The sequence below is a fragment of the Nansenia antarctica genome (genome assembly GCF_963989245.1).
Source record: "Nansenia antarctica genome assembly, chromosome: 9".
Lineage (NCBI taxonomy): Eukaryota > Metazoa > Chordata > Actinopteri > Argentiniformes > Microstomatidae > Nansenia > Nansenia antarctica.
Genome location: NC_137679.1, coordinates 2,722,354 through 2,785,209, shown reverse-complemented (window position 1 = coordinate 2,785,209; position 62,856 = coordinate 2,722,354). Strand labels below are relative to the sequence as shown.

The following is a 62,856-nucleotide window of genomic DNA, read 5'->3' as shown; positions in this document are numbered from 1 at the left end:
GCACATTACAACGGCCTCTCGTTCACCCGTTCACACACACATTCACACACCAACGGCGGCAAGCCGCCATGCAAGGCGCCGGCCCTGCTCACTGGGAGCAATTTAGGGGTTCAGTGTCTTGCCCAAGGACACTTCGACATTGTGGCCAGCCGGGGCTCGAACCGCCGATCTGCCAACCTTTGCGATCATTAGACCGCGACTCTACCTCCTGTGCCACAGCTTAAATGTTGGCGAATTCGTTTATTATTACTGCTGAAGTAAGCCGACTAATAAGTATGTCGAAGAACAATAGTGCCTATTAATGAGTCATTACCTCAACATCGTTAATGATCAGTCAGTGTGCAAAAAAACCCTGAAAGAACAAAACGGCCCTTTTATCTTGTACCTAATCACACTCTGACAGGCTGCCTCCGACTGGTGCCAGCCAGCAACTGTCGGGGGGATTTCAACCCAGAACATTCTGCCAACTCACCGCCCCACACTGATCTACACAATAGGTCCTAATGCAATATTAATGAGGACAAACCTCACTCTGGAACTGTTTAATGAGCCACTTAAACGCAGATTTCAACAAGTTGATTAAGTGAATAACGTAACATGAGCCATGTTCTAATACATTTCACTTTTTTTTTTCAAAGTGCATTTCAATCCACTTCACCAAGACTGGTCAGATTAAGACATTCTGTAGTCAGTGTTAATACTGTAGTAACACAAGTGACATCTAGTGACAGTTGGGTAGTACGACAACTCATGTGTAAGCTGCAATTATTATGAATCAAACTGGACAAGGTCATTTTCCAACGCAACAGGATTTGTCCTAGTGGCATAATTGATTGAAGCAGTTAATCAGACGTCCGTGCTGTAGCCCAGAGCGTCTGCAGAAAACACAGTGTTGTTTATTCATGACGGTGTTTGTCTCAGGAATGGACCCTAAAGACTCAAACTGTTGGGGGAATGAATGTATATTGTTGTACAATCAACCAAATAACTGGTTGATCACACGAGCCTTTTGTGGACGTGGCCGAACAGGTTGATGACTATACTCAGTGCTCAAGTTGTAAAAGAAAATCAGGGGGGATGGTGGGTTCTATCATATGAGGACAATGTTGGCATCCCCACAGCGTCAGTGACTTCAGCGTCAGTGACTTCAGTGTCAGTGACTTGGTGGTAAAAATGTCATTGCATGTGTGCGTGCCCCCTCCCTCGCCCACAGTGTTTTACTCAATATGCGCAAAACTAAAATGTTGAAATAGCAGTAATACCACGTTCATTGATAAAATGACATAAGGGATGGAAAGGGGGGATGGCAGGTTTAGAAGGGGGATGATTTTAACTGTTTTTATTTCAGGGGGGATGCTATCCCCCCTCATCTCGAGTGCTGACTATACCTCCCACAGGCCCTGTTCTCTGGTGTGTAGCCTAGTTATGGCACACTGTATTCTAATGTTTGGTAACAGCGAATAACTGTCAGACAGAATCGTGAACATAAACTGATATGATGCGTTTTTGTGTGACTATGCCAAAATGTTGTGTGCCTATCAAATATTGCAATACTCATTGTTTAACCTTAAACATATTTTATGTGTGCCCACTCTCAGTAGTAAACAACATTTTAGGAGCAGGCACATACCATATCAAGTAACAGTAAGACCAGTTTAACTCTAAGGACATACGAGCTTAGCCCAGTGGTCAGCTGCAGAGACAGAACAGCATGAACACAGTATAGCCATGTATGGGAACTAATGTCAGTATTGTAAGTTACGAGGTAAAGCTATTTCCCTCTCTGAGAACTGTATATAAGCTGTAACAAACATCAGTACTTTGCTTGGCATCTCAGCCACAGCCAGGCTCGGCACCAGCCATGTCGTAGCCATGCTTGAAGCTTGGACTTAACAGAGCATGCTGCCTTGGAAACATCTGTACATGGGAATGCAACCCAGATCTGCCTAATACAATGATTACGATTCAACCTTCTCTCTGAGTCATCTATATATCATATCATAAACCACAACTACCAAGCTGACTGGCTTACACCACAACAACCTAGCTGACTGGCTAACACCACAACAACACTTATAACAACACAGTCTATGGGTGATCTCTCAGGTATATAAAGAAATGATGACAGAAGATTGTAGTTTCAATATACAACATTTATTGTTTTAGTGATTTTTTTGTGGAGAAAATAAACAATATTCCAGGAAACGTTTAATCTCTATAGTGTAATAAATCTTCTTACAAATACTGTACACAAAAGTGAAATTGGGGGGGTTTTGAGGGGTCACAGTGACTTTCGAATCAGCTACCTAGTCTGTCATTCAGGTAACTACTCGTTTTGGAGTCCTGCAGTAGCATATTGGCCACATCGAAGAACTTGTGCTCATATGCTAGCTTGTAGTAGGTGTAGACGTCTTCACAGTGCTGCAGCAGCCTCTTCAGGTTCTGACCCGCGCTGCTCGGAGGCTTGTTGTGTGTCAATCTGAAGACAAGACCAGAGAATAAATAACTCCCAAGCAAGGAGAAGAAGAAGAAGAAAAAGTAGCAGGGTGACAACATAAATCACAGAACATAACATTAGCCTCATAGCATAATTGCCTAAGTCATATTTTGGCCAAAGATTTAGATATCTGCCTCTCTACTCAACTCTACTCTGCTAACACTGCTGATTCACTGTGCATTATTGCCTACTATGCCATCAGCCTATCAGAATGCTTGTTACATTCCAACATCACTATCTGCCCAAGTCATCTCTTTGACATCGAGGCATTTTTGACACTACATACAAAGATGGCTCGGCTGACCACAAGTGAAGCATGACTTAGGCAGTTATGCTATGAGGCTAACGATATTCAAAAGATGAGCTAAAGCTCCAGCTTTTAAGGAATATATCTCCTCTAGAGTTTGATGTTAGGTACTTTTCGGTTGATAGCAGCAGCAACATATAATGGTAGAAGAAGAAGAAGAAGAAGAGTTGTGACTGACTTCTTGGATATGTCCTCAAACAGGCTGGCTGGCAGCGGGCGGTGCAGTCTGAACTCCTCCAGGTAGACGAAGTCTCCGTTGAGGATCACCTTCTGGTACAGCACCTCCGCCCAGTCTGGACTGCAGTCGTAGGCCTCGGACAACACAAACGACTGCAGGAGGAGGGAGAACAACAGACAGACAATCAGACGGCGCTGTGTAAAAAAACGATGCCGAATATCAAGTTGTCACTCTGGCGTGAGGCGCACAATTTGTTTAGTTTAGTTTATTTAGCAGACATGAAACGGTGCAGGGAGGGAGTGAAGCCCAGAAGGCTTGTACGTAGTCCCACTCCCGTCAACAGCAGCGAGGTTTCAATATACCACAAAGAACACTCAATACATGTACATAAGACAAAACAAACGAAATCATATCAAATGGTAGGACAGCACAAAAAAAGACACAACGATAGATAGTTTGCTCAGAAAACATCAAGAAAAGAAAAACACAAATAAGAGGAAAAACCATGGCAAGGACATTTTTTTTAATGCAGAATCAGTTGCTTTCTGAAAACCGACCGGGATGTTAATCTCAGTGGCAAGCTCAAAATGTCCCAGATTTTTTGGACAAATGTTGAATTGGTGGCTAGAAGTTCGACAGAAAGGTAAGTGGAGGTCATTATTGAATCTTGTTGGATAAGAGTGGATGTCTGATGAAAAAATAAAGAAACTATGGAAGGTAGAAGGAAGATCTTGCTTATTGTTTCTGAATTTGTGCATGAATAAGCATGTTTGAAAATGTTTCAGTTAAATGGGGTGAACCTCTGTGGAGTGCTGGTACCTGGTAGCAGCGGGGCAGAGCCACGATGGCGCTGAGGATCTCGGAGGCGTGCAGGTTGATGACACGCTGGTCTCGTCCGTGGGTCAGGAAGTGCAGCTGCAGCGTGACCAGCTTGGCCATCCTCACGCAGCGCGCCGCCTGGCGTACGCACGAGTCCTGAGGAGACGGAGAGAGAGAGAGAGAGAGAGAGAGAGGGAGAGGAAGAGAGAGAGAGAGAGAGACACATTAGGCGCACACGCACACAGACAGACAGACAGACACATAGTTGCGCATGCACACAGACAGACAGACACACACGCACAGACAGACAGACACATAGGTGCGCATGCACACAGACAGACAGACAGAACGACAGACACACACGCATACACGCACAGACAGACAAACACACACGTACACGCGCACACACACACACAGACACACACACACACACACACACACACACACACACACATATTATATTTCCATTGCAAGGCTGTCAATCGAGTTCAATGAAGTAATGAAGTAACATGAAACAGAGGTGGGGGGGTAACAGTACCTTAGCAAAGCTCTCTGCAGCGTCCTTCAGCAGGGTCAGGACCTTCACCAGGGCACTCTTGAGTTCGGGGGTCACGGCTGTTTTGGGAAAAAACATGAACCGAGTAAAACTAAAGGGATCACCTTCAACATCTTCTGTCAAAGTTAAAGCCACACGGGAAAAAAACAAACACTTCACAAACACAGGGTTCCCACACCTTCTGAAACATCACATTCAAGCACCTTTCAAGGACTTTCAAGACTGAATTCCCTCAAATTCAAGGACCCAACACGGCATAGTTTGAGACAGATCTAGATGAGAATTTATATAACAGGAACTATCCGCTCACAGACAACAATTAAAAAGAGAGAGAGAGAGAGAGAGAGAGAGAGGGGAATTCAAGCACTTTCAATGACCCATGTCTATTTTCTAAAACTTTTAAGACCTTGATTTCTTTTTCTCAAATTCACAGTCTTTCAAGGATTTCAAGGACCCGTGGGGAACCCTGCAAAGAGCTATTTTAAGCAACGGTCTTCTAATACAACACCGGGGATACAAAAAATATTGAAGAGCATATACTTTAGACTCTTGATACTTTGCGATCTGTTATCTCCTCTAAACTCCCTTCATTTGTAAAAAAAAAAACATGGACACCACCATGACCACTGCCTCGTGTGTCTCACCCCAGGGCTGGGACTATACATTTAGAAGAGAACTTAACATGAGACAGCATTACGCACGAACTAACGTTAAAAGATTTTGTATATCAACCTGCGGAGTTGTGTTGTGGAATGGCCTTGAGGAAAAGCTCCAAAGGTGTACTAATGAACTGCAATTTAAAAGAATGTATAAGAATTATATCCTTTCTAGATACAACATCAGTGTATGATAGTTTGTAACCTGTATTGTGTGTATTTGAATTTGAATGACAAAATTGAGCCTGATAGTTTTTTTGTTTGTTGTTTGTTTCTGTTGTAAACCTACGCTACTGTAACTGTAGTGTGTGAATGGGGACAAATAAGCTTTGCTTCCTCCTATTCCCTTTCGGACAGCTTAACCATGTGGATTTAGTTATTTATTTATTATTTATTTATTTATTATTATTATAAATATTATATATAATATTATTCTTTATTTAAAAAAAACAATTTGTATTCAAATGTACTTGGACTGCTGTTCGAAATAAAACTTGAACTAACAGTAACTGGACTCACCCCAGGGCTGGGACTCGATCAGTTTGAGCTGGATGCGAGCGGCGCCCTCGTGGTTCTCCCCGATCTCCCTGCACATGCTGAAGCACAGCGCCACCATGTTGTACTTCTCACTGTCGCCCGGCAGGCAGCGCTTGATGTAGTCCAGCAGGGCCGTCTTCAGCTGGGAGTTCTGACACACACACACACACACACACACAGACACACACACAGACACACACACAGACGCACACACGCACATACAGACACACACACACACACACACACACACACACACACAGACACACGCGTGCACGCATGCACAGAAACAGACACACACGCACGCACACACACATACATACATACAGACACAGACACACACGCACATGCATGCACACGCACACAGACACACACACACACAGACAGATACACACGCACATTATTGTTAATAATAATAATAATAATAATAATACATTAGACTTATATAGCGCTTTTCTAGACACTCAAATACGCTTTACAAACTGAAAAGATGGAGTAGTAATAATAAAAAAGAAACAACAACAACAAAAAAAAAGAAAGTATAGGGGCCTAATTATAATAGCGAGGCACACGGGGCATGACAGGAGACACAGATTATTATCGTCCCTGTGTGCCTCGCCAAGCCTTTTTGTTGTTGTTGTTGTTGTTGTTGTTGTTGTTTTTTTACCGATTCCACTTTTTTCCTGAGCAGCATCTCGAAGCGGTGGTTCTGGATGAGCAGGTCGAAGATGTAGGTCATGTCCTGGTACCTGCCCACGCCCGTTAGGAGCCGGACCTGAGGACACAGGACGCACACACACACACACGCACGCACAGACACACACAGACACACAGACACACACAGGCACACACACACACACACAGACACACAGACACAGACACAGACACAGACACACACACACGCACACACACGCACGCACAGACACGGACACACACACGCACACAGGCACACACACACACACACACACGGACACGGACACGGACACGGACACACACACACACGCACGCACACACACACACACACACACACACACACACACAGACACACAGGCACACAGACACACAGGCACACAGACACACACACGCACACAGGCACACAGGCACACACATACAGACACAGACACACAGACACACACACAGACACGCACACAGACACACAGGCACACAGGCACACAGGCACACACAGACACACACACACACAGACACACACACACACAGACACACACACACACACACAGGCACACAGGCACACACAGACACACACACACACACACAGACACACAGACACAGACACAGACACAGACACAGACACAGACACAGACACAGACACAGACACAGACACAGACACACACACACACACAGGCACACAGGCACACACAGACACAGACACAGACACAGACACAGACACAGACACACACACACACACACACACACACACAGACACACAGACACACACACAGACACACACACACACACACACACACAGACACACACACACACACACAGGCACACACACACACACACACACACACGCATTGTTCTTGGTATACATGGCAGCATTCCGTATGGATTACACAACGTAAGGCAGATCATGTGAGACTACAGATGTATTTCAACTAGTGTAACTGTAGCAACGTAAAGTGCCCTCCAAAGCCAGGAAAAAAACCTCACCAGCAGGCCGTAGCGGTCGCTGTGGGCCAGGTGTGTGTGTGTGTGTGACAGGTGTGTGTGTGTGTGTGTGTGTGACAGGTGTGTGTGTGTGACTCACCAGCTGGCCGTAGCGGTCGCTGTGGGCCAGGTGTGTGTGTGTGCCAGGTGTGTGTGTCCAGGTGTGTGTGTGTGCCAGGTGTGTGTGTGTGTGTGTGTGTGTGTCTCACCAGCAGGCCGTAGCGGTCGCTGTGGGCCAGGTGTGTGTGTGTGTGTGCCAGGTGTGTGTGTGACAGGGCCAGGTGTGTGTGTGTGTGTGTGTGTGTGGGCCAGGTGTGTGTGTGTGTGTGTGTGGGCCAGGTGTGTGTGTGACAGGGCCAGGTGTGTGTGTGTGTGCGCCAGGTGTGTGTGTGCCAGGTGTGTGTGTGTGTGTCCAGGTGTGTGTGTGTGTGACAGGTGTGTGTGTGTGTCCAGGTGTGTGTGTGTGTGTGTGACAGGTGTGTGTGTGTGTGGCTGAGGTGTGTGTGTGTCAGGTGTGTGACTCACCAGCAGGCCGTAGCGGTCGCTGTGGGCCAGGTGTGTGTGGCTGAGGTGGCGGGCGGCCTGCAGGACCCTGACGATGCCCTCCATGTTACAGGTCAGGCTGAAGCAGTCGTGGGCCAGGATGAGCAGTTCCACCGCTTCACCACCAGGGGGCGACGGAACGAGAGAGAGAGAGAGAGAGAGAGAGAGAGAGAGAGGGGGGGGGGGGAGAGAGAGAGAGAGAGAGAGAGAGAAAGAGAGAGAGAAAGAGGGGGGAGAGTGAGAGAGAGAGACAGAGAGAGAGACAGAGAGAGAGAGAGAGACAGAGAGACAGAGCGAGACAGAGACAGAGAGAGAGAGACAGAGAGAGAGAGACAGAGAGAGAGACAGAGAGAGAGAGACAGAGAGAGAGACAGAGAGAGACAGAGAGAGAGAGACAGAGAGAGAGAGACAGAGAGAGAGAGACAGAGAGAGAGAGACAGAGAGAGACAGAGAGAGAGAGACAGAGAGAGACAGAGACAGAGAGAGACAGAGAGAAAGACAGAGAGAGACAGAGAGAGAGAGAGACAGAGACAGAGACAGAGAGAGACACAGAGAGAGAGACAGAGAGAGAGACAGAGAGAGAGAGACAGAGAGAGAGAGAGAGACAGAGAGAGAGAGAGACAGAGAGAGAGAGAGAGACAGAGACAGAGACAGAGACAGAGACAGAGAGAGAGACAGAGACAGAGAGTGAGAGAGACAGAGACAGAGAGAGAGACAGAGAGCAAAGTCAGTTGGAAACAGGTAACAGTAAACACCTTGTTTTGGCAGTAACATGACAGGGTCATCCCTATGTTCCCTCATCCCTATGTTCCCTCATCCCTATGTTCCCTCATCCCTACGTTCCCACAGCCCAATGGTCCCACATTTCTAATATTTCATAGCTGGCGCTGTTGCGACTGTTTAAAACACCTTATGCACAATTACAGATTTTCACGAAATTGGTGGAGAGGTGTAGCATGGAGCTAGGAAGACCCCCTCAAATTTTTAGCACGATCCGAGGGTTAGGGTTAGGGTTAGGGTTAGGGTTGGGGTTAGGGTTGGGGTTAGGGTTGGGGTTGGGGTTAGGGTTTAGGGTTAGGGTCAGGGTAGATGGATTGGTCAACCCAATGAGGAGAAAAGAGGCTTCAGACAGGCAGACACACATACCTTTCTCTGTTATATAGTCAGATTACATAGAACATCGGGCTGTCGACCATTGGGCTGTGGGAACATAGACACTCTCCCAACATTGACAGTGAGAGGTTCACTCTAGTATGGAGAGGTGATCTTACTGCAGCCCAGTTCTCCCAGGGGGACGGAGGTGATGTGGTCCAGCAGTCTGAGGCCCACCAGGTTGGGGTCGCCACACAACTTGGCCAGCTGCAGGAACGCTTCCTTCCCGTCCGCCACCATGAACATCTGCTTCTCTGCTGTGGAGAATCACCTTCATTACAACCAACTAAACTCATTTGCACACCTGTTTTTTTGTTGTTGTTTTTTTACGTGTTTGACTGACAGGGTTCCTACAAGTTTCAAGAAGTGAACCTTTTTAGGTCCCCCACATTTACCTCTTCGTATACAATTTTAGACCTATTCGTGACACCATATGATAGCTTTTTGTCATCCTCGAGGTGATGAAATTAGGGATTCCACTGCCATACAGACACAAAAGGAATCGAATTGGCATTTTCTTAGTTCCAGCTTGATACATTTCCGCGTAAATAGATGTGGTGGGACTGATTTCCTTGCAGGATAAGCTTACCGGCCTCTCTCTCCTGGGCGGAGGCCAGCAGGCCCTGGACCACGGCGGAGGAGACCAGCTGGGCCACGGTGTCGGGCTGCAGGCCCTGGACCCGGATGAAGGCCTGGGCCTTCTTGTAGCGCTCGGGCTGCTGGGACAGCAGCACCTTCCTCAGCACCGCCTGGGGCTCCTCCGCTGAGATCTCCCCGTACGAGACCTTCAGCTCCTAGGCACCCGGGGGGGTCAAGGGTCACCGTTATGTTATGTTATTAATGGCTGTTATTATTTGTTGTACACTTGTTATTTGTTTCTTGTTTTTATTTTCACTTGTTTACCTATTTCTTTTAACCTGCTATTTACTTTTGCTCTTGTCATTACTTTTGCTCTTTGTGACCGCTGGTCTGTGATAGGTGCTATATAAATAAACTTTATTGCTTACATTGGTTTTTTTGTTTTGTGTTTTTCGGAGTGGGGCAGTCCCACTCATATTTTTCTTTTTATTGACAGATACAGTAGAGAGTTAAACCGGAAGGATGGGTGAGAGAGAGAGAGAGAGAGAGAGAGAGAGAGAGAGAGAGAGAGAGAGAGAGAGAGAGAGAGAGAGAGAGAAGGGATGACATGCAGGATATGTCAGCGGTCGGAATCCAAGTTAAGTTCGGTAACATAAGAATAATATGCTCGCTTGTACTGGTACAGGTTAGAGAACAGTTTCAGATTAGATTAATAATAACCTTTATTTGTATAGCACTTTTCCTGCAAACGTTGCCGCTCAAAGTGCTTATTTCACAGAATTTTGGATATTAAATTAGATTAATTAAAGATTAGATTCTACTTTATTGTCACAGCAGAGTACAAGTACCGTACAACGAAACAAAGTTTAGCACCTAACCAAGAAGTAAATGGACTGCACTTATATAGCACCTTTATCCAAAGCGCTTTACAACGGCCTCTCATTCACCCATTCTCACACACACATTCACACACCAATGGCGGCAAGCTGCCATGCAAGGCACCGGCCGGCCCGCTCACTGGGAGCAATTTTGGGGTTCAGTGTCTTGCCCAAGGACTCTTCGACATGTGGCCAGCCGGGGCTCGAACCGCCGATCTGCCAACCTTGCAATCATTAGACGGCAGCTCTACCTCCTGAGCCACAGCCGCCCCAAAAAGTGCAAATAAGTGATATATAAAACATGCTAACATGCTAACAGTTGCGTTACGGCGGGGGGGGCGGGGGGGCAGTACCTTGGAGAGCTCGTACAGACTCAGGACCTGTTTGCAGTAGCTCTTGCCATGGCAGCACTGGTCCACCAGCGTCTGCAGCTGCGCCTGGACCTGGTCCTGGGGGGAGGGGACCACCACGAAGGACGACAGGCTGCTGGAGCTGGAGGCTGGACCAGACCAGGAGAGGAGAGGAGAGGAGGTCAGAGAGAGGCAACCACAACCATGCAGACAAACCGGAAAGTGCTGAAGGATTATTATGAGTAAGATTATCATAGTGCATTTCACCAGGGTAACATCACACTTTTCTTTATCTGAGGTGAAGTTTATTTTTTGTCTGATGTTGTCTATTGTGCACTTCGTTGTTTTTGTCATTTTTGTGCTGCAGAGATGAATATGCTGTACCGAGAACAAATTCCACCGGCTTTGGTCGTGTGGCTAATAAACTATCCATCCATCCATCCATGTGTCTATCTATGTGTCTGTCTGTCTACCTATCTGTCTACCTATCTATTCTACCTATCTAACCAACCAACCAACCAACCATCCATCCATCCATATCTATGTGTCTGTCTGTCTACCTATCTATTCTACCTACCTAACCAACCAACCAACCAACCAACCAACCAACCATCCATCCATCCATCCATCCAACCACCCATCCACCCATCTAGTATGTAGGTACTGAGGGTGGAAGGGGGGGTCTTATCTTACAGCTGAGGAGGCTCCTCTGGGGCAGCAGACTCTCCGAGGCGAGCGTGTCCTGCAGCGCCCCCTCCTGGACGTCCCCGGAGGCCAGGCCGCGGCACAGCAGCACCACCCGCACGTCCCGGTGGGGGAGGCCGAAGTACCGGCACACCCGGCTGGCCACCTGGACCCGCCCCTCGTCCAGCAGCTCCCCCACCAGCATCTCCAGGGCGCTCCGCTCCTCCGCGCCCAGGGCCTCCCCCTCCTCCTCCCCCTCCTCCCCTCCCTCGCTCTCCTCCTCCTCCTCCCTCGGCAGCCCCTCCAGCCTCAGGTAGCGGTCCTGGTTGAGCGCGGGGGTCTCGGAGAAGGAGAACTCCTTCAGTAGAGCCTCGTAGGAGTTCTGGTTCTCCTCCCCCCCCCCCGCGGGGGAGGCCGGGGGTGTGAAGGGAGGAGGCGGAGGCACCGAGGAGGAGGAGGAGGCGGGGGGGGAGGCGAACATGCTCTCCTTCTCGGCGGCGGAGAGGAGGACCTGCTGGCGGACGCGGCTCCTCCACAGCTGCTTCTCCAGGGCCTGGAGGCGGGCGGCCAGGGGGGGGAGAGGGGGAGGGGCCAGGGAAGGGGGAGGGGCCAGGGAAGGGGAAGAGGCCAGGGAGGGGGGAGGAGGGGCCAGGGAAGGGGGAGGGGTGGCCGGAGGGGCGGGGGCGAGCCGGGACAGCCAGTGACCGGCGAGGCTGAGGAGGAGACAACGCTCCTGGACACACAGGAGACGGGTCTCGAAGGAGGAGGAGGAGGAGGAGGAGGAAGAGGAGGCCGCAGCCTGGGAGAGGAACAGGTCCGAGGCGGCCTCGGGGTCGGTGTTGTTGGTCCGGAAGCGCTCGTGGCATTTCCTCCAGAAGGCCGCCCGGGTGTCCCTCCTCCCCCACTGACGCTGGGCCTGGAGGGAGCCGAGGTCCTGGAGTAACTAGGGGGGAGGGGGGGGGAGGGGGGGGAGAGAGAGAGGGAGGGAGGGAGGGGGGGGGGGGGGGGGGGGGGAGAGGGAGAGGGAGGGAGGGAGGGAGGGAGAGGGAGGGAGGGAGGGAGGGAGGAGGAGGGAGGAGGGGGGGGAGGGAGGAGGGGGGAGGGAGGAGGAGGGGGGGGGAGGGGGGAGGGAGGGAGGGAGGGAGGGAGGGAGAGAGGAGAGGAGAGAGAGAGGAGGAGGAGGGAGGGAGGGAGGGAGGGAGGGGGAGGGAGAGAGAGAGGAGGGGGGAGGGAGGGAGAGAGAGAGGAGGAGGGAGGGAGGGAGGGAGGGAGGGAGAGAGAGAGAGGGAGGGAGGAGGGGGAAGGAGAGAGGGAGGGAGGGGGGGGAGAGAGGGAGGGAGAGAGAGGGAGGGAGGGAGGAGGGGGAGGGAGAGAGAGAGAGGGGAGAGAGAGAGAGAAAGAGATGGGGGGAGGGAGAGAGGGGGGGAGGGAGAGAGAGAGAGGGGGGGGAGAAGGAGAGAGAGAGAGAAAGAGGGGGAGGGAGAGAGAGAGAGAGAGGGGGAGAGATAGAGAGAGAGAGAGAGAGAGAGAGAGGGGGGGGGAAGCAGCAGAAAGAAAGAGGAGAGGAATGAATTATACACTGCAAAAAGTAATTCTAAGTAAGATGAAATATCTTAAATCAAGGCATAATAGGCTTGTTTTTTGTCTGACTGCATCAGTATATTTTACTTGTTTTAAGACACAGTGGCATTTTCGGAGAAGGTGTGTCCAAACTTTTGTGTGTGTGTGTGTGTGTGTGTGTGTCTGTTTGTGTACATGTGCCTGTGTGCATGTGCCTGTGTGTGTGTGTGTGTCTGTTTGTGTGCATGTGCCTGTGTGTGTGTGTGTGTGTGTCATGCTCTCACCTGGTTGACGACCAGACTGTCGATGGGCAGCCCGGCCAGCTCAGCCACCTGGCGGGCCTGGTCGAACAGCCCCGCCCCCTGCAGCTGCTCCAGCATGCCCTGGCACTCCCCCTGCAGGAGGGCGGGGGAACTGCAGCCCTGCAGCAGCCGGGGGGAGAGGGCCACGGGGGTGTCCTGGAGCGCCTGGCTGAGGAGGCTCAGCTTCCTGAAGTCTGGGCCTAGACACACACACACACAGACGCACGCGCACACGCACAGAGACACACACACGCACGCGCACACGCACACGCAGACATACACACACAGACACAGACACAGACACACACGGACACAGACACAGACACAGACACACACACAGACACAGGCAGACACACACACACGCACACACACAGAGACACAGACACACACGCAGAGACACAGACACAGACACAGGCAGACACAGACACAGATGCACACACACACGCAGACGCAGACACAGACGCACACGCACACACACACGCACACAGACACAGACACAGACACACACACGGACACAGACACAGACACACACACACACGCGCACAGACACAGACACACACACACACAGACACAGACACAGGCAGACACACACACACACACACAGACGCAGACGCAGACACAGACACAGACACAGACACAGACAGGCAGACACACACACACACAGAGACAAAGACACAGACACAGACACAGACACAGACACAGACACACACACACACACACACACACAGACACAGACACAGACACACACACACAGACGCAAACGCAGACACACACACACACAGACGCACGGACACAGACACAGACACAGACACACACACACACACGCACAGACACAGACACACACACAGACACAGACACACACACACACACACGCACGGACACGGACACGGACACGGACACACACACACACATGGGGATTAGAACTCATGACCTTCTGATCACCAGTCCAACTCTCTATCCACTAGGCCAGACCACCACTACTTTTGAGACTGTGTCTCACCTCTCTCCCCCTCTCTCTCCCCCTCTCTCTCCCTCCCTCTCCCCCCTACCTCTCTCCCCCCCCTCCCTCTCACTCCTCCTTTCTCTCCCCTCCCGCTCCCTCTCTCTCTCCCCCCTCTCCCCCCCCCCCCCTCACCGTTAGACTTCAGCAGCCGCTCCATGTCGGCCAGCAGCAGCAGCAGGCGCCTCAGCTCGTACTGGGTGGAACACTGTTGCATCATGGTCAGGAGGAGGACCGAGGCGTGGCTCTCCACCCACTGGGGGGGGATGCTGCCTGCCGGGGCCGCCACACTGCTGCTCCTCAACTGGGGGTGGGGGGGGCGAGAGAGGGAGAGGGAGGGATAATGTAAATAACACAATACATGACCTTAACCATGAAATTACTATGACTATTGCACCATATGCAATATCAAACCTTTGAATAGTTTTAAACCTTTGAACTCCTATTTATTCTAGTTATTATTCTATGTATACTATATTAAATCCTATTTATGACTATGAACTTGTAACATCTAGCCTAATTTTCCATAGGGCTACATATATATGTATATATATAAACTCCTCGGAAACGTTATTTCGGTCGATTATTCCTCCCCTCTAATAATACCAGTTGGTATTGTATTTTATATCATTGGAAAGCCTGATTAGTCACCTTTACAACGAGGTACAACTTGTAAGGATCATGCATTCGTGGAATGAGCAACACAGCTAAACGTGTGGGTAGCGGCCCAAAATAATTTGCCAAAATCCCCTATATTCTTCTGTTGTATTCACTCTCGTGTCCCCCCCCCCGACACACACACAAAACATGGTTACAGCCATGTCACAGCTGTGAAGTATGAGTGCTGGGCCCATGGCAGTGAAACACTGCTGGATAAACGAGCCTGGCCTTGTGAGAGAGAGAGACACCAGATCCCTGGTGACGCCGACACACAGAGCAGCAAGGTCACCCGCGGGGTCGTAACTCTCGTAAACCAACGACCACGGAGAGAGAGGGGACACATTATACATTACCTCCCCAATACAAACCTGTCAGGCGAGGGGGACACTCCCTAGGTACTTAATGGAAAGTCATCCACACAGACCTACATCATCAAACGTCCGTCCGTCTCTCTCTCTCTCTCTCTGTGTCTCTCTCTCTCTCTCTGTGTGTCTCTCTCTCTCTCTGTGTCTCTCTCTCTCCCTCTCTGTCTCTCTCTCTCTCACTGTGTCTCTCTCTCTCCCTCTCTGTCTCTCTCTCTCTCCCTCTCTCTCCGTCCCCCTCTCCCTCTCCCTCTCTCAGCCTCTCCCTCTCTCTCCCTCCCTCTCTCCCTCTGTGTCACTCCCTAGGTACTCAATGGAAAGTCATCCACACAGACGTAGATCATCAAACTCTCTCTCTCCCCCCCTCTCACTCTCCCTCCCTCTCCCTCTCATATCCACAGATCATCAAACTCTCTCAGTGACAGCATGGAGCGTTACAGAGCGTGCACATGGGGGCTATTTCACGTCCTGTAAAACCCTTGAACGGCTCCGGACGCAAATTCCCGAGTTAGTCTAATCTAGTTAGTCTAATCTCTGTTTGGTTTTATTGTTATTGGAGGACGGCGTTTTGACTTTCAAAGCCCTTCAGAGTCAGACTCAGGAGGCGAAGCCTTTGCTTTTTTTCGTCAGACAGGTTAGACCAAATGAGGAGGAGATGGGGACTGGAGAGAGAGAGAGAGAGAGAGAGAGAGAGAGAGAGAGAGAGAGAGAGAGGAGGGAGAGAGGGAGGGAGGGGGGAGAGAGAGGGAGGGAGAGAGAGAGAGAGAGAGAGAGAGAGAGAGAGAGAGAGAGAGAGAGAGAGAGAGAGATAGGAGCTAGATGGGGACTGGAGCGAAAATTAGAGATAAAAAAAGTGCTTACGTTGATCAGACATTTCTGGAACTCCAGGAGTTTCTTCTTGGCCGCCGGGTAGTTTTTGTAGTCGTAGCACAGCTCGTACATGAGCAGCACGTGGATGAGAGGGGAGTCCTGTCAAAGAGGGAGGGAGGGAAAGAGAGGGGGGGAGAGGGAGGGGGAGAGGGAGAGAGAGAGAGAGAGAGAGTGAGTGAGATAAATGACCCAATAAATGAGGCAGGTTTCTGTTGTACTCTGCAAAACAAGTTGAGTTATGCCTGTTGAAGGTGATCCATAGCACAAAATGGCCGGGAACACATCATTCAGGTGGCCTGTGTGTGTGTGTGTGGGGGGGGGGGGGTGGAGGCTGACAGCAGACAGGTCAAACAATCCTTCTAAAGGAACGTTGGCTTGGGGGGACGAACGACACGCATAAATAATGACTGTCTGAGAACTGAACAGGTCGGCTTGTATCTACGCTTTCCATGGACGAAATTAAACAACGGACCTATCGCTTCACTGACAGTGACTGACCGACCGACCGTGACTGAATGACATTCAACGACTTACAATGGCGGGAGTTGGCAAACTTCTGAATTCTGATTTACCACAGCAAGTAATAGACTAGATGTTTTTTAAAGATGACAAGAATATTTAGTCTAGAAGCTTTTCACCGTCAGATATTAGCGAGTTGTTTGTCCTAGCGAGGTTTTCTGCCTGTCGTGACTTTTGCAGTGATATGATTGGACAGTTTCTATTTTGGGGGCGTGGCTTAGCGAGAGGTCCGTTACCCTCTGGAAGAGCTGGAAGCCTCGTATGAGAGGCCTGATCCTGCATCTCCTCAGCAGGGTCTTCCAGATGATTGACAGGTCGTGGAGGTTCCACTGGTGGTGCTCGGCGCTCTCGTCCAGGTGGGCCGTGGTCTCCGTGGCGACGACCTTATCCACGGAGGTCAGGATCCACACGCACAGGCACTGGAGCAGGTCCGCTTCCTGTCAACAAACAATGACACATCTTCACAGACAGACAGGCAGACAGACAGACCTGGTGGCAGGCAGACAGGACAGCCAGGGTGGGGCAGACAGACAGACAGACAGACCTGGTGGCAGGCAGACAGGACAGGCAGGGTGGGGCAGACAGACAGACAGGCAGACAGACAGACAGGCAGACAGACAGACCTGGTGGCAGGCAGACAGGACAGCCAGGGTGGGGCAGACAGACAGACAGGCAGACAGACAGGCAGACAGACAGGCAGACAGGACAGCCAGCCAGCCAGACAGACAGACAGACATACCTGGTGGCAGGCAGACAGGACAGCCAGGGTGGGGCAGTGCTGGGCCACCGCCTCCCCCAGCAGGTGGGTCCAGGGGCTGGGCTGCTCCTGGCTCTGCAGCAGGACCTGGAACAGCTCCCCGGGGGCCTCGGAGGGGGGCGGGGGGGCCTCCTCCTCCTGGCTGGGACTAGGACCCCCCCCCTGGGCCCCCCCCTCCTCCTGGTCCTCCCCCTCCCCCTCCTCAGGCCTCCACTGAGAGGACAGCTGAAGGCCGTGGAAGGCCAGGGTCAGGTGGGACTGCAGGGCCGGGCCGAACTGGGCCGTCAGCGCCCTCACCTGTCAATCACAAGGGCAGAACACACACCTGTCAATACCTGAGAGAGAGGGGGAGAGAGAGAGAGAGAGAGAGGGGGGGGGGGGAGAAAGAGAAAGAGAGAGGAGAGAGAGAGAGAGAGAGAGAGAGAGAGAGAGAGAGAGAGAGAGAGAGGGGGAGGGAGAGAGAGAGTGTGAGTGAGTGAGTGAGTGAGTGACTGACTGACTGATTGACTGACTGACTGTGTGAGTGTGAGAGAGAGAGAGAGAGAGAGAGGAGAGAGAGAGGGGGAGGTAGAGAGAGAGTGTGACTGACTGACTGACTGACTGACTGACTGACTGTGTGAGTGTGAGAGAGAGAGAGAGAGAGAGAGAGAGAGAGAGAGAGAGAGAGAGAGAGAGAGAGAGAGAGAGAGTGACTAGGTCACAGAAGGACAGCACCCTCACCTGTCAATCACAAGGACAGAAAGAAAGACACTCCGATGGATTTTGTTTCATTTTGACATACCTGCTGAGGAGGGTAGCTGTGGGGTGTGTGGGGGTCATGAGTGGGGGTCATGTGTGGGGTGTGTGGGGGTCATGTGTGGGGGTCATGTGTGGGGGTCATGTGTGGGGTGTGTGGGGTCATGTGTGGGGTCATGTGTGGGGTGTGCTGGTGCTGGTGACATACCTGCTGAGGAGGGTAGCTGTGGGGTGTGTGGGGTCATGTGTGGGGTCATGTGTGGGGTGTGTGGGGGTCATGTGTGGGGTGTGTGGGGGTCATGTGTGGGGTCATGTGTGGGGTGTGTGGGGGTCATGTGTGGGGTGTGTGGGGTCATGTGTGGGGTGTGCTGGTGCTGGTGACATACCTGCTGAGGAGGGTAGCTGTGGGGTGTGTGGGGTCATGTGTGGGGTCATGTGTGGGGTGTGTGGGGGTCATGTGTGGGGTGTGTGGGGGTCATGTGTGGGGTCATGTGTGGGGTGTGTGGGGGTCATGTGTGGGGTGTGTGGGGTCATGTGTGGGGTGTGCTGGTGCTGGTGACCTACCTGCTGAGGAGGGTAGCTGTGCAGCTGGACGAACAGCAGGAAGTGCAGCCATTGGCTGTCGGACGCACAGCCCCCCGGGTAGACGGAGCTGAGAGGGAGGCCGTGCAGCTGGCAGAACTGGACTGGCAGGGCCCACTCTTGACCCGCCTCGTACGAAGACCTGCAGGCGGGTCAGGAGTGTATATAAAGAACCTTTCGCTTGATATCACCAGTCCATATCGCCATCCTTTCAGAAGGTAGAAATACTACAGTACAGTGGCTGGAAATTGTCCAAGACATTTTTGATATGGAAAAGATGACATGCCTTTTGAGACTCAAAATCAATATTATTTGAAAAATACTGTGAAAAATGGAACATTTATATGAAACGTGACGCCTCCTAATTTAATACTCATTCAAAACATATGACCAGTAACATGTTTATTGAAACACCTCCGGACTTCTTATTTCTTCTGACTTTCTCCTTTTTTTTCTTTTCCTTTTAACTTTTTTTACCCCTCTGTTTATGGGTTGTGCTATGTTTCTTTACTCTTTGTTCTGTCATAAGATGTAGATGTGATGTTCTGTCCATGTCTATGCTGAAACCCAATAAAAACTAAAATGCTAAAAAAAGAAATACTACAGTAGCTGACCTGCTGAGGCCTTTCCTCTCCACGCGGTCCTTCACGGCGGCCTCTAGGTGGCGCTGCAGGTCAGCGGCGGCCTCCCTGTCTGCCTCTGCCAGCCTGCTGCCTTTACACACTGAGACAGAAACAAGACGGATGTTGGACCAGATAGAACATAACGCTGTATGACTCTTTGCATTGGAAAACGTGTGTGTGTGGAAATTTATTTGTGCGCGTGTACGCGTATGTGTGTGTGTGTGTGTGTGTGTGTGTGTGTTCACGTTCGTATTTGCGTGTGTGTGTGTGTGTGTGTGTGCGTGCGTGCGTGCGTGTGCGTCAGGCGTACCCAGCAGGTCTGTGTGTGAGGCTGTGCCCTCCTCAGCCCTCTGTGTGTGTGTGTGTGTGTGTGTGTGTGTCAGTCCTACCCAGCAGGTCAGTGTGTGAGGCCGTGCCCTCCCCAGGCGTGTGGCTCCAGTGCGTCAGCACCAGGCCCAGGGCTCGGAGGTCGACCCGCAGCCTCAGGCTACACACGCCCAGCAGCTCGCAGAAACACACACACGCCGCCGCCACGGACGCCACGCTGAAGCACCCCAGGGCCAGGCTGTAGGCCTGCTCCGCCGCACGGCTGCACCTGGGGCAGGGACACGTCATATCACAACCTCCGTTAGGACAATATCTACTATCCAGGGTTCCCACTACTTCTGAAACATCACATTTCAAGGACTTTCAAGACTCAATTCCCTCAAATTCAAGGACCCAACACGGCATAGTTTGAGACAGATGTAGATGAGAATTTATATGATAGGAACTATCCGCTCACAGACAACAATTAAAAAGAGAGGCTTGAATGTGTGAACAGTAGATGGTAAAAAGCCTTGGTTTCTCAGCTAAATGGCGTATTAAAAGCCTTGGTTTCTCAGCTAAATGGCGTATAGAACACCTTGGTTTCTCAGCTAAATGGCGTATAGAACACCTTGGTTTCTCAGCTAAATGGCGTATAGAACACCTTGGTTTCTCAGCTAAATGGCGTATAGAACACCTTGGTTTCTCAGCTAAATGGCGTATAGAACACCTTGGTTTCTCAGCTAAATGGCGTATAAAAGCCTTGGTTTCTCAGCTAAATGGCGTATAAAAGCCTTGGTTTCTCAGCTAAATGGCGTATAAAAGTCTTGGTTTCTCAGCTAAATGGCGTATGAAAGCCTTGTTTTTTCAGCTTCTTCTTCTTCGGCGTATGGGTAGTTGTTTTCCTCTCCACTCCACCAGGCTCGGGGCCGAGGGGCTACCCTTTTACCACCCCGAGACCTGGTTGAGGGGCTCACCCGGGCTATATTTCTGGACACCCCTCCAGAAGCCACGTCATCGTCTCGTCATCTAATACCGACAGACCATGCATCCCGTTGGGTGGGTGGTACACCGGGCAATCCAGGATAACATGGTCTGCGGTTTGGTCCTCTGCGCCACACTCGCACGACGCATTTGGGGCCAAGCCCCATCTGTGCATTGATGAGTGTAAAACGCCCGACACCGGTCCGGAGACGATTGAGCCTCACCCAGGATAGCCTTGGCAAGTCCATCCCGAGGGGCTCAGGGCCGGCGACTGGGATGTGGTCGTGGAGTTTGGAGGTGTTAGCCTCCCACTCCGCGCGCGACATATAATCCGCCCATCCTGCCGCACTGATGTTAAGATCTCTGCATTGCTGCCTGAGATCCTGTGTGGCAGGCACAAATGGGTGTCTCGACTTCTCAGCTAAATGGCCTATAAAAAGCCTTGGTTTCTCAGCTAAATGGCGTATGAAAAGCCTTGGTTTCTCAGCTAAATGGCGTATAAAAAGCCTTGGTTTCACAGCTAAATGGCGTATAGAAAGCCTTGGTTTCTCAGTTAAATGGCGTGTAAACAGCCTTGTTTTCTCAGCTAAATGGCGTATAAAAGCCGTGGTTTCACAGCTAAATGGCGTATAAAAGCCTTGGTTTCTCAGCTAAATGGCGTATAGAAAGCCTTGGTTTCTCAGCTAAATGGCGTATAGAAAGCCTTGGTTTCTCAGCTAAATGGCGTATAGAAAGCCTTGGTTTCTCAGCTAAATGGCGTATAGAAAGCCTTGGTTTCTCAGCTAAATGGCGTATAGAAAGCCTTGGTTTCTCAGCTAAATGGCGTATAAAAAGCCTTGGTTTCTCAGCTAAATGGCGTATAAAAGGCCTTGGTTTCATGACAGAGCCTCACACTCACTGTGACTTCACGTCTTCGGAGCTTCTCTCTGTCTCTGTCTCTGTCCTACCTGCGTCACCTTTATGTGTGTAACAGGCTTTACTCACTGTGACTTGACGTCGTCGGAGCCCGCCAGCTGTTGGACCAGGAAGGTCCCGTAGGCGAAGGAGGGCCGGCCGTGACGCAGGTAGTACAGGAAGTCCAGGTTCTCTATCAGGGCGTACCTGTTCACCAGGTGAGGGCTGGAGAAGTGCGGCAGCTCCGCTGACGTCTCTATGGAGGAGGACACACACCACACACACCACACACACGACACACACGACGCCTCGCGTCAGATACATAGACACATAGCGATAACACCATCACAATCCAAACACCTCACTCACACACAGGTCTTTACTCCATTCTGGCTGAATTACTTCACGATTGTAATTGATGTCGGAGGGGGGTCATTCGTCGGACATCGTTTTTTAAAGCAAGGGCTTTAACACTAGAACAGCCATGGGTGAGGTCATTTGACCCTGTGAGTACACTTATTTTTATATCTTTGCACTTAATCAAATTTCAGGACCCTCCTTTCATGACTTTTCTTAGATATGTGAGTTCTACCACCCTTACATTTCCATCCTTACATTTTCAAAATGACATCAGGATAAGCTAGTATAAAGCTATTTTGCACTTTTTCTGTGTAGCATTGAAGCATCTTCAGGCTAATTTACAACAACAAGCTAATTTACAACTAGTGGTCGTTGTGTGTAAATAGCAGCTTAGCATTGTAAAGAGGGTTCATTTGACCCCTGAGGCGGCTCTTTTATTAGGTAAAAAAGTCACGGCTGTTCTAGTGTTAAAACAAGGGCTTTAATATACTTTGTGATCAACAGAAAGGGGATCTTTGTGTCTGGGAGACAGACCTACCGGTGGAGCTGAGGGTGTTGGCAGACTGCCAGCCGAACAGTTTGGACGGATCCAACGGATGCAAGGCCTGAAACAGACCAAGGAAAGGTATCGTCTGCAAAAACACACAAGCTGTGAAACACAAACTAAAATGAGCGGGCCTATTCAGTTACGATGCTGTGAACGTTAAAATTGGCCGGTTTCAGAATAGATTAAATCACACGTTTCAATGTAAAAACCTCCATTGAAGACGCTTTTTAGTCTAGGATTAGTGTTAATCCGGCGGCTGTGGTGCAGGAGGTAGAGCCGCTTCTAATGAACGCAAGGTTGGCAGATCGGCAGATCGAGCCCCGGCTGGCCACATGTCGAGGTGTCCTTGGGCAAGACACTGAACCCCAAATTGCTCCCATTGAGCGGGCCGGCGCCTTGCATGGCAGCTTGCCGCCATTGGTGTGTGAATGGGTGTGTGAATGTGTGAATGAGAGGCCGTTGTAAAGCGCTTTGGATAAAGGCGCTATATAAGTCAGTGTGTTTACCATTTAATCCTTGTCTGTGAAAACTGCCCCTATATGTGTGACTGGAGCATGTGTGTGATGGAGATGGAGATAACGTTTATTGCCATTTATGCATACACATTAAGCATACACATATAGGAATTTGATTCGGCGTTACAGTAAGAGCATTTCTAAATGCAATGCAAACAAAACAACACAGGACAGACAGCAGTGCAGACAGAACACAACAAACTGTAAAACCATAGCTGCCATGTGCGGCGCTGATGTGTAGATGTGTGTGATGTGTAGATGTGTGTGATGTGTCTATCTATTCTTCTAGAAGCACTACTAACCCACACCTTCTGAAACATCACATTCAAGCACCTTTCAAGGACTTTCAAGAATCAATTCCCTCAAATTCAAGGACCCAACACGGCATAGTTTGAGACAGAACAAGATGAAAATGTATATAAAAAACAGCATCGTAGGGGGTAGCTGTGTGATTATTCTGACCGAAACCTGGCTAAATGACAACATTGTGGACGCTAACGTTAGCTTAGAGGGCCGAACGCTACATCGCGCTGACCGAACGGAGCGTAGCGGGAAGTCAAGAGGAGGTGGGATCATAATATCGACGAAGGATAGCTGGTGCTTAAACACGAAAACTGTAAGTAGCCACTGCTCCCCAGACCTAGAATACTTGACTGTTAAATGCCGACCCACATACCTGCCTAGGGAGTTTAACGCGGTGCTAATTACATGTGTGTATATAGCACCTAGCTCAGACAGCAAAGTAGCATTGGCGCGACTATATGACGTCATTAGTAGCCAACAAAGTACTGATCCACAGGCTATCCACATCATAGCGCGGGACTTTAATCATGTCGACCTGAAGGCAGTACTACCCAAGTTCTACCAGCATGTAAAATGCGCAACGAGAGGAGAAAAAACACTGGATAAGGTATACACCAACATCAAACGTGCTTACAAGGCTAGTCCGCTAGCTCATCTAGGCATGTCTGACCATGTGTCAATCCTCCTGATTCCTGCATACACTACAATGGGGAAAAGTGCTCCCACCACCACTAAGACTGTCAGAACCTGGCCAGAAGGGTCCGCTCCACTGCAGATCTGCCTAAATGACACCCTATGGCAGGAATATGAGCATGAGGACCTGGAACAGTACACGTCGTCGGTTCTGAACCACATAGTGAACTGCACCAACTCAGTCACCGTGGACAAACGGGTCCGGGTCTACCCCAACACGAAGCCATGGATGACTGGGAAGGTCCAAAAACTGATAAATGAGAGGGACAACGCCTTCTTCGCAGGGAAGCGCACACCGCTGTACAGCTCCACCAGGGCCAACCTAAAGCGCGGCATCAAAGCGGCCAAGGCAGACCACAGAGAGAAGATTGAGGAATGCCTCCTGAGCAACGACTCCAGGCGGATGTGGCAGGGGGTTCAGCAGATGACAAACTTCAGAGCCAACAGGCTCACAGCCGCAGAGGACGACCCCCTGCTGGCGGGAAAGCTGAACACCTTCTACGCCCGGTTCGACGAGGGGCGAACGGAGGTAACCACAACACAGACACCACTCTCTCCAGCTCTCAGCAGCCTCACCCTCACAGAGCACGAGGTGAGACGCGTACTGAAGGCGGTGGACCCCAGGAAAGCCTCGGGGCCGGATGGCGTCCTGGGACGGGTGCTGAGAGACTGCGCCGACCAGCTGGCCGGGGTCTTCACCAACATCTTTAACCAGTCCCTGTCCCAGGCCACCGTCCCACCCTGCCTGAAAACCTCAACTATCATCCCAGTCCCGAAGAAAAGCACGGTGAGCTGCCTAAACGACTACCGCCCGGTGGCACTCACACCAATCTTCATGAAGTGCTTCGAGAAACTAGTCCGGGCCCACATACTCACACGCCTCCCGCCCAACCTGGATCCATACCAGTTCGCCTACAGAGCCCACAGGTCCACAGAGGACGCCATAGCGACGACTCTCCACGCCACTCTATCCCACCTGGAGAGGGGAAACAGCTACGCGAGACTGCTCTTCGTGGACTTCAGCTCCGCCTTTAACACCATCCTTCCAGACAGGCTAGTGACCAAACTACTAGACCTGGGTCTATCACACTCTATATGTGCGTGGATCAAGGACTTCCTGACCGACCGCCCCCAGAGGGTGCGGGTGGGCCCCCACACCTCCACAGCCCTCAGCCTCAGCACTGGGTCACCCCAGGGCTGCGTGCTAAGCCCCATCCTCTACAACCTCTACACCCACGACTTCACCCCCATCCACCCCAGCAACTACATCGCAAAGTTTGCAGACGACACCACCGTGGTGGGATGTATCTCGGGGGGGGACGAGGCGGCGTACAGGGATGAGGTAGAGCAATTGAGCAAGCTGTGCAAGGTTAACAACCTGCTGCTAAACAAGTCAAAGACCCAGGAATTCATCGTAGACTTCAGGAGGAAAAAGTCCGAGATCCTGCCCCTGCTCATCGACGGAGAGAGCGTGGAGAGAGTCTCAACCCTCCGATTCCTGGGACACAACATGCGGGATGACCTGGCCTGGAAGGACAACACTAAAGGCACCATCAAGAGGGCACAACAGCGGCTATACACCCTGAGATGCCTCAGGAAACAACACAACAAGAAGGAGATACTGGTGGCCTTCTACCACGGCGCAGTGGAGAGCATCCTCACCTTCGGCATCTCCAACTGGTTCCACAGCTGCACAACAGCGGAGAGAAACGAGCTACAGAGAGTCGTGAGAACAGCACAGAAGATCACCGGCGCCCCCCTCCCCTCTCTGGAGGAGCTGTACAAAACACGCTGTCTCAGGAGGGCCTCCAAGATCTCCAAGGACCCGACCCACCCTGGGCACGAACACTTTGTCAAGCTGCCCTCGAACAGGAGGTACAGGACCCCGGCCGCTAAGACAAACAGACTGAAGAACAGCTTCTACCACAGGGCCGTCAAGGCCCTGAACACAGAAAAGGCCTAAGTTCTGGGCCCAGGACAGTCCGGACGGATTGTATGGCAGCTAGTGCTGAGGCACAAACATGTACATTGTCAAGCCTGCAAACTGTGACACTTTAAAATAATGTGAAAAAATACTTTCTTGTGCAATATGACAACCCTAGTTGACTATCTGTGCAGTATAGTACAGTGGATTGTGTACATAGCCTTTATTGATGTAAACCAGCTCCTTACCTTCTTGTGATTTTATGCATCTATGCTTTTTCTAAAATGTGTTTCTTTTTCCTTTCCTAAACACCAGGGGAGCCTCCCCTCCTAAATTTCGTTGTTTGGTACCTGTACTGTAGCAATGACAAATAAAGTCTATCTATCTATCTATAATAGGAACTATCCGCTCACAGACAACAATTACAAAAAGAGGCTTGAATGTGTGAACACTAGATGGTCTCTTGCCTTCTCTACCACAGCACAGCACAGCAAAACAATATATTATGAAATATGTGTAAAGTTAAGCAACACAGAGAGAAGGAGCTATGTAAAACATTTTTTATATTTTTAAATTTTTTTGAGAGAGAGAGAGAGAGAGACGGGAATTCAAGCACTTTCAATGACCCAATGATCTATTTTCAAAAACGTTTAAGACATTGATTATTATTATTTTTTCAAGGATTTCAAGGACCCGTGGGAACCCTGTACTAACATGTGTTTACTGTTTGTAGACAGACAAGAGTGATGTCAAGCATAGCACATCCACACACAGAGCTTGTATACAGCTAGTTTAAAAATAGCTGTTTTATCAAATCCCTACTATCGGCCAGTGCTCAGAATAGGTATCTGCGATGAGGAAGTGGTACGGGTGCATCTCTAATCAGCAGTGTGCTGTTGGGAGTCTGCATGTTTCTCAGTGTTCTGACTGTGAGAGCTCAGGGCTTCGCAGGCTCAGTGATGTGCCTTAAAAGTAGAATGACAGTAAAATGCACTTATATAGCTATGCCTTTATGCAAAGCGCTTTACAACGGCCTCTCATTCACCCATTCACACGCACATTCACACACCAATGGCGGCAAGCTACCATGCAAGGCGCCGGCCGGCCCGCTCACTGGCAGCAATTTGGGGTTCAGTGTCTTGCCCAAAGACACTTCGACATGTGGCCAGCCGGGGCACGAACCACCGATCTACCAACCTTGCGATCGTTAGACGGCGGCTCTACCTCCTGCGCCTCCCCACAACCGCCCCTGTATAACGTGTGTTCAGTACTACTAGCCTCCTGAGTCCCTGTCTGTTCAGTACAGATCCTGTATGTACATGTATGATGTAGACTGCCTAGACGGTTTTACACATTGATGAAAGAAGTCAACAACCATGGCTGAACGAGTAGCACAGTGTTCACGTCAACTCCCCAATATCAGACAGGCCAACACCCTCCCAACATTTAAACTAGGCCCTCAAAACAAACCCACCTCTTCAAGCTCGCCTTCACCAGTTAACCCTCTCCCCCTCCCCTTCCCATGTGTCCCCAGCACTACCTTAATTAGGCCCATATACTTTCTTCTATTTACCTTTTTGTTTCTTTTTATTATTACTACTCGATCTTTTCAGTTTATAAAGCGTCTTTGAGTGTCTAGAAAAGCGCTATATAAGTCTAATGTATTATTATTATTATTATTATTATTATTATTAACTCAGTGGTGTACCTGCATGAGGTGGTAGATGGAGATGTCCGAGGCGGGGATGGTGGACCCCCGGAGACCGCCGGGGGGGAAGAGAGCGGCCCTGAGTTTGGGGTAGGGGCTCAGGGCCATCTTCAACAGCTGGGGGTCCACCCTCCACGCAGAGCTGCCGGCTCTCTCTGCCTGCCTCGCCACCTGCAGAACACACAGAACCCCTCGGAAGGGTTAGCCATCCGCTAACATGTTAGCTGCATACAGCCAACTCAAGCTTATTCGTGTCGAATGTCCTTCCTGCTTCTCCACATGTAGGAGAGGATGCGTGACGGCTACGACACACAGTATGAGAGTAGATAAGGACATTTGAAAACATTTTACACAAAATGTGACACACCCTCCCTCCCTCCCTCCCTCACTCCCTCACTCCCTCACTCCCTCACACTCATAGTATAGTATAGTATTGTGTGGGGAATATTAGGATTCCCCACACAACCAGATCAGAACCATGGAGAGAGATAGGAGAGAGAGATAAGAGAGAGAGATAAGAGAGAGAGATAAGAGAGAGAGATAAGAGAGAGAGATAAGAGAGAGAGATAAGAGAGAGAGATAAGAGAGAGATAGGAGAGAGAGATAAGAGAGAGAGATAAGAGAGAGAGATAGGAGAGAGAGATAGGAGAGATAGGAGAGAGAGATAAGAGAGAGAGATAGGAGAGAGAGATAGGAGAGAGAGATAGGAGAGATAGGAGAGAGAGATAAGAGAGAGAGATAAGAGAGAGAGAGATAAGAGAGAGAGATAGGAGAGAGAGATAGGAGAGAGAGAGAGAGAAAGGAGAGATAGGAGAGAGAGATAAGAGAGAGAGATAAGAGAGAGAGAGATAAGAGAGAGAGATAAGAGAGAGATAAGAGAGAGAGATAGGAGAGAGAGATAAGAGAGAGAGAGATAAGAGAGAGAGAGATAAGAGAGAGAGAGATAGGAGAGAGAGAGAGAAAGGAGAGAGATAGGGAGAGAGATAAGAGAGAGAGATAGGAGAGAGAGATAGAGAGAGAGGCTGGTCCAGACCTGGTCGATGCCTCCGGGGGCGAACATGATGGTGGCGAGGGCCAGGAGGCTGTGACCTTCCAGCAGCATGCCGCTGACGGACGCCTGGCTGCCTGGGATCAACACCTGGGCGCTGGTCAGACTGGCCTCGAACACACGCTCTGGGTCTGGGGGGGGAGGGAGGGAGGAGAGAGGGTTTAGAACACACGCTCTGGGTCTGGGGGGGACATGGGGAGGGACACTCAACACCGGCCAGGGGTCCAGGAGAGGGAGTCATCCCTATTTTCCCACAGCCCAATGGTCCCACACACATTTCTAATATTTCATAGGTGGGCTAGGGATAGGGCTAGGGTTAGGGCCAGTGTTAGGGTTAGGACTAGGGTTAGGGTTAGGTTCATTGTTAGGGTTAGGGCTAGGGTTAGGGCTAGGGTCAGTGTTAGGGTTAGGACTAGGGTTAGGGTTAGGTTCATTGTTAGGGTTAGGGTTAGGGTTAGGTTCATTGTTAGGGTTAGGACTAGGGTTAGGGTTAGGGTCAGTGTTAGGGTTAGGACTAGGGTTAGGGTCAGTGTTAGGGTTAGGGCTAGGGTTAGGGTCAGTGTTAGGGTCAGTGTTAGGGTTAGGGTTAGGGTTAGGGCTAGGGTTAGGGCTAGGGTCAGTGTTAGGGTTAGGACTAGGGTTAGGGTTAGGTTCATTGTTAGGGTTAGGGTTAGGGTTAGGTTCATTGTTAGGGTTAGGACTAGGGTTAGGGTTAGGGTCAGTGTTAGGGTTAGGACTAGGGTTAGGGTCAGTGTTAGGGTTAGGGCTAGGGTTAGGGTCAGTGTTAGGGTTAGGGCTAGGGTTAGGGTCAGTGTTAGGGTCAGTGTTAGGGTTAGGGTTAGGGTTAGGTTCATTGTTAGGGTTAGGGTTAGTGTTAGGACTAGGGTTAGGTTCATTGTTAGGGTTAGTGTTAGGACTATGGGTTAGGGTCAGTGTTAGGGTTAGTGTTAGGACTAGGGTTAGGGTCAGTGTTAGGGTCAGTGTTAGGACTAGGGTTAGGGTCAGTGTTAGGGTCAGTGTTAGGGTTAGGGTTAGGACTAGGGATAGGGTTAGGTTCATTGTTAGGGTTAGGACTAGGGTTAGGGTCAGTGTTAGGGTCAGTGTTAGGGTTAGGGTTAGGGTCAGTGTGATTACTTAGAAATGTGGGACCATTGGACTGTGGGAACATGGACACACTCCCCCAGGAGAGGGACAGAGGGATTAGAGCAGAGTCTGCTGTGTCTTTGCTAGGCTTCAACAGTGGTTGAAACGTCGCTATAACTGAACACAAAATAACAGTTTCTGCAGATATTCTGGTTTCCTTTTTCATACCGTGTGTTATTTTACCCACCATGCACCTGTGAGTGTCCAATTCGTTATTGTATTGTATTAAACTGCATAAAAGAAGCACACAGACAAAAACATGAATTATGATCATATCTACTGTGTGAAGGAAGGCGTAGAAAATAAACTGCCATACCTGTGAGGTCTCTGGTAATCTCCTGCATCTTCACCAGCATCTCAAACCACGGGTAGCTCTCATATAGACCCTTGTCAGCCAGGGCGGGGCAGTTCCTTGGTGTCAGCCTGATAAGGGAGAGATAACGCATCACAAATACAAACAGCATTGAGTTACTGATGTGAATTGACATCTTAGCTACTGTACATATTCAACCGTTTAAACATACCAGTTGAGAAAGAGTTGTTTGGAAAAAATAAGACACTAAGTGGATTAGTCAAACTCCTATCAGTCTTCACCTATTAGCCATGAAATCGTGACGTTAGAATTATAAGGTTCTATCTCCGTTTAGGGTAGTTCAGAAATATTGAGCATCAAAGTTTTTACATTCCATTATGTTTTGTGAGATGGAACCTTTGTATTTTATTAATTACTCAGTCAAAAATGTAAACATTTAAAAAATAACACCACACAGGCATTAATAAACACCTAATGGATCAGATTATGTAAAAAAAAAAAAAAAACTAAATTTCAACAAAAATGGAGATAGAACCTTATAATTCTAACATCACGAAATGTTGACTTTTCTAATTCCCCATCCTTAGACCTAATCCTATGTCACCCCTTGGCTCTCCATGTTAGCCCTCCCCCTCCAAGCAGGAAGAGAACACCATGAACGTCATTATTTTCTTTGTTAATAAAGATTTTAAAAATGATGATAACCATCAGATTATTTTAGCTTAATGTCATTTCAATGTATTATAGACATAACCCAAAAAAAATCGTTAGTATGGCTATGTGTCTGACAGCTAGTAGTTGTGTGTCTAATGTTAGCTATCTAACGTTACATGTTCCCACATTTTGACACATTTCCACGTCGTATTTCCCCCCCTTTGATGCATATGACGCCTGAAATTGAACTTAAGTTCAGCCGCAAAGTTGTACTGTTGTCCTATATCAGTGCAGACTGGCAGGGTAGGAGCAAGGGTTGTTACTGCTCCTCTAATATCAGTGCAGACTGCACTTATATAGCGCCTTTATCCAAATCGCTTTACAACAGCCTCTCATTCACCCATTCACACGCACATGCAAGGCGCCGGCCCGCTCACTGGGAGCAATTTGGGGTTCAGTCAGTGTCTTGCCCGAGGACACTTCGACATGTGGCCAGCCGGGGCTCGAACTCGAACCGCCGATCTGCCGACCTTGCGATCATTAGACGGCGGCTCTACCTCCTGCGCCACACAGCCGCCCCGTAGTGTCCCTCTGCCTCACCTGTAGTGCTCCAGGTAGGTGTAGAGCAGGTAGCGCAGGCCGTGGTCCAGGCTGTGGTGGATGAAGCGGGTGTGGAAGTCATGGCCCTGGGGGGAGCGGTACTGGGGCACGGGGGGGCTGGCCTGCATCACCCCCCCCGCCTGGCCCAGCCTCCACAGCAGCTGCTCAAAGTCAGACATCTCTGCCTGGACGAACACCCCCTGCCTGGGTCAGGGAGAGAAGGAAGGGTGGGGGGGAGGGAGGGGAGGGTGTGGTAATGTTAGCACTAGAACAGCCGTGCATTTTTTACCTACTATAAGAGCCGCTTCGGGGGTCAAACGACCATAGTCTTTACAATGGGAAGCTGCTATTTACACACAACGACCACTAGTTGGCCAGCTTGTAAATTAGCCTGCCTCCTACACAGAAACACTGCAAAAATAGCTTCATACTAGCTTATCCTGATGGGATTTTTAAAATGTAAGGATACTGGGTGGTAGAAAGCACATATCTAGGACAAGTCATGAAAGGAGGGGTCCTGGAATTTGATGGAGTGCAATGATATAAAAAGAAAATGTTAGAAAAGGGTTAGCATAGAAACAGCTGCTTCCAGATCAACTTTTAGAGACGGCGAGTTTCTCCTCGGAGCCTTACTGTACATACTACTTTAGCCGGTTCAGTGACAGGCACAACTATGCAACCAGAAGAGGGAATACAGACTTTATTTTACCTAAATTCCGAACAGCAATATGGGTACTAATACATTTGTATTTACAGCAGCTTCAGAATGGAACAAGCTTCCAGTGGCCCTAAAAAGCTGAGAGGGAGAGGTAAGCTTTAAACGTGCAACAAAGAACTGGCTAGCCAGTGAAATGACAGAGTAGAAACACGTCATGGGTAGGGAGTGCAGGGAATTTGTGTAACTAATCTATGTTAGTTTTTTATGGTTTTATATCATGTTCTGTAAATTAGTTTTATGGTAACTGTCTGTCCTGTCCTCAATCAGGGACCATGATGGAAATAAGCGTTTGCGCTTTATCATGTGTTTTATCCCTTGGAAACTGTCTTTTTAATTCCACAATAAATCAAATCAAATACCTGGCGAGCATGTGCAGGACGCGGCCCCTCATGTAGGCGCTGCAGCGGGTGTTGTCGTTAACCACGTCCGCGGTGAGCGCCGGCCACCGGGGGGCGCTGGAGGGGTCCCCGTTCTGGGCGGCCAGGCTCTCCACCCACCGGGTCACCCTGCGCTGGTCGTGGAGGGAGGTGAGGTACGTCCACAGAGCCGCCGAGTCACAGGAGCTCACGGCTGACGTTCAAAAACGCATAAAAACGAGATCAAAACCTCGATCGAACGTCAACAAAAACCCAAGACAAGGACTCGATCATGGACATTCTCACTGACAAATGCAACTGTTTCTCAACCCTCTACAGTGTTTTTCCAAACCCTCCCTGTTGGCTGCTTACTGTCTGTCCCATGCAGGCCTGTTGACTTGACTGTGTCTGTCCAAATGTGCATACTGTACGTATTGCAATTTTGTTTCATTCTGTTAGTGTGCTTTCTGTGGTGCGTAATGTTGTGCGGGTTTATGTGGTTGTGTGACGCTGTCCTTTTAACGTATAACTGATGCTGTGACCGTAAGTGGAGGAGGTGTGGAGATGTCTGTATGTTTCTTATCGTTTCGTATGTATCTTTTAACTGTGCTGAAAATGCTTGGATATGTGCCGCTGTCTGTCGCTGTCTGTTGTGTGTGTTCTTGAACATGTAACCTGATTTGTTTTCAGCCCCTCACCCCCAAGAGGCTTTTGTCTTTTGCCAGGCCGCCAATGCAAATAAGAATTGGTTCTTATTGGCCTGCCTGGTTAAATAAAGGTTAAATAAAAAATACATTAAAAAAAAAAATCTATTATTTTTTATTTTCATTGTTTTAGAGAGAGTCCTACCTGAGTCTTCTAGACGGGACAGCAGAATGGCCCTCTGGGTGTTGTGGTCCCAGTGCCTGACCCAGTCCAGACGCAGGGAGCTCCACAGAGAGCGTCCGGGCTGGGGACCCGTCTCACACACCAGCTCCTCCAGCAGACGCCTCGGCGCAGAGCCCGTCTGGACCATCTGGACCATCTGGACCCTGAGAGGAAGTAGACAGCGCGTGTGGGTGGATGAGGAACAAACACAAACCAGGAAGTGAAATATTAGTAGTCACCCTGAAATAGAGGGTGATCAAAGGTAGATTATAGTCTAGAATTATTATTTTTTTACTACTACTACATGGTAAAATGAGCTGATATGTGTATCATTGTGAAGCTATAAAAGTAGAGGAAAAAAAACAACAACTGTGCATGGTAGTTTCCCAAAAGCTTCATGGCACTAATTCTACTTTACTTGTACAGGGTTCCCACACCTTCTGAAACATCAACTTCAAGCACCTTTCAAACACCTTTCAAGCAACTTTCAATGACTTTCAAGACTCAATTCCCTCAAATTCAAGGACCCAACACGGCATAGTTTGAGACAGAACTAGTTGGAGCTAAGTAAAAATGTTTTGAATAAATATATATTTTTAGAGAGAGAGAGAGAGAGAGAGAGAGAGAGAGAGAGAGAGAGAGAGAGAGAGAGAGAGAGAGAGAGAGAGAGAAAGGGGAATTCAAGCACTTTCAATGAGCCATGTCTATTTTCAAAAACGTTTTACTTACTTTACTTTACTACTTTTTCTCAAATTCACAAACTGTCAAGGATGTCAAGGACCCGTGGGAGCACTGCTTGTAGAACGTGTGAGTCTGTGAGAAGGCGAGCGGCCGGTCAGTTTGATCTCTCACCTTTGTCTGGCCAGGGGCTCGGTGCGCTGAGTGGCCGGTACGGAGAACAACCGCTCAATCTGTTTGATGAACGCCACCCTCTGCACCTCTTCCTCTGACAGATATCTCTGCTTCGACAACTCCTCTACCTGCATGGGGTCATTGAAAAAACAATTCCATAACTTAATTCAGGGTTCCTACAAGTTTCAACAAGTCAAATTTAAAAAATCATTTTAGACCTTTTTTTCCCTCTTTGAATAGAATTTTAGACCTATTAGCTTTTTGTCATCCTCGAGGTGATGAAATTAGGGATTTCACTGCCGTACAGGCAAAAAAGGAAGCGAATTGGCATTTTTGGGGGGTTCCAGCTTGATTAATTTTCCGTGTAAATAGATGTGGTCGGACTGATTTCCTTGCAGGATCTCATTTTTAAGACCTAGCACCTGATTTTTAGACCAAATAACTGCAATTTGGGACCTTTTTAGGCCTTATGAGTTGGATTGCTGGATTTTAGACTTTAAGGCTTTTTAAGATCAGCGCGGGAACCCTGTAATTACTCCGCATAATTACAACGTTGAGGTTGACACTATAATGTCAAAGAAGTAAATGAGTTCAGCGACAGAAGCACTTATAAAAGAACAGGTTTCTCGGTAATAAAACACAAAGCCGATGTTAAGTAGGAGGTGCACGATCATAATTGCTTGATAAGGTGGAGGAATATCGCATGAAATGGGGGCAGTATCACTCATATATTGAGAGATAATGGCGTTTCCAGCGCATGTAAATAGCAATATTCCAATATGTAAAACGTGGAAAGAGAAAAGTAAACTGCTATAATTATGACTGTCAGACAATGCTGTAGTTTTACATGTCGTGTCGTTAGAATTATATAATTTCTACATAATCTGATCCATTAGGTGTTTATTAATGCCTGTGTGGTGTTATTTTTAAAATGTTGACATTTTTGAGTTAGTAATTCATAAAATACAAAGGTTCCATCTCACAAAATATAATGGAATGTAAAAACGTTGACGCTCAATATCTCTGAACTGCCCTAAACGGAGATAGAACCTTATCATTCTAAACGGAGATAGAACCTTATCATTCTAAACGGAGATAGAACCTTATCATTCTAAACGGAGATCGAACCTTATCATTCTAAACGGAGATCGAACCTTATCATTCTAAACGGAGATCGAACCTTATCATTCTAAACGGAGATAGAACCTTATCATTCTAAACGGAGATAGAACCTTATCATTCTAAACGGAGATAGAACCTTATCATTCTAAACGGAGATAGAACCTTATCATTCTAAACGGAGATCGAACCTTATCATTCTAAACGGAGATAGAACCTTATCATTCTAAACGGAGATAGAACCTTATCATTCTAAACGGAGATAGAACCTTATCATTCTAAACGGAGATAGAACCTTATCATTCTAAACGGAGATAGAACCTTATCATTCTAAGATCACGATTTCTGTACATCACCATCACGTTTTGTTGTGTCTAGTCTTTTTAATGTGTTGTCCAATGCCAACTGTTACTTGTGATGGATGCCTGTTCATTGTTTGTTTATCGAAAATAACAAAAAGCTATTAATCATAAAAAATATTATTACATTTCGCTCGATTGTCAAACGTGCGGTAAAGTCTTACCACAAAGTCCCTGAGGTCCTGGTCGTCTGTGTAGAGACATACGCTGTGCAGTTGCTTCTTCACGTTGAAACCCTGCAAACAAACACACTGGCGTTTCAGGCTCGCACCACAGCAACACTAACCCTTCACCACGGTAAAGCCCCTTGGTCATGCAGTTTTCCCTTTATTAACATAGTTTTGTTCGCTAACAAGGAGACTGCTGTCTTGTTTCCAGTTCATAGGGGAATGCCTATTTAGCCACGGAGCGAACTGTAGCATTCCTGGTTAGGTCATGGGAGTGTGAAGAGCTTTTATAACAGCCCTGGCCGACACTGATACGCTTTCGACGGATTCGGTGGCGAGAGTCATTTAGCCACGTGCTTGTTGTGTGTGTGGAAACTTAACCCTAACGTTTGACCACTATCTTACTATCCCCCTGCCTCCCCCTGCCTCCCCCTGCCTCGCCCTGCCTCCCCTTGCCTCCCCCTGCCTCCCTTGCCTCCCCCTGCCTTCCCATGCCTCCCCCTGCCTCCTCCTGCCTCGCCCTGCCTCCCCTGGCCTCCCCCTGCCTCCCTGTGCCTCCCCCTGCCTCCCCGTGCCTCCCCCGGCCTCCCCCTGCCTCGCCCTGCCTCCCTGTGCCTCCCCTTCCCTCCCCCTGCCTCCCCCTTGCCTCGCCCTGCCTCGCCCTGGCTCGCCCTGCCTCGCCCTGCCTTCCCATGCCTCCTCCTGCCTCGCCCTGCCTCCCATGGCCTCCACCTGCCTCCCCCTGCCTCCCTTGCCTCCCCCGGCCTCCCCCTGCCTCCCTGTGCCTCCCCCTGCCTCTCCCTGCCTCCCCCTGCCTCCTCTTCCCTCCCCCTGCCTCCCCCTTGCCTCCCCCGGCCTCCCCCTGCCTCCCCCTGCCTCCTCTTCCCTCCCCCTGCCTCCCCCTTGCCTCCCCCTGCCTCCTCTTCCCTCCCCCTGCCTCCCCCTTGCCTCCCCCTTGCCTCCCCCGGCCTCCCCCTGCCTCCCCCTGCCTCCCTGTGCCTCTCCCTGCCTCCCCTGGCCTCCCCCTGCCTCCCTGTGCCTCGCCCTGCCTCCCCCTCCCTCCCCCTGCCTCGCCCGGCCTCCCCCTGCCTCCCCGTGCCTCCCCCTGCCTCTCCCTGCCTCCCCCTGCCTCCCCCTGCCTCTCCCTGCCTCTCCCTGCCTCTCCCTGCCTCACCCTGCCTCTCCCTGCCTCCCTGTGCCTCCCCCTGCCTCCCCCTGCCTCTCCCTGCCTCCCCCTGCCTCCCCCTGCCTCTCCCTGCCTCCCCCTGCCTCTCCCTGCCTCCACCTGCCTCCCCCTGCCTCCCTGTGCCTCCTCCTGCCTCCCCCGGCCTCCCCCTGCCTCCCTGTGCCTCGCCCGGCCTCCCCCTGCCTCGCCCGGCCTCCCCCTGCCTCGCCCTGCCTCCCCGTGCCTCCCTGTGCCTCCCCCTGCCTCGCCCTGCCTCTCCCTGCCTCCCCCTGCCTCTCCCTGCCTCCCCCTGCCTCCCTGTGCCTCCCCCTGCCTCTCCCTGCCTCCCCCTGCCTCCCCCTGCCTCCCCCGGCCTCCCCCTGCCTCTCCCGGCCTCTCCCTGCCTCCCCCTGCCTCCCACTGCCTCCCCGTGCCTCCCTGTGCCTCCCCCTGCCTCTCCCTGCCTCCCCCTGCCTCCCCCTGCCTCTCCCTGCCTCTCCCTGCCTCTCCCTGCCTCCCCCTGCCTCTCCCTGCCTCTCCCTGCCTCCCCCTGCCTCCCTGTGCCTCCCCCTGCCTCCCTGTGCCTCCCCTTCCCTCTCCCTGCCTCTCCCTGCCTCCCCCTGCCTCCCCCGGCCTCTCCCGGCCTCCCCCTGCCTCCCCCTGCCTCCCTGTGCCTCCCCCTGCCTCCCCCTGCCTCCCCCTGCCTCCTCCTGCCTCTCCCTGCCTCCTCCTGCCTCCTCCTGCCTCCCCCTGCCTCCTCCTGCCTCCCCGGCCTCCCCCGGCCTCTCCCTGCCTCCCCCTGCCTCCCTGTGCCTCCCCCGGCCTCCCCCTGCCTCCCCCTGCCTCCCCCTGCTTCTCCATGCCTCCCCCTGCCTCTCCCTGCCTCCCCCGGCCTCCCCCGGCCTCCCCCGGCCTCCCCCGGCCTCCCCCTGCCTCCCCCTGCCTCCCCCTGCCTCCCTGGTCCTCTCACCGTGTTCCTGAGCAGGGTGGAGGCGCGGCCCAGGTCTCTGTGTGTGAGGCAGGTGGAGGCCAGGCGGAGGCCGGCGGCCCGCAGCTCCTCCAGCCGCTGCTCCGGCCTGCTCTGGCTCCGCAGGTAGGCCTGGGCCCGCGGGATCTGATTGGTCAGGACCGCCTGCTGCACCACCTCCTGAGACACACACACACACACACACACACACATATATATATATATGAGCATTCAGCATCTCCTGTGACACACACACACACATACAGGATAACACACACACATACGGTCCGGTAGATACAGATAGGTTTTCGGTACCCAACCCTACATATACTGTATATATATATTGCTACGGTTGAGTTACCTTCACCAGTTAACCCTCTCCCCCTCCCCTTCCCATGTGTCCCCAGCATTACCTCAATTAGACCCCTATACTTTATTCTATTTACCTTTTGTTTCTTTTTATTATTACTACTCAATCTTTTCAGTTTATAAAGCATCTTTGAGTGTCTAGAAAAGCGCTATATAAGTCTAATGTATTATTATTATTATTATTATTATTATTATTATTATTATGATTACCTCAGTGGTGAGGAAGCCCCAGGCCTCTGCCTTCTCCTCCTCCTCAGACCCAGGCGAGGGGGACGTGCCCGGGGTGGAGGTGATGGCGCCCCCCGGTGGCCAGGGGAACCTCTTCATGAAGGTGCGCAGCTCTGTGACGTACCTGTCTAGGATCTCCACACACTGCTGCAGGTTCTCATCAAGCACTGTCAAAAAGAAATATCCGATTAAAACGAGACGGAACCATTGAGCTTTTGAAGCATTTGCCATCATTATACCTCGTCATGATCCATAATCCGTCCAATCTAAGGTCTGGTCTAGTACCTACTTCTCCTGACAATGTCAGGTTTCACAATGTAAGCATTCAAATATCAACTGTAAGGGATTCATAAGCTGGTACCACAAAAACCGTTGAAGGGTTCTAATAATAATAATAATAATAAGACATTAGACTTATATAGCGCTTTTCTAGACACTCAAAGACGCTTTACAAACTGAAAAGATTGAGTAGTAATAATAAAAAGAAACCGAAAATAAATAAAAGAAAGTATAGGGGCCTAATTGAGGTAGTGCTGGGGACACATGGGAAGGGGAGGGGGAGAGGGTTAACTGGTGAAGGCGAGCTTGAAGAGGTGGGTTTTGAGGGCCTGTTGTTTAAATGTTGGCAGGGTGTTGGCCTGTCTGATGTGGTTGGGGAGGGCGTTCCAGAGGGACGGGGCTGCGGCTGAAAAGGCCCTATCACCCCAGGTCCGGAGCTTACCACAACAACAGTTGAAGGGTTATTGCATAACTGTAACCAAAATATGACACAAAATATCACACTACAGTCAAACTGGACATGTACAAGAGTCAAGGTGAGGTGTGTACAGTGCTGGAATTAAACGTGAAAAGAAAACATCAGCACTTCAGGTAGTGTCTAAGACATCTATACCAGCGATTCCCAACCTATGGGCTGCCGCCCTCTGGTGGGCTGTGAGGGTACTGCTACTTTGTTTTATTAGAGAGAGAGAGAGAGAGAGAGAGAGAGAGAGAGAGAGAGAGAGAGAGAGAGAGAGAGAGAGAGAGAGAGAGAGGGAGGGGAATTCAAGCACTTTCAATGACCCGATGATGTCTACTTTCAAAAACGTTTAAGACCTTGATTTCTTTTTACCAAATTCACAAACTTTCAAGGATTTCAAGGACCCGTGGGAAACCCTGGACAGAGAGACAGAGAGGTGAGGCTCACCCTGGGCGGAGCAGAGGACAGAGAGAAGAGAGAGAGAGAGAGAGAGAGAGAGAGAGAGAGAGAGAGAGACAGAGAGGTGAGGCTCACCCTGGGTGGAGCAGAGGACAGAGAGAAGAGAGAGAGAGAGAGAGAGAGAGAGACAGAGAGGTGAGGCTCACCCTGGGTGGAGCAGAGGACAGAGAGAAGAGAGAGAGAGAGAGAGAGACAGAGAGGTGAGGCTCACCCTGGGCGGAGCAGAGGACAGAGAGGTGAGGCTCACCCTGGGCGGAGCAGAGGACAGAGAGGTGAGGCTCACCCTGGGCGGAGCAGAGGACAGAGAGGTGGGGCTCACCCTGGGCGGAGCAGAGGATGACTCGGACCTGCGTGTTGAGGAAGGCCAGGGTGAGGCTGAGCAGCTGTTCTGAGAACTGTCTGCTCTGGGCCTCCGTGTGCGTGTCCCTGATGGCGCCGGACAGCAGGTCCATGGCCGGGCGCAGGTCCTGGATGTCTGGGAGGGACGGAGACACACACTGAGGTTGGTAATGGATGAACCAACACACACAGACAAAGACACACACACACACACACACACACACACACACTGAGGTTGGCATCGGTGGAGTAAGGTAATGGATGGAGGAACACACACACGCACACACGCACATACACACAAACACAGTCACACACAATCAAGCAGTCTCTCTCTCTCTCTCTCTCTCTCTCTCTCTCTCACACACAGACACACACACAGACACAGACACAGACACAGACACAGACACAGACACACAGACACACCCCACACACCCCCCCCCCACACGCACACACACACACAGACACATCATCCGAGGTAAGGTAGTTCCCTGGAGGAGCTGTATCCGGGTATCTGACAGCTCCTGAGAGGTAGTGTACTGTCCTCTTCTCTGTTGGTCACGCTCTCATGCCCCCCCCCCCCCCCCCCCCCCCCCCCGGCCCCGCCTACACAATCCCACAATCCACTTCACCCAAACACCCAATCAGGAGGCAATGCTAATATCGCCTACGCGCCAGTGCACTGCATGGCTAACGGTACAGAATGTCTGATTAATTAGATCAGCATTAACGACCTCAAGCACACCCATAACCATGTCCATCATTACACTGTAAACACCTGTTTAACTGTTTAACCATGTCCATCATTACACTGTAAACACCTGTTTAACTGTTTAACCATGTCCATCATTACACTGTAAACACCTGTTTAACTGTTTAACCATGTCCATCATTACACTGTAAACACCTGTTTAACTGTTTAACCATGTCCATCATTACACTGTAAACACCTGTTTAACTGTTTAACCATGTCCGTCATTACACTGTAAACACCTGTTTAACTGTTTAACCATGTCCATCATTACACTGTAAACACCTGTTTAACTGTTTAACCATGTCCATCATTACACTGTAAACACCTGTTTAACTGTTTAACCATGTCCATCATTACACTGTAAACACCTGTTTAACTGTTTAACCATGTCCATCATTACACTGTAAACACCTGTTTAACTGTTTAACCATGTCCATCATTACACTGTAAACACCTGTTTAACTGTTTAACCATGTCCATCATTACACTGTAAACACCTGTTTAACTGTTTAACCATGTCCATCATTACACTGTAAACACCTGTTTAACTGTTTAACCATGTCCATCATTACACTGTAAACACATATTTAACTGTTTAACCATGTCCATCATTACACTGTAAACACCTACTTAACTGTTTAACCATGTCCATCATTACACTGTAAACACCTGTTTAACTGTTTAACCATGTCCATCATGACACTGTAAACACCTGTTTAACTGTTTAACCATGTCCATCATTACACTGTAAACACCTGTTTAACTGTTTAACCATGTCCATCATGACACTGTAAACACCTGTTTAACTGTTTAACCATGTCCATCATTACACTGTAAACACCTGTTTAACTGTTTAACCATGTCCATCATTACACCTATTTAACGGCATCACTGCATACTGCGTTATTGGACTTCGCATTCAGTGAAAGTGCTGTAATTTGCTTTAATCAAGCGAACTGACTTGGAACATGATAAGTGTAAGAAGTAGATTAGACGTTAAGAGAGAGAGAACAGAGTGCCCCGCGGTGGCGCAGCGGTCTAAGCATCAGTCTCTGGTGCAAGCTGCCCACTGGGGACTGGGATCAAAACCCGGTCTCGCCAGACCCGGATATGGCCGGGGCCCACGGGGAGCAGCATATTGGACGGCCGCTCCCGAGGGTGGTATAGGCTATTTCCGGATAAGGATCCGTCGCGCAACACCGCCCCCGTCTGGTGCCGGAATAACAGTGTTGGGCTCGAGGGGCCGGTAGCTAGTCTATCGGCTCTCTCATCTGGGCTGCCGGCCACGGGATGCGCGGGCGGCCGATCCTACGCAATAGGCGACAGGGGATAATTGGACACTAGGTTGGGTATAATTGGATACTAAATTGGGTGGAAAAAGGGATAAAATCAAAAATAAATTTATTTATTTTTAAAAAGAGAGAGAGAGAACAGAGAGAGAGAGAAGAATGCATGAAAAGAACGCTGCTCACTCTTCAGCTGGGTCGTGGTTGAGAGAGAGAGAACAGAGAGAGAGAGAGAAGAATGCATGAAAAGAACGCTGCTCACTCTTCAGCTGGGTCGTGGTTGAGAGAGAGAGAACAGAGAGAGAGAGAGAAGAATGCATGAAAAGAACGCTGCTCACTCTTCAGCTGGGTCGTGGTTGAGAGCGCGGGCGCCTGCTCAGGTGACCCGTACCCTGCCGCCGGGCTCAGAACATTCTCTTTGCTCTTCAGGAAGAAGTCCACCGTGTCCAACTGATGGTTCTTCAATCCAGCCTTAAAACACACAAGTCAGTAAGGAATTAGAGGACAACCAAACTCCACCTGGTACCTCTGTTTACCAATCTCTCGCTTGGTAAATGGTAAACGGACTGCACTTATATAGCGCCTTTATCATACTTATATACTGATAAACCGTCTTCTGGAGCTCAACCATGTTGTTCAATTTCGCTAACTGCGAGTTTACCTGCCTTACCTGCTCCTTTGACTATTGTGGGACTAATATCAGACAGGAATTTTTTCCTGAATAGTGTGCAGTGAATTCATACTACATGGAAAGGAATATCTAGTATGACATGCTGGCATTTTAGAGAGTAGGCCTACATACTCATCTCTGGTACATTTTGCATACTGTGAAACTTTAGAGAAGATAGAGCATATAACATGTAGGGTGTGTAGGGGGATAGAGCAGCAGGGTGTGGATGGAGGGGGATAGATAGAGCAGCTAACCTACCTGTAGGGTGTGTAGGGTGGTAGATAGAGCAGCTAACCTACCTGTAGGGTGTGGATGGAGGGGGATAGATAGAGCAGCTAATCTACCTGTAGGGTGTGTAGGGGGATAGATAGAGCAGCTAATCTACCTGTAGGGTGTGTAGGGGGATAGAGCAGCGGCCCCAGGCGTTGAGGTGACAGAGCGAGTCGACGGTCCCGGCGCTGCCGAACACCATCAGTTTCTGGAGCAGCTCTTCCTGAGACAGAGCGAACAGCACCATAGACAGGCCGGACGCTGGAACAGATAGAAATAATAATAATAATAATAATAATAATAATAATAATGAATGAATGAATGAATGAATGAATGAATCGTTTAATGACCACACGACCTAGGTCGGTGGAATTAGTTTTCGGTACAGGTGGAAAAGCTCAATACAGCAGTGTCAAAAAAACATACACACATTGCACATAACTATCACATGGACATGTACACACATAACCACAAGACAAGAACATATTTACAATTTATAAAGTGCAGTACGTCTGGCAGGGTTAGTGCAGTGAGTCAGGTGTTGAGAGTCCTTATAGCAGAGGGGAGGAAAAAACTGTTTTTGAAACGGGATGTTTTGGTGGCCAGGGATCGGTAGCGCCGTCCAGAGGGCAACAGTTGAAACAGGTGGTGAGCAGGGTGGGAGGGGTCAGAGATAATTTTATGTGCTCTATTTGTGGTGCGTTTGAGATATAGTGATTCAACTGATGGGAGGGGGGGTGCCGATGATCTTGGATGATTTTCTTACTATTCGCTGTAGTTTACTTTTTGATTTACTGTCCGAGCTGCCGTACCAGACTGTGATGGATGAGGTGAGTATGCTCTCAATGATGGCGGTGTAGAACTGAAGGAGGAGGTTTTGTTTTACTTTGAATTTTTTGAGCTGTCTGAGAAAGAATAGTCGTTGGTGGGCTTTTTTTGGTGATGAAGTCTGTGTTGGTGTTCCATTTGAGGGAGTTACTGATATGAGTGCCAAGGAATTTGAAAGAGTCCGTTATGGTTATGGGTTCTCCAAGGATGTTGATGTTTTTTTTTGGGGGGGGGGGCTGTGCCTGAAGTCTACGATGAGTTCTTGTGTCTTTGATGAGTTGAGCTGGAGGTTGTTGTTGAGGCACCAAGTGACTGCTTGGGCTATCTGCTCGCGATAACGGTCTTCATTATTATTTGTTATGAGTCCGATTATGGTTGTGTCATCTGCATATTTCAGAATGGTGACTGAGCTGTGGAGGGATATCAGGTGGTTGGTGTAGAGGGAGAAAAGCCAGGGTGAGAGGACGCAGCCTGTGCTGAGGGTCAGGGGTCGAGATGAAAGGCTGTTCATCTTGACCCTCTGTCGTCTTTTCCACAGGAAGCTCCAGTGGCAGATGCAGGGGTCAATGTTCATGTCCACCAGTTTATTGAAGAGATTGACCGGGTCTATTGTATTGAAGGCTGAGCTAAAGTCAATGAATAAGATGCGGGCGTAGGTGTTGGGTGACTCCAGATGTAGTAGTGTGTGATGGAGTGTTAATCATAATCATAATAATAATAATAATAATAATTAATCATCATATTAATAATAATATGTTTATTTGTATAGCGCTTTTCCTGCAAACGTTGAAGCTCAAAGTGCTCCAATCATTATATAATCATCATTTAATTAATTTACAAATAAATTAAAACATTTGTGTCCGGCGCCTGACTCACCCTTCAGCAGCAGACTGAGCTGCTCCTCGCTGGACCGCTGGACCGGCGCGGCGGGGGCGGCGGGCCGGTGGTAGGACACGCCCTGAGACTCCAGGTCCCAGAAGGCCACGGCCGTCTCGCTGTTGCCGGGGGAGACGAAGGTCACCACGGCGGAGAACTCGGAGACGGAGAGCAGCGCCGGGACGGCGGTGTCCGGCACGGAGAACTGCACCACGGCGCCTCCAGGGGGCGCTCTGCTCTGGGACAGCCTGGCAGACACCGGGGGGGCAGAGCGCTGGTCCTCCATGTGGGGGAAGTCCTTAAACCAGGGGACCCCTACGAGCTGGTAGGGGGAGGGGGGGGGCGCCTTGGCCTGGTTGTACATGGCAGTCAACCGGGCTTCCCATGACCTGAGAATGAAACAATGAAAACATTAAAACATCAAGACAGGGCAGGGGTCCCACGCCTTCTGAAACATCACATTCAAGCACCTCTCAAGCACCTTTCAAGACTCAATTCCCTCAAATTCAAGGACCCAACACGGCATAGTTTGAGACAGAACTAGTTGACGAGCTATGTAAAACATTTTGGAATATATCAGAATTTTTTTTAGAGAGAGAGGGGGGAATTCAAGCACTTTCAATGACCCATGTCTATTTTCAAAAAGTTTTAAGACCTTGATTTATTTTTCTCAAATTCACAAACTTTCAAGGATTTCAAGGACTTGTGGGAACCATGCAGGGCTCAATCACTATTGTACTTATTGATAGCGGAGTGAAGCTGTTATGGACAGCTAGATATAAACATTTCACCCTGTCCTACTTACTGCAAATTCGTAGTAAATCTAGCCCATAAATGAGAGATGTTGTAAACATGCTATAATTAAGCGTTATGGAATGAGAAGCCGTGGTATATTGTGGATATCGGCACAGCTAGGGGGTGTAACGACACTCCGCGAACGGTTACCACATTTATCCATCAATATTTCACAAAAGAAAGACAAGACAAACTTTTAATCAATGTATTTTAATGGAACTATGTTTTTATTGTAAGTGTATTCATCCGCTGAACCGTTGTTTATCGGTTGCTAAGCAACGGTAAGAACGTAACTCCGATAACGGTAATATATACAAATGCGGAGTAATATGAAAAGATGTGTCAACATTCCATTTAGCCGTGCGTATATCATGGATATTGGCTGGAACGCAAACTGACCAATAGAGACAATGGACCAAACTGACCAATAGAGACAATGGACCAAACTGACCAATAGAGACAATGGATCAAACTGACCAATAGAGACAATGGACCAAACTGACCAATAGAGACAATGGATCAAACTGACCAATAGAGACAATGGACCAAACTGACCAATAGAGACAATGGACCAAACTGACCAATAGAGACAATGGACCAAACTGACCAATCGAGACAATGGACCGGATCTATCCGTTGTATAATGGAACATCTCTTACAGAAAGGGAAAGTCCTTCCTTTAGTGCTCGATTCCCCAGAATGTAGAGAGACGTCTAAATGGACACTCCATTATTAGTTATACACTCATTATTCTCAACCATGTCTACGACCTCAGATCTTTTAATTGACCATATGGCAAACATATTTTCTCCAACACCTGCCTGTCCAAGCAGCTGTTAGCGGTGGGCTCCACCTACCTGTCAGTGCGTAGGGAGGTGCCCAGCACCGTGTTGCTATAGGCAGAGCTGGAGAGGCTGTCCTGGTCACTGGGCTCCTGGGGCTGGAGGGGGGGGGGGCTGGGGACCACGCGACACAGCAGGTGCTCTGGGTGCTTCCTGTCGGGGGGGGGGAACAGAGGAGAGAGGCACACTCATCAGTCAGGGGTGGGGGGGGGGCCTTAGACTCATCATGTGATTCAACCACTTGTAGCAGATACGTAGGTGTGTTGTCCAGACCTGGGCAAAAAATACACAAATATTTAATGTGAAGATTTTTTTTTATATTTCAGAGGAGTGATCATAATTTAGTTCGCCTCACATCTGCACTTCTGAGATTATGCCTTTGCTTACCTTGCGCCTGACAAGTTATTAAAAGATCTTCAAAGATTCCTCGAATATTCAAATATTTACTTACTGTCCAGTAGGACAAAAACTCGATCTCAGCAAAAGTTAGCAGTTAGAGTTCCTCCCTGAAGTTACCTGAAGTAGTGGTGGAGGTCGACCGCTAGGGCGGTGCTGGATTGCGTGGCCGCCACGGCGGTGCTGAGGTCAGGGGAGACCTGGAGGAGACAGAAGGAGGACAGGCAGGGAGGGGGCGGGGGCTCGTCCTCCCCCAGCCCAGAGGTGTGATACAGGGGAAGGTCGACGCTGGCCAGCTGCCTCCCCTCCACACTGTCAAACACATCTGGAGCGCCGGGTTAAAGAAAGACAGGGTTCCCACACCTTCTGAAACATCAAATTCAAGCACCTTTCAAGGACTTTCAAGACTCAATTCCCTCAAATTCAAGGACCCAACACGGCATAGTTTGAGACAGATCTAGATTGATATAATAGGAACTATCCGCTCACAGACAACAATTAAAAAGAGAGGCTTGAATGTGCGAACACTAGATGGTCTCTTGCCTTCTCTACCACAGCACAGCAAAACAATATATTGTGAAATATGTGTAAAGTTAAGCAATACAGAGACTTATTTACTAGTTGAAGAGCTAAGTAAAACATTTTTTTATATATATTTTAAAAAAAAGAGAGAGAGAGAGAGAGAGAGAGAGAGAGAGAGAGAGAGAGAGAGAGAGAGAGAGAGAGAGAGAGAGAGAGGGGGGAATTCAAGCACTTTCAATGACCCATGTCTATTTTCAAAAACTTTTAAGACCTTGATTTTTTTTTACGAATTCACAAACTTTCAAGGATTTCAAGGACCCGTGGGAACCCAGGTTAGGGGTCAGGGTCATAAGGACCCGTGGGAACCCAGGTTAGGGGTCAGGGTCATAAGGACCCGTGGAACCCTGGAAACACAACCGTGCTGCTGAATGATCGTCACGAACCAAACGTCGTGAAGGTTCTGCTATTTTAGCATCGTAGCTACGGTCACACTGTTCATAAAAGATTTGAGAGAGAGCCCTGGACAAAAAAAGATCAAACAGCTGGTGAAAATGATTTGTAGATACGGCACATGATTAAATGGCGAAGACTCGAGTACTCCTTCATTAAAACGAGTCAAACAACGTCTACCACCATAAAACTCAAACTGTCCCCCCCTGAGGAGCCAAACACTCCATCACTAGGAAAAGTATTCAGTGTTTAACACTAGAACAGCCGTGCCTTTTTTACCTACTACAAGAGCCGCCTCGGGGGTCAAATGACCATAGTCTTTACAATGGGAAGCTGCTACTTACACACACAACGTCCACTAGTTGGCTGCTTGTAAATCAGCCTGCCTCCTACACAGAAAAACTGCAAAATAGCTTCATACTAGCTTATCCGGATGTGATTTTGAAAATGTAAGGATACTGGGTGTGGTAGAACGCACACATCTAGGAAAGGTCATGAAAGGAGGAGTCCTGAAATGTGATCGAGTGCAAAGATATAAACATTTTTCTTTACTCGCAGACTTACTGGCTGATTAAGTGTTTAATGGATACATATGACTCCATTGGTGGTCAGTACAAAGAGGGAGCCTCTGCACAGTTGGTAGTCAGCACACGAGGCCAGGGCCTCCGGGGGCAGGGCCACGCTGCAGCAGGACAGGGCCTCCGGGCCGGACGCCCCCGGGTCCAACAGCAGCTGAACCAGAGAGCTGGAGTTCAGCAGGAGGAAGCACCTGCCGTCCACAAAGGACAACAGCTTCACCGACACCAACTCAGACACACCTACGGAATAATAATAATAATAATAATAATAATAATAATAATAACAACAACAACAACAATAATAATAATAATAACAACAACAATAATAATAATCACTTTTATTTGTATAGCACTTTTCCTGCAAACGTTGCAGCTCAAAGTGCTTTAATCATCATATAATCATAATTGAATGATTTAGTCATTTAAAGGCAATATTAAAAAGATGGGTTTTTATTCTTGACTTGAACATTATGTGCTGAGGTTGCACCCCTAATGTAAACTGGCAGTGCATTCCACAATCTGGGTGCATAAAATGAGAATTCAGCCTCACCAAATCTCTTCTTTTGTACATGTGGTACACAGAGAAAACCAGCGTCAGAAGACCTGAGCTCTATTGGGCTGATATGCTAGCAGAAGACCTGAGAGCTCTATTAGGCTGATATGCTAGCAAAAGACCTGAGAGCTCTATTGGGCTGATATGCTAGCAGAAGACCTGAGAGCTCTATTGGGCTGATATGCTAGCAGAAGACCTGAGAGCTCTATTGAGCTGATATGCTAGCAAAAGACCTGAGAGCTCTATTGGGCTGATATGCTAGCAGAAGACCTGAGAGCTCTATTGGGCTGATATAATAACACTAATAATACGATCAGTGCACTTTGGTACATTAGGTATCTCGTCAGGTGGATGGGACAGGATAACACAGGGATTGTTGTCAAAAGACCACTCAGAGGTAACCACTAACCAGGGTATATACAGGAATCTTGAGGTTAATTTCAATACCTTTCTAAGACTTTTTAAAGACCTTGTCAATATTTTTCCAGACCTCACCGCCACTTCGAGCTGTAACCGTTTACATCAGTGACACCTTTACCTTAACAGTTTTAGTTTGCAATAGACTAGACCACTATCATACAACACAATTTCCGGTTCATCTTTGTTTTTTGATCAAACTAATAAATTCATGTAAACTTTTACTAAAAGTTTTTAGGACTCAAACTCTTTGGACAGAGTCTAATTCAGAAAAATACCTACAAAATTCAAGACCTCATAAAACCGTGAGAAGACTTTTTAATACTTATTAAGGGTCTTGATTTTCCCAAAATGTATTTATCAACTTTTAATACTTTTCAAGACACCGCGGATACCCTGGTAACAAGCAGCACAATCCAAGAACGACACACAGCTTGATCAGCCTCAGTCAGGGTGACTTGAAATGATTTTTTGAATCAAAACATTCTTGGCTGTACTTACTCAAAGCCTTCTCTTTGGCCAGCTGCACTAGGGTGTTCGCTGTGCACTCAGAGACGCAGGCAAGAGAGCCAGAGGATGCAGCAAGGTCCTCCGCTTCCACCTCGTAGAGCTTCAACTCACACTCTGAGCCCACGGCCAACAGCCTAGGGCTGGGGGTACAGGGGCCACCGGGAGCTGTCACCTCCTCCCAGACAAAGCTGTAACAGACAACAGAACCAGTTAAAAAAAAATGCATCAGGAGTTAGGACAGGACACTGTTGTTGTATTCGAATCCTGGCTTCATACATGCAACGGACGTGTAGAGCTCTCAGGTCTTCTGCTAGCATATCAGCCCAATAGAGCTCTCAGGTCTTCTGCTAGCATATCAGCCCAATAGAGCTCTCAGGTCTTCTGCTAGCATATCAGTTCAATAGAGCTCTCAGGTCTTCTGCTAGCATATCAGCCCAATAGAGCTCTCAGGTCTTCTGCTAGCATATCAGCCCAGTAGAGCTCTCAGGTCTTCTACTAGCATATCAGCCCAATAGAGCTCTCAGGTCTTCTGCTAGCATATCAGCCCAATAGAGCTCTCAGGTCTTCTGCTAGCATATCAGCCCAATAGAGCTCCCAGGTCTTCTGCTAGCATATCAGCCCAATAGAGCTCTCAGGGCTTCTGCTAGCATATCAGCCCAATAGAGCTCTCAGGTCTTCTGCTAGCATATAAGCCCAATAGAGCTCTCAGGTCTTCAGCGAGCATATCAGCCCAATAGAGCTCTCAGGTCTTCTGCTAGCAAATCAGCCCAATAGAGCTCTCAGGTCTTCTGCTAGCATATCAGCCCAATAGAGCTCTCAGGTCTTCTGCTAGCAAATCAGCCCAATAGAGCTCTCAGGTCTTCTGCTAGCATATCAGCCCAATAGAGCTCTCAGGTCTTCTGCTAGCATATCAGCCCAATGGAGCTCTCAGGTCTTCTGCTAGCATATCAGCCCAATAGAGCTCTCAGGTCTTCTGCTAGCATATCAGCCCAATAGAGCTCTCAGGTCTTCTGACGCTGGTTTTCTCTGTGTACCACATGTACAAAAGAAGAGATTTGGTGAGGCTGCATTCTCATGTTATGCTCCAGATTGTGTCTCACTGCCAGTTTACATTAGGGATGCAACCTCAGCAAATGTGTTCAAGTCAAGACTAAAAACCCATCTTTTTAATATTGCCTTTAAACGACAAAATAATTAAATGATGATTATATAATGATCGGAGCACTTTGAGCTGCTACGTTTGCAGGAAAAGCTCTATACAAATAAAAAGTTATTATTATTATTATTATGATTATTATTATTATGACATGCACAATGCAGAGTGTGTTATCGATTCCTTTTTTGGTTGTAGTTTACTCACTCGGAATAGGTGCCATGGAGAGATCTGTCCAGTGCCTCGCTGTCTGAGAGATCCCCCAGGGTCAGCCCCCCGGTGTCCCCCAGGGTCAGCCCCCCGGTGTCCCCCAGGCAGCAGAGCAGGGAGCTGCCCTGGGCCAGCCTGGCCTTCTGCACCCCCACCACACCCAGTCTACTGATGCTGCTCTCCGGGGTGAGAGACACCTCCAATGCACAGCAATGCTCAGCTCTGTTCAACATGTCTGACATGTCAAAGATGATCCGAGGTTTTTTTTTAAAAAAAGACAGATTTGATCTCATATCTCTAAGTGCATTATAGTACAGGGTGAGAGGGCAATGCAAAGACCCTTTAGATAGCTTCCTCATTCATGTCAACACTCATCCACTGTCACATGTCTGTGTTTATCACTGTATCAGCTGGTTCAGATTGGCCAATCGGAGAAAGAGAAAAAAAAGACTGAACTAATCGCTCGACAATATTATTATTGTTATATTATAACGCGATATTTGAGCGATTCTACTAGACAAACGAATGTACTTTAATTAATCAGCATCTATTAATAATATTTAAATAATATGTTGTTTACTCAATGACCCACGACGTCACGCACAACAGATACGGATCTAAACACGTGACTGGGATCAACACAGCGATTGCTTTGGTCTGAGGAGACTCAAGCCGGAAGTGGACCGTTTTTATTTGTTGCGTTGGTGTTTTTCCAGTTCGGTCTGCAGAGATGACATTGGTCATAATAAGGAGAGTCGCTTAGTTTTGTGATCGTATTTGTTGTTAATCCTGCGATGGCGCTGTTTTAAAGATGGACATGATACTGTCCGGTCTCTTACTGTCACCAAGGCTTTCCACATCTCTCGACAATACGAAAAGAAGAATGCGCACTGGATCACAATAATGGAGGAGAAAGCATTAGAAGTTTACGGTAAATGAGTTAATGGAGGAGAAAGCATTTGATTAGAGGTTTACGGTAAATGAGTTAATGGAGGAGAAAGCGTTAGAGGTTTACGGTAAATGAGTTAGTTAGTGTATTCAATATCATTTTATTTGTATTGCACTTTTCCTGCAAACGTTGCAGCTCAAAGTGTTAATGTCTGCTTTTGAAACAATGTTGCTGCAACAACTGATAGTTAGTTCCTTTAAATTCTACCATAAACAGGAAGTATTTTATTTCGTTTGTAATATAATAATAATAATAACTTTTTATTTGTATAGCACTTTTCCTGCAAACGTAGCAGCTCAAAGTGCTCCAATCATTATATAATCATCATTTAATTATTTAGTCACTTAAAGGCAATATTAAAAAGATGGGTTTTTAGTCTTGACTTGAACATAATGTGCTGAGGCTGCATCCCTAATGTAAACTGGCAGTGAGATTTTTGTATGTAAAACAACTACACGTCCTCGGCATTCAGAGGAACAACCACCTCATGATTCCAACCCCCCCCCCTTCCTTTATTTCCAGATGTCATTCGCACTATCCGAGACCCGGAGAAACCCAACACCCTGGAGGAGCTGGATGTGGTGACTGAGAAATGTGTTGAAGTCAGAGAACTTGGAGAGGACGAGTACCTCATCATTATCAAGTTCACTCCCACGGTGCCCCACTGCTCCCTGGCTACTCTAATCGGTGTGTCTCACGGACTGATAACAAACAAGCCAACTGACATGAACAGCACATCGTGAGCTTAGAATGAGAAGGTTCTATCTCCGTTTAGAATGAGAAGGTTCTATCTCCGTTTAGAATGAGAAGGTTCTATCTCCGTTTAGAATGAGAAGGTTCTATCTCCGTTTAGAATGAGAAGGTTCTATCTCCGTTTAGAATGAGTTTTTTTGATTGATTGATTGAAAACTTTATTAGAAGATTTGCAGGAGTAGGTACATGAAAGTACATATTACATACAAGGTCAACTAACAGGATAAAAACCCAAGAAAGCCACTGGCTTATTTCAATTGGGGTCCTTGATTCTCAATTCATCGTTACATGTAAGACAGACAAAAAAAAAAACTAGTACTATCTACAAGATAATACAGACAAATAACTAGTACTATCTACAAGATAAACATACATCCATCATGGGAAGAACAATATAACAAAACATTAGGTATGTACAGCGGGTAGGACAGGTGGGGACATACACCACAGGTGGGGGCGGGGGACAAAACACAAAGTATGTACAGTGGGTAGTTCGGGTCTTTTAATCTGATTTTTGATTTAGAGGGTCCAGTTACGGATTGCAGCCTCCTGTAAATGTTTTTTGAGAGTGGTTTAGGGTTAGGGTTAGGGTTAGGTTCTATCTCCGTTTAGAATGAGAAGGTTCTATCTCCGTTTAGAATGAGAAGGTTCTATCTCCGTTTAGGGCAGTTCAGAGATATTGAGCGTCAACGTTTTTACATTCCGTTATGTTTTGTGAGATGGAACTTTTGTATTTTTATTAATTACTTACTAACTCAAAAATGTCAACATTTTAAAAGTAACACCACACGGGCATTAATAAACACCTAATGGATCAGATTCTGTAAAAAAACTACATTTTGACAAAAAATGGAGATAGAACCTTATAATTCTAACGTCACGACATGTCAACTTTTGTACAGACTTTTATGTCGCAATACTTAGAAAAAGCTTGCAGAGAATAGACTACACTAGACTACTAGAGCGCACACTCTTATTTTTTTCAGAATTAGAATTTTGCAGAATCTGGATTTTGCTCTATTAATTGAAATGTTATGAGGTACTAAGTATTGCTCTTCTTGACATGGCTGTGAATGGAAAATTGTATTTTAAGCCAGAGGCCTTTGAGCAATAAACTGAGGAGCAGGCACCTCTCAAACCCAGCACATTGGTGAACTGAATGGAGTAGGCTATGCTTTTACCATGTGTGTAAGAGCCCATTCTGGAGTTCCTACCACTTTGTACACGTTATTGTAGTTAGCACGTCTTAGAATGTATATATTCTAAGCTACTGTATCAATCAAAAGTTTGGACACACTTTCCCAAACGTTTGACTGGTAGGCTACTGTATCTACCCACATTCCCCTTACAATGCTCTTAATGGTGATACTGTTCATTGAGTTTAGTTCAAAGTAATGTTTTTATTTTATTTTTTTATTATTATTATTATTATTTTAAGCTCTTTCACAGATGGTGTATAGTCCCAGAGGACTATTTGTCTCGTGTGTTGCTTTCATGTTGTATGAATATATTACAAACGGTTTATTTAAGATCAATGTCTTTCCCTGACAATAACATTTCTGTTTCAGGCCTCTGCTTACAAGTTAAGCTGCAGAGATGCTTGCCGTTTAAACACAAGGTAAGCAGACAGGGGATTAAACACATAAAAGTATAAAGCGTTGTCAACCCCCGAAGATGTGTTTACAGTATGTAGACAATGTTTTCTTGCGTCTCATTATTTGTCGTACCCAATTTACCAGCTATACCTTTAGAAGGCGTAGCATAGCATAGCAAGTTCTCTCAAAGAAATGTGAGAGATTTGCACCAAGGACACAGGCAGCTCTTTGGAAATGAATTGTGCGTTACTGTCTGGTCATGTCTTCCTGTTTATTTACTGTCTGGTCATGTCTTCATGTTTATTTACTGTCTGGTCATGTCTTGGCCTGTGGAAGTTAATGACCTTTTCTAACTTTCTTCTACTTTATCTGTTGTTTTTTCACAGTTGGAAATTTACATTACTGAGGGAACCCATTCTACCGAGGAAGATAGTAAGTATTCCCGACACTGCACTTTTTGCACTTTTATTTATGCACTTGTATTTCTATTGCACCTTGTTTTTAGTGTATTTTATCTTCTTTTCTCTTTTGAATGAATGAATGAATGGTCTTTATTGTCATTGCTACAGTACAGACACCAAACAACGAAATTTAGGAGGGGTGGCTCCCCTGGTGTTAGGAAAGAAAAAAAAAACTAAAAAAACAAGAAGGGAAAGGAGCTAATTTACATAAATAAAGGCTATGTACACTATCCACTATACTATACTGTACAGATAGACGACTAGGGTTGTCATATTGCACATAGTGTTATTGCACATTCATTTAAAGTGTCGCAGTTTGCAGTGTTTTACCAGTGTTTTATCTTTTTATCTGTTAAGCACTTTGGGCGGCTGTTTGTCGTTGTAAAATTGTGCTATATAAATAAACGTTACTTACTTACTTACTATTCCTCCCTTAGTAGAACAACTTATACAGACAATCTGCTTTTAAGTGGATTTCTTAAAGAAATGTCAACAATTTGACTTACGAAAATGTGGCAATAGTGGGAAACTTATATTTGTTTGCACTTTTCTTCTCCCAAGTTAACAAACAGATAAATGACAAGGAGAGGGTGGCAGCTGCCATGGAGAACCCCAACCTCCGGGAGATCGTGGAACAGTGTGTCACTGAGCCTGATGACTGAGCTACTGGACGACCATCTCCACCACGACCATTTCTCCACGACAACCATCTCAACCACTCAGGCTTCAAACCTGCCATCGAGTTTAGATCATAGCCATTGTGGATTATGTGTAGTTATATATACGTACCTGAGGATATGTCTTGAGAATAATACTTGATCACTGAATAGACCTATCGCTAAGCCACGCCCCAAAATGGAAATTGTCCAATCATATCACAGCAAAAGTTGCTACTGGCAGAAAACTAGCGAGAAACAACTCGCTAATATCTGGTGGTGAAAAGCTTCTAGACTAAATATTCTTGTCATCTTTTAAAAACATGTCTATTACTTGCTGTGGTAAATCAGAAATCAGAAATGTGCCAACTCCCGCCATTGTAAGTCATTGAATGTCATTCAGTCACAGTCAGTGACGCGTTGTTTGTTTGTCTGTCTGAGTGTTCAAAGGGGCCGTGGCTTAGCGATAGGTCCATTGTTCACTTTTTTAATACTCTCTGTGAATAGTAGCATTCATGGTTCAAAGAAAAGCCCAGATCAATGACAGAATGACGAGCTAAAGTTGTGTATTTCCCAATAACAAAGAAGGATGAGGGGGAGGAGATTTGGGTTGCTATGATGTAATACAGCTGTGGGAAGTTGTTGAAGTCACCTCAACATGGACAGCGGATGTGTGGTTTGACTTTTTGTTTGTTTTGATTGATTATGGACATGGAGGCTCAGCTTAAAGACTTAAAGAAGGAAACAGGCAACAACTTCCTTTAACAGCACTGCCAATAGGGAACCCTGGATAACATGATGATGTCCTCTGCCCTGTCCACATGGGATCCCTCTGTCAGTCATATCTACTACTCACACTCACTTTACCCTGTTCCATGTATTCCTGTTGTCATAGTGATTGCGGAGTCACTACCAGGAGAATCATCATCATCATCAGCTCTTCATCCTAATATAAAATGTGATTATTTTTTAGAAATGCTTCTTTCTATGAAAATGTTTGAACACAGAACAGATTTTTTTTTTTTTTTGAAAAGTCCCGTAAAGAGGTAATTAGGGCATTAGAGCTAATGTGTCCCGGCCAATAAAGATGTTTACCGAAATGCACGGTTAAGGCACCCGCATGTGGTGTATGTCTGTCATATCTGGGAGTATTGAAATGGCCAATGAAAGATGAATGTCATCAATTTATTTGCCTCTGCCTGTGAAGCCGCAGAAACAGAGTGCAGTGAGCTCAAACCACCACAAGGAGGCAGCAACATACACAAGTCCAGAGTAGGCGTGAAGTCCGTAGCAATCATTGCGAAAAGCAGTGCTCTCAAACTCAATGCCTTGGGAGCAGCCAGCGATGTGCATCTTTTCTTTTTGCCCCAGACCACCACTAACAGTGCAGGGCTGGAAAGAAAACATGCACGTACACAAAGTAGATCAATATTAAGTGTAAGACCAAATGGTGTGGAGTAACCTCCTTTAGTCATTCATGCAATAGAACTTCTGCCACAGGCTTTGTAGCAGCCTGTTACAACCACCGTTGCAATGAAAACAGTTACAGACTCACAAGCTCCGCCCACTTTGACACAAGCTCCGCCCACTTTTAATTAATTAAACTGTCTGGCCACGCCCCTTAACTGTCTAAGCCACTCCCACTTGGACACAAGCTCCGCCCACTTTGATACAAGCCACTCCCACTTTGATACAGGCCACGCCCACTTTGATAAAGCCACGTCCTGCTTTTAATGAATGAATTAAACTGTCTGGCCACGCCCCTTAACTGTCTAAGCCACTCCCACTTGGACACAAGCTCCGCCCACTTTGATACAAGCCACTCCCACTTTTATACAGGCCACACCCACTTTGATACAAGCCAATCCCCCTAACTGTCTAAGCCACACGCACTTTGATACAAGCTCCACCCACTTTGATACAAGCCACTCCCCCTAATTGTCTAAGCCACTCCCACTTTGGAACAGGCCACACCCACATGTATACATGCCACGCCCACTTACTCTCTAAGCCACACCCACATTGTACATTAGCATACAGCTCATTAACATACAGCTCATTAGCATGAAGCTCATTAGTATGAAGCTCATTAACATGAAGCTCATGTTACACACACATCCAGTCACACGGTGAGACACATTGAATGTTTTAGGCCTCACTCTCCTGGGCCTAACTGCTACTCTGTCAGTCCGGTCTCTCATTTGGTGAACGCGACACACATGTGTTCACCGTTCCCCAAATGGATGAAACAGTGTAGGAGGTCACATTAGTTGACCTTTGAGCTACTCACACACACAGCCCAGCAGAGAGACACTCTGCTGGGCATTGACACTTAGTAATTAGGCCTCACTATATGTGGAAGAATACAACCAGGTCTGATAATGGTCTGACTGGATTCGTCTCGAAGAGTAGATGTTCTTTGGTGTCTTTGGTGTGCAGAACGGTCATTGCATTCGGGGCGCCGCTAGAGATTCTGGGCCCCATGACAGAATATCATTTTGGGCCCCCCCACCTAAACCACCCATCAACCTAAACCCAGTTGAAGTTGATGAACTATTGATGCACTGCAAGAAATCCAATGATGGACATCTTTTGTAAATGTAATTTAAAATTACAGTTAATACAGGAATCAACAATTCAGCAAAGAAATCTCAACATTCTTTAACTTATTAAATTAAGACTTGAACAACACAAGGACAAAAGTATAATTAAATGAAGATTGGAACCCAATTATAAAAGTATAAATCACACAAAAAGTAAAAAATATAATTGTAATGGGGTGGTATTGTGTCTAAATAAATGTAGATCTTGTAAAGATCAGTTGGCCATAATACTGTCAGGATTAGATCAATGAAGAATTACAGCAGAGAGATATTTACTGACTCAGCATTGCTTGTTTCACACAAAGACAAACGTGTCTTATACAAGAGGGAGCAACACAGTCATGGTGCCAGCTAAATTGAATGTGAAATGGGAAGATTTTTATTTTTACACTGCGGCAGTACTGTGGAATAGTATACCTGGAGAGCTAAAAACTATATCTAGCCTAATGCACAACGATTCAAGATAGGAGTAAAGAGATCAAAGCTAAACGCTGGGCCTTCTTAGTAGCAACATCTTTAATAAGATCCTTGAAATCTAGTGATGAAGCCAACTTGCTGTGCTGCTGTCATTGTCCTTTGTTACTTCTTGCTCTTCTTCTTCTGCCTCTTTACCTCTGCTCTCCTCTCTGGCTGCCTTGCTTGAAGAGGGCCCTGGCATGGAGTATCCATAGGTACATAATTCATAATATGTCCTATAATAGTATTAACATAATAATACATACATTACACCAGATTAGCTAACTTAGATGTTATCTAGCTAGCTAACAATATTATTAAGATGCCAGTGGTCAATGTTATTGCAATTACTGGAAGAACTATTAACTAAATATGAATATTAGCTAAAGTTGTATTCAATGCATGCATGGTAATGCAGCATACATTAAAATATTCAAAATATGTTTGTTAACCCCAAACTCCTACTGCTCACCTCCTTCTCCTTCAACTGGGAGGTGGGTTGAGGGAAGGAGTCCTGATCCTGAAACTGCATCTGTGCATGACGTGATTAGCATGTAACATTATACTAGTTAGCTAGCTAGCTATAGCAAGAGTGCATAGCTGCTGGATACAAATTCACTGAGCTCTAATAACCTATATTTGGACCAAAATTGCACTCATCTCATAAGTTGGTTAACTTTACTTGAAGTTAATGTTAATTAGCTATAGCGAGCTAACTAGATCATCCACGCAGTGATTAGATCACTAAACCACTGTTGTCTAGATAGATAGCCTACATACTAGCTGTCGCCCTTTTTTGTCACTCTCCTTGTTCTTTACTTTTACTTTTCTCTTTTGAGACCCTGACTTTGGCTTTGCCTTTCACGACATCGTCTCTCTCCTTGTCAGAATATTTGCGGTAACGTTCCTCTAGTCTAGTCTAGCAGCTCGCGCGCGGTGGACTGAACCATGCAATGAATAAATAGAGGGGTAAATAATAAGGCTTAATTTTGTTAAACATAGAGAAACAAAACTCCAGTTTTGTTTTAATACATAGAATTCTAATTTGAATTCGGCTACATTAACGTCCTTATGATAATAATAATAATATTATTTATAAATATAATATATTTTTAAAAAAAGATTCTCATGGGCCCCTGTCAGTGCTGGGCCCTTAGAATCGTCCTAACTTACCACCCCCTAGCAGCGCCCCTGCGATTCACCCATTACACTCCCGGACACACACAGTGCCACCCCCGTGCCCCCCGCGAGCGCCGCCACTGTCTGAACGGCGCTGAACGGCGCTGAACGAGTGTATCGTTAGATTTGCCGGTGTGTAAGTCCTACTGAGCTGGGCAGTGACTCCTAGTGAAAACGGTGAATGTAGACACACACACGCACACATCCAGTCATCCACTCAAGTGAATGTAGACACATTGGTTTTCATCGCGGACACAGTTTTCCGGAGATTTCCGAAGACTTCCGAACCGCCGTGCGCTAGTACAGAGAGGAGGAGCCAGTGTAACAGAGTTGGGAATGTATGTTTAGCTGTGGTGAATGTAGATGAGTTTCGCCGTGCTTTGAGCAGCCCTGGTTGTTGTTGGAGCCCCCCTTTGGAGTTTGGGTGTACTGCAGGTCTGCACGTTCGTTTGTCCTTCTCTTGTTGCCGTACTTGCGGTGGTGCGTCAGAAAATGGCCGCCAGCTTAATGGGTATGTGCGCATGTAAAACGCTCCTCGTGTTTTGTTGTTTGTATGGAGAATCTTGTAATGTAGGGTGAAAATGTTGGTGTAGTACTGTGCTGTTTGTTTTTACATGTATTGTGATGTATTGTGATTGTTGTGTCTTGTTGTTCTCTCTGACATACAAGATACACTTTATAATAATAATGACTCTGGTCTCTGGAGCAACGTTCAACGTGGGTCTTTATTCACCATTCCGACAACAACCAGACCACACTAGTCAATCGATGATAACATTGTCAAGATGTAATGCTACGGAGGCAATAGCAATCAATCCCAGATCTATGCTAAACATAGCAATATACTACATCCCCCCTTTTAAGCATTAAAAGTCTCTCTTGGGTCAACTGAAAATTAGTCTCTGAAAAGATGAAACAGACAATAAGTGTCACTGGGCCTTATGGCTTCAGTCGATGGATTGATCTTCTTCTTTAAGAACTGTACTCACTGTACTCACTACTAATGTATATGATCTAAACAATAACAGTGCAGACCTGACTATAACTTGTCAAGTAACTTGTGAACTTTCACTTGGAGTAAAATCAAACTTGTAAACATACCACACTTTCTAAATGTGTCCAACTATCATCTAGTAACTAACTAAACTAAGGGTCAGAGGTCACCAGTACTTAACCCTGGTGGAGCACAACCTTCAGCGTTGGCCCATCTCAAAGTCTTGATACCTTGCCGGAAGCACCACAGCTCTGCCACTTCTGGTGCGGCAGGTAGGAGTGGAGCTCTCGCCCTCACAGGAGGACGGGTGCTGAGCTGGATGATCCGGTGACTCTGGGGGTCCTCCCAGCGGGCTCACAGGTGCAGGCTGCTCCAGTGGCTCAGGATCTCTCTCTTGATGCAGACTTGGATGAATACGCCTGAGATGACGTCTGTTCCTTCTGAAGACAACACCAGACGGGCTTCTCACGTTGTATGACCGTGGCTCTTCTCGTTGGTTTAGGACTCTGGCTGGCATCCATCCACGTCTCGTTTCCATGTGAACCGTTGCACCAGGAGCAAACTCAGGTAAGGGCTGTGAGTTGCGGTTGTAGTAGTGCTCCTGTCTGGTTTGGAGATCTTTCAGCCTGGCATGAACTCCTCTCGGGGTAGCTGGCTGTAGAACAGCTGTAGAGCAGGGCAGCGTGCTTCGTAGTACTCTTCCCATAAGCACCTGAGCTGGGGAAACATCTGTGCCTGTTATTGGAGTGTTTCTCAATGCTAGCAGGGCTAGATGGGGGTCTATGTTGGTCTGCAAAGCTTTCTTGAGTGCATGTTTGACCGTCTTCACCATCCTCTCTGCCAGACCGTTGGATTGAGGATATGCAGGGCTGGAGTGAATGAGCTGTATTCCCCAGGATGCTGCAAACTCCCTCATCTCTGCACTTGCAAAAGGAACATGGTCGCTTACCAGCTCTTTTGGGATCCCGTGCCTCGCGTAGACTGCTTTCATCTTGCGGATGACTGTGTGAGCGGTCTTGTCAGGTAGATGGAGCACCTCTGGGTACTTGGACAGATAGTCCACCACGACAAGGTATGACTGGCCCTGGAGCTCAAAGATGTCAGCCCCGACCTTTAGCCATGGTATCTCAGGGATATCATGTGACATGAGGGGCTCTCTCTGGTTCTGTGGTTGGAGTTGTTGACACGGAGAGCATCTCTCCACTGCGTTGTCGATGTCACGAGTCATTCCCGGCCAGTACACGACTTGTCGGGCCTGTGCCTTTGTCCTCTGGATACCTTGATGTGCGAGGTGTAGTCTCTCTAGTATCACCTGTCTGGCGGCTTGAGGAATCACAATTCTGTCGCCGGTCATCAGTAGTCCGTCCCTGATGTGGATAATGTGCCGCTGAGGCCAGTATTGGTAGAGACTGGCGGGCACACTACGTCGTCTTTGGGGCCAGCCGCTGCGGTGTCTCTCAGCCACTGCCTGTAGTGTCTCGTCAGCTGCTGTGGCTTCTTTGAGCATCTTGAGCATGTCTGAGCTCATGGCAGCAGTAGCCTCCATCGTGTGGATCACTCTCTCCTCGAAGAGGTCCTCTTTTCCACTGTCGGCCTGTTCGGTGACAAACGCGCGGGAAAGGGTGTCGGCGACGTGCATGTCTTTTCCTGGCGTGTATGTTATTTTCAAATCATACCGTTGAAGCTGGAGCAACATGCGCTGTAGTCTTGCTGGGGCTTTGCTCAGGTGTTTCTTAAAAATCACTTCAAGTGGCTTGTGATCAGATTGGACTGTAACAGTGTTGCCGTAAACATACTGGTGGAAGCGTTTGGCTGCGAACACTATCGCCAGCAACTCCTTCTCTATTTGGGCGTAGTTTCTCTCAGCTTCTGTGAGAGCTCGTGAGGCATAGCACAGCGGTCTCCCCTCCTGGAGAAGACAAGCTCCCAGTCCATCTTTCGACGCGTCAGCCTGTATGGTGAGAGGCATGGCTTGGTCATAGAACTTCAGCACAGGGGCGTTGGTGAGGGCTGACTTCAGCTTGATTAAAGCATCA

At 47.9% G+C, this 62,856-nt stretch overlaps 2 protein-coding genes across 3 annotated transcripts; one reads left to right on the top strand and one right to left on the bottom strand.

Annotated features, from left to right (window-relative positions):
• Positions 1-2,170: 2,170 nt before the first annotated feature.
• spg11 (SPG11 vesicle trafficking associated, spatacsin) lies at positions 2,171-51,416 on the bottom strand (the record flags this gene model as incomplete). Its single annotated transcript, XM_080539146.1, has 42 exons — positions 2,171-2,479; positions 2,983-3,134; positions 3,802-3,957; positions 4,340-4,416; positions 5,533-5,701; positions 6,215-6,322; positions 7,741-7,874; positions 9,030-9,167; positions 9,500-9,704; positions 10,721-10,866; positions 11,411-11,792; positions 11,877-11,969; positions 12,051-12,344; positions 13,246-13,463; positions 14,399-14,567; positions 16,147-16,254; positions 16,911-17,111; positions 17,414-17,728; positions 18,731-18,890; positions 19,363-19,471; positions 19,761-19,966; positions 21,646-21,811; positions 22,454-22,520; positions 27,606-27,776; positions 28,639-28,784; positions 30,113-30,219; positions 31,364-31,567; positions 32,441-32,651; positions 33,287-33,468; positions 34,157-34,284; positions 35,799-35,870; positions 37,937-38,113; positions 38,513-38,697; positions 40,048-40,203; positions 42,443-42,575; positions 43,160-43,305; positions 44,749-45,137; positions 46,401-46,538; positions 46,902-47,106; positions 48,344-48,571; positions 49,803-49,999; positions 51,172-51,416. The coding sequence occupies 42 exons, from the start codon at positions 51,414-51,416 to the stop codon at positions 2,299-2,301; spliced, it is 7,374 nt and encodes a 2,457-aa protein (XP_080395272.1). The 3' UTR covers positions 2,171-2,298.
• A 477-nt stretch (positions 51,417-51,893) lies between these two features.
• ciao2a (cytosolic iron-sulfur assembly component 2A) lies at positions 51,894-56,677 on the top strand (the record flags this gene model as incomplete). 2 transcript variants are annotated; one of them, XM_080539266.1, is made up of 5 exons in its annotated part: positions 51,894-52,105; positions 52,646-52,810; positions 54,445-54,494; positions 54,858-54,903; positions 55,494-56,677. In XM_080539266.1, the coding sequence occupies 5 exons, from the start codon at positions 52,078-52,080 to the stop codon at positions 55,592-55,594; spliced, it is 390 nt and encodes a 129-aa protein (XP_080395392.1). In that variant the 3' UTR covers positions 55,595-56,677. The 2 variants fall into 2 exon arrangements, with proteins under 2 accessions (XP_080395392.1, XP_080395393.1); XM_080539267.1 differs by lacking the exon at positions 51,894-52,105 and adding an exon at positions 52,163-52,190.
• Between the last annotated feature and the right edge of the window lie 6,179 nt (positions 56,678-62,856).